At 43.4% G+C, this 72089-nt stretch overlaps 1 protein-coding gene across 1 annotated transcript; it reads right to left on the bottom strand.

Moving 5' to 3' along the window:
* Positions 1-25024: 25024 nt before the first annotated feature.
* Positions 25025-62653, bottom strand: LOC115202615 (protein mono-ADP-ribosyltransferase PARP14). Its single transcript, XM_029766705.1, has 18 exons — positions 62361-62653; positions 62087-62196; positions 39232-39259; positions 37137-37373; positions 36745-36972; positions 34183-36536; positions 33862-34101; positions 33381-33617; positions 31297-31518; positions 30999-31143; positions 30722-30877; positions 30389-30451; positions 29974-30159; positions 29090-29293; positions 28339-28959; positions 27494-27639; positions 26996-27170; positions 25025-26823 (listed from the first exon to the last, which is right to left on the bottom strand). Exons 1-18 carry the CDS (start codon positions 62542-62544, stop codon positions 26540-26542), a joined length of 5820 nt encoding a protein of 1939 aa, XP_029622565.1. The 5' UTR covers positions 62545-62653; the 3' UTR covers positions 25025-26539.
* Between the last annotated feature and the right edge of the window lie 9436 nt (positions 62654-72089).

Raw genomic sequence — 72089 nt, 5'->3', positions numbered from 1 at the left:
GCCTTGGTCCCCTTTCTACGACCCCCGTTACAGGTGGCTATTTGACGAATCTCAAATATAAAATATATTTTGATTTGTTTAACACTTTCTTGGTTACTACATGATTCCATATGTGTTATTTCATAGTTTTGATGTCTTCACTATTATTCTACAATGTAGAAAATAGTAAAAATAAAGACAAACCCTTGAATGAGTCGGTGTTCTAAAACTTTTGACCGGTAGTGTATTTTTAAATGTCTGCTTTTTAAATGGAGCTGAATCTTTATGGAGCGACTGTGCTTTTCACCTCTGCCTTTCCCCTGTGTTCCCCAAAGGAATCACCATAATGGAGTATTGCAGCTTTGGCAGAACACTCATTCACACAAGCACGCCAACACCCACACACACCCACTTCCAAAAACACACACCCACATCCACACACATGCACACGCACACAACACTTACTCCCAATGCATAAACAAAATTACGTAAACACAAATTCAACAAACGCACGTACCAACAGATATACATCATCTATACATGAAAAGAGGCAAAAACGTACGGTTTCTTAACATTTCCATCTATATAACCAAATGAGGACAGACACCAGGCAAAGAAACTGCAATCTGTGGAGGCCATCCACTTAACCAACTGGATCAAGAACCGTAACAACTTCTTAGTTTGACAATAGCAAGGTAAGGGCTTTGCACTACATAATGTGCTGTATAGATTATATCCTTTGTGCTATGTATATTAGACTTGGGGTCCTGTGTTTTCAGCTGATTCCACTGGATGAGAGAAGAATATTCCTCTGTTATCTAGAAGGTAGTCTAGGGACCTACAGCAGACTGTGATGCTGATGGACTGCGTAGCGCGCTTGAAATGTATAATGCCCTGATCATACGGTTCATTCGTAAAGTATTCAGACCCCTTGATTGTTTCCACATTTTGTTACAATACAGCCTCATTCTAAAATATATTAAATAATTTTTTCCCTCATCAATTTCAACATAATACCCTATAATGACAAAGGAAAAACAGGTTTTTAGAAATTATTGCAAAGTATGACATTTACATAAGTATTCAGACCCTTTACTCAGTACTTTGTTGAAGCACCTTGGGCAGCGATTATAGCCTTGAGTCTTCTTGGGTATGACACAACAAGCTTGGTACGCCTGTATTTGGGGAGTTTCTCCCATTCTCTGCCGCTGAAAAACATCCCCACAGCATGATGCCGCCACTACCATGCTTCACCGTAGGGATGGTGCCAGGTTTCCGCCAAACGTGACACTTGGCATTTCAGTTCAAAGAGTTCAATCTTGGTTTCATCAGACCAGAGAATCTTGTTTCTCATGGTCTGAGAGTCCTTTAGGTGCATTTTGGCATTCTCCAAGCGAACTGTCATCTGCCTTTTACTGAGGAGTGGCTTCCGCCTGGCCACTCTACCATAAAGCCCTGATTGGTGGAGTGCTGCAGAGATGGTTTTCCTTCTGGAAGTTTCTCCCATCTCCACAGAGGAACTCTGGATCTCTGTCAGAGTGACCATCGGGTTGTTGGTCACCTCCCTGATCAAGGCCATTCTCCCCCGATTGCTCAGTTTGGCTGGGCGGCCAGCTCTAGGAAGAGTATTGGTGGTTCCAAATGTCTTCCATTTAAGAACGATGGAGGACACTGTGTTCTTGGAGACCTTCAATGCTGCAGAATTGTTTTGGTACCCTTCCCCAGATCTGTGCCTCGACACAATCCTGTCTCAGTGGGAAATTATATAGACAGGTGTGTGCCTTTGCAAATCATGCGCAATCAGTTGAATTTACCACAGGTGTCACGTCCTGACCATAGTAAGATGTTATTTTCTATGGTAGAGTTGGTCAGGGCGTGACAGGGGGTGTTTTGTGTTTTTCTATGTTTTCTATATCTATGTTTAATTCTAGTTTTCTATCTCTATGGTTTTTTGGGGGATGATCTCCAATTAGAGGCAGCTGGTCCTCGTTGTCTCTAATTGGAGATCATATTTAAGTAGGGTTTTTTTCCACTTGTGGGTAGTTGTATTCTGTTTAGTCTATGTACCTGACAGAACTGTGCGCTTTCGTTTTCTGTTTGTTATTTTGTCTTTAGTGTTTTTGAGTTATAATAAATTTCATCATGAGCACTCAACACGCTACGCTTTGGTCCCCTCTCTACGACAGCCGTTACAACAGGTGGACTCCAAGTTCTAGAAACATAAGGCTAACCAATGGAAACAGGATGCACCTGAGCTCAATTTAGAGTCTCATAGCAAAGGGTCTGAATACTTATGTAAATAAGGTATTTCTGTTTATTTTTAATACATTTGCAAAAATCTCTAAAAAAACCTGTTTTTGCTTTCTCATTATTGGGTATTGTGTGTAGATGGATGAGGATTTGTATTTATTTAACATCTATTGGGTAGGGGGCAGTATTTTCACGTTCGGATGAAAAGCGTGCCCAAAGTAAACTGCCTGTTACTCAGGCCCAGAACCTAGGATATGCATATAATTGGTAGATTTGGATAGAAAACACTCTAAAGTATGTCTGTGAGTATAACAGAACTGATATGGCAGGCAAAACCCCGAGGACAAAGCATCCCAAAAATAAAATTCAGCCTACCACTGTTTTCAATAACTGTCACTTTTATTATAAGGCGAAATCCTCCCAGATTGCAGTTCCTAGGGCTTCCACTAGATGTCAACAGTCTTTAGAAAGAGTTTCAGGCTGGGTTTTGGAAAAATGAGCAAGAAATTGTAGTTTTTCTAGGTGGCTCCCATTTTGGCTGTACTGTTTCCAAGCGCGTGGAAGAGAGCGCGTTCTTTGGTATTTTTCTCCGGTAAAGACAATAACGATTCTCCGTCTTAAATTTGATTGTTTATTTACGTGTTAGGGTACCTAAGGTTTGATTATAAACGTTGTTTGACTTGTTTGGAAAAGTTTATTAGTAATGTTTGAGATTCATTTTGTGTGCATTTTGATGGAGGGAAACTGGGTGAATTATTGACTGAAGCGCGCCAGCTAAACTGAGTTTTTATGGATATAAAGAAGGACATTATCGAACAAAAGGACCATTTGTGATGTATCTGGGACCTTTTGGAGTGCCAACAGAAGAAGATCATCAAAGGTAATGCATTTATTATATCGCTATTTCTGACTTTTGTGGCGCACCTGCCTGGTTGAAATATGTTTTTCATGCTTTTGTATGCGGTGCGCTGTCCTCAGATAATCACATGATGTGCTTTCACCGTAAAGCCTTTTTGAAATCTGACACAGCGGCTGGATTAAAAAGAAGTTAAGCTTTATTTTGATGTATTACACTTGTGATTTTATGAAAGTTAAATATTTATAATTCTGTAGTTTGAATTTCGCGTTCTGCAATTTCACCGGATGTTGGCCAGGTGGGACGCTACCGTCCCACCATAAGAAGTTAATACATTTTAGAATAAGGCTGTAACGTAACAAAATGTGGGAAAAGTCAAGGGGTCTGAATACTTTCCAAATGCACTGTCTATCACACTACTCTCTGGAAGATATATTATCTCCACATCAAGGTAAACAAAAAAAGCACATCAAATACAACTGACACAATTCTCCGTTGCATACTATGCTGTAATGACGAGCACCCCAAAAATCTTAGTGGGTACAAAGTACGTGAGGATGGCTGAGGGGTGGTCCTGAGGGGGGCCTCCCTGACCTGAAACAGTGTTTTCCTGCAATCTAGAGCCTTAATCATACTTAATTCAATGTAACAAATATGTATGTACTTTTCTGCATATGTAAGCATCCCTCTTGAGCTGTCTGTATCCTGCTGACTGGTGGTTCTTATTTATAGAAACTAAATATGCTTCAACGCATCTCTGCTAAAATCTGGGTAAAAGATTGGGTAAAAGTTTATCAACCTTTCCAGCAGGCATGCCAGCTAAGATAATTGTTAGACTAGCTAGCTACTCTAACTTGATTGATAGCCTGAAATGGCTTCATGGTAGCTAGTTATGAGGTTGGGAAATTAGGTATCTTTCTGGGCTAGCAAAACCAACTTCTGTCACACCCTGATCTGTTTCACCTGTCTTTGTGTTTGTCTCCACCCCCCCATCAGGTGTGTCAAATCTTCCCCCATTATCCGCTGTGTATTTATACCTGAGTTTTCTGTTTGTCTGTTGCCAGTTCGTCTTGTCCCATCAAGTCCTACCAGTGTGTTCCCGTGTTTCCTGTGCTCTAGTTTTTGTTTTTCTTAGTCTTCCCAGTTCTGACCTTTCTGCCTGTCCTGATCCCGCCTGCCGTCCTGTACCTGCCTGACTCTCATTTGGATTACGACTATTTGCCTGCCTTGACTTCCCTTTTTGCCTGCCACTTGTACTATAATAAACTCTGAGACTCGTACTATCCGCCTCTTGTGTCTGCATCTGGGTCTTAGCCTTAGCCGTTATAACATGATATGATTGCTAGGTGGCTAGTAGTATTACAGAGAAACAACAACAAATTACAATAAATATATCTATATATATTTTTTACCCTTTCACACGTACCATCACACGGGTGTGATCGTTCTACAGTTGTCCCTGAAGCGTACGATCACACCCGTGTGATTAGAACGCTTATTTAGAATGCCAGTTTCGAATGACGCAACAATCACCATTTGAGCTGGCCACACTTTTTTTCAGAAACTATTTACACAAACACAGTCCTTGCAAAGTTATGTCCAGAATGTGAGCAGTTTATTTTTGGATGCAATGTTCAGATATTCACAGAAGTATCTATAGCATAACACAATCATCCTAACCGGGAAAATGTAGGCTACATTTGTCCTAGCGATAACTGAGGAAAGATTGACACAACACAAGCGGTCATATTTTCTTACTCTCGGCTGACATAAACTACAATATCAATTAGCTAATAGCAATTACTATGTATAATTAATCACATCACAGGTGAGCTCACGATTGAGCTCACCACAGCCACTGCTAGCTAGCCAACTTTACCAACTAGCAGCACTGTAGAAACTAAATACATTACAACGGAACGATTTGATTAGTGTAACATTAGCTAGCTACATAGTTGTCTTTGTGTCAAAGATAAAGGTAAACGCAGCCACTGCTAGCTAGCCAACTCTACCAGCTAGCGGTACTGTATCATTTTAGTCAATAAGATTTTTGCAACATAAGCTTTCGAGTTGTGTAGTCCACTTGTGTAGCTAGCAGGACTGACTTTGTGTTAGCTAGCCAACGTTTAATTACTTCTGCGTTATGAAAGGAACTAGACACGGACACGAATGATCCATTGGTAGTTTATTGTAACCAAGTATTGGTGCTAACCATGTGTTATTGGATGCTAGCATGCTAGTTGGCTACGGCGTCATAGGACACGGTGCACTGGGTGGCTTTCACGGAAGAATACTGTACCAAGTTACCTAGCTGAATAAACTAAGTTTGAGCCTATTCCAGGAAACATTGAACCACTGTAGTTTACATCAATTATAATTTCTAAGTGGAAGTTGGAAAAGTTATATTTGAGTGTTTCAGTGAATGGTTAATGAGGGAGGCCCTCGGCTCTCTCGCTTCCCCAGTTGTTTAGTTAATTTTCATTCCAATCTCCTTTACATTAGCGTAGCCTCTCCTGTAGCCTGTCAACTATGTGTCTGTCAATCCCTGTTCTCTCCTCTCTGCACAGGCCACATAAACACTTCACACCGCATGGCCGCTGCCACTCTAACCTGGTGGTCCCAGCGAGCACGACCCAAGTGGAGATCCAGGTCTCCGGCAGCCTCTGGAACTGCCGGTCTGCGGCCAACAAGGCAGAGTTCATCTCAGCCTATGCTACCCTCCAGTCCCTCGACTTCTTGGCGCTGACGGAAACATGGATCACCACAGAAAACACTGCTACTCCTACTGCTCTCTCCTCGTCTGACCACGTGTTCTCGCATACCCCGAGAGCATCTGGTCAGCGGGGTGGTGGCACTGGAATCCTCATCTCTCCCAAGTGGACATTCTCTCTTTCTCCCCTGACCCATCTGTCTATCTCCTCCTTCAAATTCCATGCTGTCACAGTCACTAGCCCATTCAAGTTTAACATCCTTATCATTTATCGCCCTCCAGGTTCCCTTGGGGAGTTCATCAATGAGCTTGACGCCTTGATAAGTTCCTTTCCTGAGGATGGCTCACCTCTCACAGTTCTGGGTGACTTTAACCTCCCTAAGTCTACCTTTGACTAATTTCTCTCTGCCTCCTTCTTTCCACTCCTCTCCTCTTTTGGCCTCACCCTCTCACCGTCCCCCCCTACTCACAAGGCAGGCAATACGCTTGACCTCATCTTTACTAGATGCTGTTCTTCTACTAATCTCACTGCAACTCCCCTCCAAGTCTCCGACCACTACCTTGTATCCTTTTCCCTCTCGCTCTCCTCCAACACTACTCACTCTGCCCCTACTCAGATGGTATTGCGCCGTCGCAACCTTCGCTCTCTCTCTCTCCTGCTACTCTCTCCTCTTCCATCCTATCATCACTTCCCTCTGCTCAATCCTTCTCCAACCAATCTCCTGATTCTGCCTCCTCAACCCTCCTCTCCTCCCTTTCTGCATCCTTTGACTCTCTGTGTCCCCTATCCTCCCGGCCGGCTCGGTCCTCCCCTCCTGCTCCGTGGCTTGACGACTCATTGCGAGCTCACAGAACAGGGCTCCGGGCAGCCGAGTGGAAATGGAGGAAAACTAGCCTCCCTGTGGACCTGGCATATTTTTACTCCCTCCTCGCCACATTTTCTTCCTCTGTTTCTGCTGGTAAAGCCACTTTCTACCACTCTAAATTCCAAGCATCTGCCTCTAACCCTAGGAAGCTCTTTGCCACCTTCTCCTCCCTCCTGAATCCTCCTCCCCCTCCCCCCCTCCTCCCTCTCTGCGGATTACTTTGTCAACCATTTTGAAAAGAAGGTTGACGACATCCGATCCTCGTTTGTTAAGTCAAACAACACTGCTGGTCCTGCTCACATTGCCCTACCCTATGCTTTGACCTCTTTCTCCCCTCTCTCTCCAGATGAAATCTTGCGACTTGTGACGGCCGGCCGCCCATCAACCTGCCCGCTTGACCCTATCCCCTCCTCTCTTCTCCAGACCATTTCCGGAGACCTTCTCCCTTACCTCACCTCGCTCATCAACTCATCCTTGACCGCTGGCTACGTCCCATCCGTCTTCAAGAGAGCGAGGGTTGCACCTCTTCTCAAAAAACCAACACTCGATCCCTCCGATGTCAACAACTACAGACCAGTATCCCTTCTTTCTTTCCTCTCCAAAACTCTTGAGCGTGCCGTCCTTGGCCAGCTCTCTTGCTATCTCTCTCAGAATTACCTTCTTGATCCAAATCAGTCAGGTTTCAAGACTGGTCATTCAACTGAGACTGCTCTTCTCTGTGTCACGGAGGCTCTCCGCACTGCTAAAGTTAACTCTCTCTCCTCTGCTCTCATCCTTCTAGACCTATCTGCTGCCTTTCATACTGTGAACCATCAGATCCTCCTCTCCACCCTCTCCGAGTTGGGCATCTCCGGCACGGCTCACTCTTGGATTGCATCCTACCTGACAGGTCGCTCCTACCAGGTGGCGTGGCGAGAATCCGTCTCCGCACCATGTGCTCTCACCACTGGCGTCCCCCAGGGCTCAGTTCTAGGCCCTCTCCTATTCTCGCTATACACCAAATCACTTGGCTCTGTCATATCCTCACATGGTCTCTCCTATCATTGATACGCAGATGACACACAACTAATCTTCTCCTTTCCCCCTTCTGATAACCAGGTGGCAAATCGCATCTCTGCATGTCTGGCAGACATATCAGTGTGGATGACGGATCACCATCTCAAGCTGAACCTCGGCAAGATGGAGCTGCTCTTCCTCCCGGGGAAGGACTGCCCGTTCCATGATCTCGCCATCACGGTTGACAACTCCATTGTGTCCTCCTCCCAGAGTGCTAAGAGCCTTGGCGTGACCCTGGACAACACCCTGTCGTTCTCCGCTAACATTAAGGCAGTGACCCGATCCTGTAGGTTCACAACATTCGCAGAGTACGACCCTGCCTCACACAGGAAGCGGCGCAGGTCCTAATCCAGGCACTTGTCATCTCCAGTCTGGATTACTGCAACTCGCTGTTGGCGGGGCTCCCTGCCTGCGCCATTAAACCCCTACAACTCATCCAGAACGCCGCAGCCCGTCTGGTGTTCAACCTTCCCAAGTTCTCTCACATCACCCCGCTCCTCCGCACACTCCACTGGCTTCCAGTTGAAGCTAGCATCTGCTACAAGACCATGGTGCTTGCCTACGGAGCTGTGAGGGGAACGGCACCTCCGTACCTTCAGGCTCTGATCAGGCCCAGCACCCAAACAAGGGCACTGCGTTCATCCACCTCTGGCCTGCTGGCCCCCCTACCTCTTCGGAAGCACAGTTCCCGCTCAGCCCAGTCAAAACTGTTTGCTGCTCTGGCACCCCAATGGTGGAACGAGCTCCCTCACGACGCCAGGACAGCGGAGTCAATCACCACCTTCCAGAGACAGCTGAAACCCCACCTCTTTAAGGAATACCTGGGATAGGATTAAGTAATCCTTCTAACCCCCCCCCCCCAAAAAAAAAATATATATAGATTTACTATTGTAAAGTGGTTGTTCCACTGGATATCATAGGTGAATGCACCAATTTGTAAGTCGCTCTGGATAAGAACGTCTGCTAAATGACGTAAATGTAAATGTAATGTAAATGTAAACAGACATGAAACCCAGAATGCATTGTATGTCAACAAACATGGCTACACAGCTGGAATTAGCTTAGCTCATCATAATCAGTACAACCTTCAAAAAGTGTTTTACACACATATGTGCCCATTACAATCTATGAAAGAATCGGAATGCGTGATTTGTCACCTGTAATTGAAAACATGTGAATAAAACAGTAAATATATAAATAATTACCACACAAAACATTTTCTGATAGTGATTTATTGATACAAGTGGCGGGTGACGGCAGTCAACCACGTAACCTCTCACTCCCACTCTGAGCCATTCAGTGTTGTTGTTTATGTATGTAGCTAGTGAGCTAAGCTGTAGCATTAGCAATGTCTTTTCAAAGGAGACAACTCACAAATGTGGAAATTCTGGAGATTTTTTACAATTCTGACAATGACTCTTAGTATGAAAGTCAGGAATCAGATTCTGACAGTGACAGTCAGGAGCTGCCCCCCAACCTTGAAGCCATTGAGAACCATGAATCTGAGGTTTCCTTGTCCACTGACGAAGTCCCAGGTCCCTTTGAAGATGCTGGTGGTGATGGAGGCAGACCGACAGTGGATGCAGTACAGGAGTTCTGTGGTAGCTGGAAGGCCGCCAGCCATTTCACCCCTCCTGGCCCTGCTGTTTGCTTTGATGAGTCCCAGTCTGGAGTGCAACGCCCCTTGCCATTTCCATCTGAGGCAGAGTGCTTCAAGTTGTTTCTGACAGAGGAGCTGGTGGGAAACATAGTAGAGGAGACCAATCGCTATGCCTTGGAGCTACAGGAGAAGAGAGAGCCAGGAGTGAGGGGGAAACTCGCTAAATGGGTGACAACCACAATTAGTGAAATGTATACCTTCCTGGTGACAGTCCTTCTCATGGGGATAGTAAAGAAGAACTCCCTAGGAGAATACTGGAGCACAGATCCTATGTTTGCAACTCCCTTCTTTGCCACCCTCTTTTCCCAAGACCGCTTCCTAGTTCTGCTTCGATGCCTGCATTTTGTCAACAATGCTACTGCCATCCTAAGTGACCCGTTATACAAAATAAGAAATGTTCTTATCAGCCTGACATCAGCATTTGGTTGGGTCGTTGTGCCATGCAAGTATCTATGCATTGATAAGTCCCTGATGTTACGGAAAGGTAGGCTGGCGTTCCGTCAATATATTCCCTCCAACAGGCACAGTTTTGGGGTCAAGTTCTTTGTCATGTGCGACATGAAGACCAGATTTGTCCAGGACATTATAGTTCACACAGGGTCCACCACTGACATCCAACATTATGAGGGGCTCGGGTTGTCTGGGTCCATGGTGATTTACATTTTAGTCATTTAGCAGATGCTCTTATCCAGAGCATTTTTTTTTTTAAATACTGGCCCACCGTGGGAATTGAACCCACAACCCTGGCATTGCAAACGCCATGCTCTACCAACTGAGCTACAGTGGGACTCGTGATGACCATGCTGGCTCCATAAAACAATATGACCATGCTGGCTCATCATCTTGGCAAGGGACACACTTTGTACGTGGACAATTGGTACAGCAGTCCCACACTCTTCCAGCATCTGCTCTCCAACAGCACAGGTGCCTGTGGCAGTCAGGTCGAACAGGAAGGGGATGCCGGCATTCGGATGCAGGAAGATGCAGAGAGGGGAGGTGGAGTTCAAGGAGAACGGTCAACAGCTGGCAGTAAAGTGGCATGACAAACGAGACGTCCATGTCCTCTCCACTGTCCATACAGCAACCATGTCGGCCACAGGGAAGGTGGACCACCTGACGGGAGAGAGAAAAATCAAACCAGACTGTGTGCTTGACTATAACCTCAAAATGGGGGCAGTGGATAAGGCGGACATGATAAACAGCTTTGTGGAATGCACTCGGAAAACGACCAAGTTGTATAAGAAGATATTTTTTCCATCTGATCGACACTGCTGTCCTCAACGGCAACATAGTTCACCGCCAGCTAACAGGTGAGATGATTACTGAACAAGGTATTTTTGTAATTGGATGTACAGTTCACATACAAATCCATTATGCAATTACAGTGACAATATCTCACCCACCTACCCACTGCCTCATCATCCTCTCCCTTTCCTCATCCTCCCCACTCCCTCATAGGTAAAGTAATTACCTACCAAAAGTATAGAGAAATCCTCATGAGAGAGCTGCTGGAGGAGCCCCACACCTCTCGGGGCCCATCCACTGTGGGTCGCCCTGCTGCAGACAATCCCTTATGCCTCACTGCATTGCATTTTCCCTGCAAAGTCCCTCAAACTGCTGCTCAAGGTAGTCATACACGGAGGCACTGCGAAGTCTGCCTGTCTGGTACCAGGAGAAGTAAGCAGAGGAAGTTGACAAAATACATGTGTTTAGCTTGTGATACACCTCTATGTATTTCACCATGCTTTGAGGAGTATCATATGCTCATGCACTATTGAGCACATCTGCAGCAATAAGTGACTGACTGACCTGACAGGTGACCTGCCATGATACTATGCCTTTAGAGGTGGGGGTGGAAATGCAGTTGTTGTTCAGTCACTGCATGAATATTAAATATGAATTATGCATATTCCGTTTTTTTTCCTCTAGTAAAGTAAGTTGTTGTTGAACCAACCACCAATACTGCAATAAAATAGATGACTATTACATATTGGCCTATCTGTTTTCTTGCTGTGTTTTCATCCAGTAAAACTGTTAAGGAGTGTACACTAGCATACAAAAGCTGGCCTCAATCTTCAGCTCCAAAGATGTCCAGCTCCAGTAGCTAGCTACATAAGCATTATTGAATATAACACCATAAAGGTTATGAAATGAGTAACGTTACTGTCACAGGATCCAACGAAAGTGGCGCCCCTCCTCGGTCAGGCGGCGCTCGGCGGTCGTCGTCGCCGGCCTATTAGCTGCCACCGATCGTTGTTTCTGTGTCTTTTGGTTTTGTCTGTCTGTTCCGCACCTGTTTTGTGTCTGTCATTAGTGGGGCCTTATTTAGTGTGTGTTTTCAGTTGGGGTGTTGTGCGGGATTGTTTATTGTCCACTCAGGACGGTGGGCCGTGTGAATATATTTATTTCGCTGTTTGTATTTTGGATGTGCTGGCTGACGTCTTATTTTTCTCTCCGGACCATTTTGCCCTGTGTTTTGGGTTGGTCATTATTATTACGCGCCCTTCTGTTTTGGCGTGACCGGTTTGTGCCGGAGAAAATAAAGATGATATACTTTACCTCTGCTCTCTGCGCCTGACTCCAACCACCACTCCTAGAATCGCTGACAGTTACCTCACGTGTCCGTGGTTATAAGGAATATACACAAAACTATTATGCTCCATACATACAGTAAGGTACAATAGAAACAACATACAGAAACTATTACAACGTAATAAGGCACTTACTTTGATAGAAACGCACACATTTCCAAAGTTATTATTAGTAACAAAAACAACAATGACTGCGATGCGGGCAACAGATGGAAAATTTGAACACGTGTGCCGATCCTGTTCTGACGAGAGATGCGCAAATGTCTGCAGACTTGAACTGCACAAACAATTGGGAAGTGCTTGGGGAATTTTGTCCGAGTCAGAAATGTCCCAAAAATGAAATTGTCAGCAAAATTTAAAATGACAATTTTTATGTGAATGAATGAGGAGGCGGAACACACCTCAATTCAAACTGCTCTTAGAAAACAAAAACTTGTTAGAAAATCATTTGAAATTGAAGTTGAAACAGCCTATAAATAAAAACAGGCTTAATTCCTTGGTTTGAGAGCAGCACGGATGAAATGTACTATTGCGTAACAATCACATTCTGGAATGGAGAGAACGTTCTAACATCACGTGCATAAAAAAACTCACGCTGGGGTATTCGTTAGAGATATTTGGAACTCATGCATGAAAGGGTTAACAGGACAAATCTGAGGGGGCACGTGGCCCTGTGCCCCCTATGGGCGTGATGCCTCTGATGACGCGTCCAATATGACTGCAGGATTGAACTGTTTCTCAGTAAAGACACAGAGGACATTTGTGATGTAATGTGTTAAATTGTCAGTGGAAGCTGAGCCCTTGACCAGAAAGGGGACTTTGCATGCAGAAAAGTTTGCCTCCTAAACAGCAGAGCAATGAGTTTTACCATCATTAATAATGCAAACTTTCACAAATACAGTGAATCTACAGAATGCAGTCATACAGGCTGCAGCAGGAAGCTGCTGGGGACACAGAGGACACACACGCATGCCTGCGGTCACACGCACACACCAAGAGATTCATTCACTCAGGCATAGAAATATACATTCACAATACACCCAGAGAGACATACACACACTGGATTGGGACCCATTATGTAAGCTAGCTCTGTATGGAGACACAGAGCTTTTAGACCACATTCTGTTTCTCACTCCACTGAACTGGGGAAGTGCTTAGTCAGTCAATGCAGGAGGCTGCTCTCTCACTGCGTCTAATTCTATCTCCACCTTTAACTGTCTAGAAATGGACAATTATTGCTCAGACAATTTTACCCCCACAATTACCTTTTCTTGTCACTGACATAAATACCAACAGTTCATTGAAATATATGAAGTGTTTATATTCTATTTATAAACCCACACAAACACACACACACTTCTTTCATGACCTGAGGTGGTTCACACAACCCTGTCTCCCAGGAGAGGAGCACTTTACCAAGAGAGTCAGGGTAAAAATAGCACTCCAAAAATAGCCAGCCACATTGTCAGAACCAGTAGCAGCATATCATACAGCATATCACTAATCCAGTCAAACCTCCTCTTTGAAGGTTTGCTTTAAGCAGCTTTTGTAAAGTGTGTAGCTATTATGAAAGGTAGATGCAACTGAAATGAGTGTTAATTGGATCAGTTAGAGGAAATTAAATGAATGGTGAGCAAGAGGAAAGAAATATGAAGACATGAATATATTAGATGGGAGGATGAGTCTTTGCATAAAGGAGTGAAAGAAATAGAAAAGTCTTGAGGGTTGTGTAGAGTAAAACCATAGTTGTATTATTAAACACATTTCAAAAGAGAGGAAGCTCATATACATGACTGAGTCGATTTGGCAAACAGCCAACAGCCAACAGCCAACCCTTCCCTCCAGTATCCATCAACTGCACTAACTGCCACTGCCAGCTCAACTGGATGAGCAACGAGCTGGAGGGAACGTCGCCAATGACAGATAGAGCTGGAGTAGGAAGTACAAAATGAGGGAGACAATAAACAAGAAAAGAGAGTGTAGGACAATATGATTGTTCACCACAGTTTAACGTTTTAAAGTTGAAATCTGTCTTTGAACTTTCATCAACTTTCAAGTGACTGGAAAAACAGATGTAGAGTTACTGTCTCCCGCTATGTGGACACTAATCTGCATGGCACTAAAGAAAAGATTTATGACACAGCATACACTGAGACTGAAATAAATACAGTACATACATCATCCATACACTAAGGGGGTAGACACACACAATCTGTGCCAGCAGCAGAATCCACCTTGAGTGTGCCAAGCCGCCACACTGAGAGCGCTTAGAGGAACCTGGCCCCCGGATCTCCAGCCGCTTCCAGGAGTTTAGCAGTCAACGGTGTGTGGCATTATGGGATGTGACAGAGACAGCAGGAGGCTAAAGAGAAGAGGGATTTCTGGGGCAGCAAAACCATGCAGAGAGCTGCTTTATCACCAGACCCACACTTAACATTCACACACACACTCACGCTCTCTCGCAACACAGTAAGACTTTAATCCCACAAGGATAGGCCTATACCCCATACAAATCCAGTACTGAGAACCAGTGCATGCAAATCTAGCACCACACTCCATATATCCATGATAGTCTTTCAGAGAATGACTACAGGTCAACATTGAACATTGAATTGCCTTCACTGCCACAAATTTCCTTCTTTCTTTATCTCAATCTATCCCTTTCTTCTCCCTCTCTTTCCAGGATTAAGGCATCACAGTCTATTTAATTCTACCTGTTGGAGAAGCTAGATCCTTCTGACAGGGATGGAGACACTGGCGGGGGGGGGGGGGGGCACGGGGTCTGGGGGGCCCACTGGAGAATTAGGAATTAGAATACTAGAATGGATATGAACCTTATTATGATGGGATAAAGGTCAGACATTTTGGTCTGGGAGATGGTCAACTATGGTTTGCCAGTGCAGTGATAAGATATTGTGCAAAATAATTAATTTAAAGAATTGATCTGCACTGTACAGTTGAAGTCAGAAGTTTACATACATTTAGGTTGCAGTCATTAAAACTTGTATTTCAACCACTCCACACATTTTTTGTTAACAAACTATAGTTTTGGCAAGTCAGTTAGGACATCTACTTTGTGCATGGCAAAATTTTTTCATTTGTTTACAGACAGATTATTTCACTTAGAATTCACTGTATCACAATTCCAGTGGGTCAGAAGTTTACATACACTAAGTTGACTGTGCCTTTTAAACAGCTTGAAAAATCCAGAAAATTATGTCATGTCTGTAGAAGCTTCTGATAGGCTAATTGACATCATTTGAGTCAATTGGAGGTGTACCTGTGAATGTATTTCAAGGCCTACCTTCAAACTCAGTGCCTCTTTGCTTGACATCATGGGAAAATCAAAAGATATCAGCCAAGACCTCAGAAAAAAATTGTAGACCTCCACAAGTCTGGTTCATCCTTGGGAAGAATTTCCAAACTTCTGAAGGTACCACGTTCATCTGTACAAACAATAGTACGCAAGTATAAACGCCATGGGACCGCACAGCGGTCATACCGCCCAGGAAGAAGACGGGTTCTGTCTCCTAGAGATGAACATATTTTGGTGCGAAAAGTGCAAATCAATCCCAGAACAACAGTAAAGGACCTTGTGAAGATGCTAGAGGAAACAGGTTCAAAAGTATCTATATCCACAGTAAAAAGAGTTTTATAGCGACATAACCTTAAAGGCCGCTCAGCAAGGAAGAAGCCACTGCTCCAAAACCGCCATAAAAAAGCCAGACTATGGTTTGCAACTGCACATGGGGACAAAGATCGTATTTTTTTGAGAAATGTCCTCTGGTCTGATGAAACAAAAATAGAACTGTTTGGCCATAATGACCATCGTTATGTTTGGAGGAAAAATGGGGAGGCTTGCAAGCTGAAGAACAATAAAATGTATTTATTTATAAAGCCCTTCTTACATCAGCCGATGGCACAAAGTGCTGTACAGAAACCCAGCCTAACACCCCAAACAGCAAGCAATGCAGGTGTAGAAACACGGTGGCTAGAAAAAACTCCCTAGAAAGGCCAGAACCTAGGAAGAAACCCAGAGAGAAACCAGGCTATGAGGGGTGGCCAGCCCTCTTCTGGCTGTGTCAGGTGGAGATTATAGCAGAACATGGCCAAGATGTTCAAATGTTCATAGATGACCAGCAGGGTCAAATAATAATAATCACAGTGGTTGTCGAGGGTGCAACAGGTCAGCACCTCAGGAGTAAATGTCAGTTGGCTTTTCATAGCCAATCATTCAGAGTATCTCTACCGCTCCTGCTGTCTCTAGAGAGTTGAAAACAGCAGGTCTGGGACAGGTAGCATGTCCGGTGAACAGGTCAGGGTTCCATAGCCACAGGCAGAACAGTTGAAACTGGAGCAGCAGCACGGCCAGGTGGACTGGGGACAGCAAGGAGTCATCAGGCCAGGTAGTCCTGAGGCATGGTCCAAGGGCTCAGGTCCTCCGAGAGAGAGAGAGAAAGAAAGAAAGAATTAGAGAGAGCATACTTAAATTCACACAGGACACCGGATAAGACAGGAGAAATACTCCAGATATAACTGACTGAGCCTATCCTCCGACACATAAACTACTGCTGCATATATACTGGAGGCTGAGACAAGAGGGGTCAGGAGACACCGTGGCCCCGTCCAACGATACCCCTGGTACCCCCCATCCGAGAACACCATCCCAAACGTGAAGCATGGGAGTGGCAGCATCTTGTTGTGGGGTGCTTTGCTGCAGGAAGGACTGGTGCACTTCACAAAATAGATGGCATCATGAGGTAGGAAAATGATGTGGATAAATTGAAGCAACATCTCAAGACATCAGTCAGGAAGTTAACCTGTTTGGGCTAGGGGGCAGTATTGAGAATTTTGGAAAAAATATGTGCCCATTTTTAACTGCCTCCTACACCAACTCAGAAGCTAGAATATGCATATTATTGTTCAGGTTTGGATAGAAAACACCCTAAAGTTTCTAAAACTGTTTGAATGGTGTCTGTGAGTATAACAGAACTCCTATGGCAGGCAAAAACCTGACAAGGTTTCATGCAGGAAGTGGCCTGTCTGACAAGGAGTCGTGCGTCTTGCATCTGTTTATTGAAAAGTAAGGATCTTAGCTGTAACGTGACAATTCCCAGGGCTCCAATAGGCTCTCAGAACCCGCAAAAAACCTGAAGGTTGACGAGGCAGCCTCAGGCTGAAACACATTATCGCCTTTGGTAAGTGGCGGATCAGAGGACCATTGAATGAGGCGCGTGCACAATTCGCCCCCGTGGAGAAATTTTATTTGGCTGTTTAGGCTCATTGCAGATTCCCGGTCTGAATATTATCGCTTTTCTACGAGATAAATGGCATAAAAATTGGTTTTAAACAGCGGTTGACATGCTTCGAAGTACGGTAATGGAATATTTAGACATTTTTTGTCACGCCAATGCGCCATGTGCGAGACCGTGATGTAGCATTCTGATAGTGTCTAGAACTCACGAACAAAACGGCGCTGTTTGGATATAACGATGGATTATTTGGGACCAAACCTACATTTGTTATTGAAGTTGTCACGGTTGACGTCGGCGAATGAGGACCAAAATGCAGCAGGTACGTGTATGCTCATTTTGAGATTTATTAACTTTCCAAAATGAATACAAAATAACAAACCACGAGAATGAACGCACAACCAACAAACAGTCTGGCAAAGCCTAGGGCTGAACACAGAACAATCACCCACAAAACACAAACACAAACACACCCTCATTTATGAGACTCTCAATCAAAGGCAGATAGAAAACACCTGCCTTCAACTGAGAGTCCCAACACCAATTCACCAGACATAGAAACAGACATACTAGACTCCACATAGAACTACCTAGACATAAACCAAACCCCGGACATACTAAATCAAACACCCTTTACACAAACACACCACCCCGAACCACATAAAACAAATACCCTCTGTCACGCCCTGACCAAACTACAAAACAATTAACCTTATATACTGGCCAGGACGTGACAGTACCCCCCCCTTAAAGGTGCTACCCCAGAAGCACCTTAACACAAAAAAAATTACCCCCAAACAATACCCAAAAGAAAATTCCCCCTTACTAAAGGGAGGGAAGGGAGGGTGGCTGCCGTCAACGACGGCACTGTGCTACACCCCCCCTCCCCAACCCACCTATATTGGAGGCGGCTCCGGCTCAGGCCGTTCCAGGCTGTCTGGGCAGTCTGGCAGCTCGGGACGGTCAGGGCAGTCTGGCAACTCGGGACGGTCAGGGCAGTCTGGCAACTCGGGACGGTCAGGGCAGTCTGGCAACTCGGGCAGGTCAGGGCAGTCTGGCAACTCGGGCAGGTCAGGGCAGTCTGTCAGCTCGGGGCAGTCTGGGCAGTCTGGCCACTCCGGCAGTTCAGGGCAGTCTGGCCACTCCGGCAGTTCAGGGCAGTCTGGCCACTCTGGCAGTTCAGGGCAGTCTGGCCACTCCGGCAGTTCAGGGCAGTCTGGCCACTCCGGCAGTTCAGGGCAGTCTGGCCACTCCGGCAGTTCAGGGCAGTCTGGCCACTCCGGCAGTTCAGGGCAGTCTGGCCACTCCGGCAGTTCAGGGCAGTCTGGCCACTCCGGCAGTTCAGGGCAGTCTGGCCACTCCGGCAGTTCAGGGCAGTCTGGCCACTCCGGCAGTTCAGGGCAGTCTGGCCACTCCGGCAGTTCAGGGCAGTCTGGCCACTCCGGCAGTTCAGCGCAGTCTGGCCACTCCGGCAGTTCAGCGCAGTCTGGCCACTCCGGCAGTTCAGCGCAGTCTGGCCACTCCGGCAGTTCAGCGCAGTCTGGCCACTCCGGCAGTTCAGCGCAGTCTGGCCACTCCGGCAGTTCAGCGCAGTCTGGCCACTCCGGCAGTTCAGCGCAGTCTGGCCACTCCGGCAGTTCAGCGCAGTCTGACCACTCCGACGACTGTTGACTGACGGGCAGCTCCGACGACTGTTGACTGACGGGCAGCTCCGACGACTGTTGACTGACGGGCAGCTCCGACGACTGTTGACTGACGGGCAGCTCCGACGACTGTTGACTGACGGGCAGCTCCGACGACTGTTGACTGACGGGCAGCTCCGACGACTGTTGACTGACGGGCAGCTCCGACGACTGTTGACTGGCGGGCAGCTCCGACGACTGTTGACTGGCGGGCAGCTCCGACGACTGTTGACTGGCGGGCAGCTCCGACGACTGTTGACTGGCGGGCAGCTCCGACGACTGTTGACTGGCGGGCAGCTCCGACGACTGTTGACTGGCGGGCAGCTCCGACGACTGTTGACTCGCGAGGCTGGGTTTACGCACTTGCCGTTTAGTGCGGGGAGCGGGAACAGGACGAGTCGGACTGGGTGGACGCACTTCCGGGTCCGCACGAGAGACAGGAGCTGGAAACCCAGGGCTATGGAGGCGCACAGCCGGTCTAGATCTTACCTCCTGCACAACCCGCCTTGGCTCGATGGAACTAGTAGCCCTGCACGAGCGGAGTGCTCGTACAGGGCAGACTGGGCTGTGCAGGGGCTTGATGGTAGCCGTGCGTAGAGCGGGAGTTGGGTAGCCTGGTCCTCGGAGGCGTACCGGCGACCAGATGCGCTGCGCAGGCATCCTCCTACCAGGCTGGATGCCCGCTCTAGCACGGCACCTGCGAGGGGCTGGAATAACTCGCACCGGACTGTGCGTGCGTATGGGTGAGATATTGCGCTTCTCAGCGAAACATGGCGCTCCCCACCTCATACGCTCCTCCATATAACCACGGGTAGCTGGCTTCCGGCTCTTCCTTCGCCTAGCCAAACTACCCGTGTGCCCCCCCCCAAAATTTTCTTGGGGGTGCCTCTCGTGCTTCAACGCCAGTCTTGTCCCTCGGAAACGTTCCCGGTCCATACCAGCCTTACTCCTATCCTCTCTCTCGCGTACCACCTGTTTCCAAGGAAGGCGATCTTTCCCTGCTTGGATCTCCTCCCAAGTGTAGGAGCCTTCTCCCTCCAAGATCTCCTCCCAAGTCCATCTCTCTCGTTTGTCCTCTTCGAAAATCCTCCGCTCCTTCCTCTGCTGCTTGGTCCTTTGGTGGTGGGTGATTCTGTCACGGTTGTCTTCGTCCTCTGACGATATAACGAAATCGTCATCGGAAAATGTAGACCAATATGCAGCAGGTACGTGTATGCTCATTTTGAGATTTATTAACTTTCCAAAATGAATACAAAATAACAAACCACGAGAATGAACGCACAACCAACAAACAGTCTGGCAAAGCCTAGGGCTGAACACAGAACAATCACCCACAAAACACAAACACAAACACACCCTCATTTATGAGACTCTCAATCAAAGGCAGATAGAAAACACCTGCCTTCAACTGAGAGTCCCAACACCAATTCACCAGACATAGAAACAGACATACTAGACTCCACATAGAACTACCTAGACATAAACCAAACCCCGGACATACTAAATCAAACACCCTTTACACAAACACACCACCCCGAACCACATAAAACAAATACCCTCTGTCACGCCCTGACCAAACTACAAAACAATTAACCTTATATACTGGCCAGGACGTGACAGAAGTAGAAGTCCTGGCAGTGTATTCTGACGAAGAACAAGCAAGGTAAGAACATTTTTCTTATGGGAAATGTGATTTTGGTGGAGGCTGACCTGGGTGTGTGTCTAAATAGCTAGCCTTGTGATGCCGGGCTATGTACTTAGATTATTGCAAAATGTGCTTCATCCGAAAAGCTATTTTAAAATCGGACATATCGAGTGCATAGAGGAGTAATGTATCTATAATTCTTAAAATAATTGTTATGCTTTTTGTGAACGTTTATCGTGAGTAATTTAGCAAACTGTTAGTAAATTCCCCGGAAGTTTGCGGGGGGTATGCTTTTTCTGAACGTCACATGCTAATGTAAAAAGCTGGTTTTTGATATAAATATGAACTTGATTGAACAGACATGCATGTATTGTATAACATCATGTCCTAGGTGTGTCATCTGATGAAGATCATAAAAGGTTAGTGCTGCATTTAGCTGTGGTTTGGGTTTATGTGACATGATATGCTAGCTTGAAAAATGGGTGTCTGATTATTTCTGGCTGGGCACTCTCCTGACATAATCTAATGTTTTGCTTTCGTTGTAAAGCCTTTTTGAAATCGGACAGTGTGGTTAGATTAAAGAGATTCTTGTCTTTAAATAGCTGTAAAATAGTCATATGTTTGAGAAATTGAAGTAATAGTATTTCAAACGATTCAAAAATCGCGCCACTGGATTGAAGTGGCTGTTACGTAGGTGGGACGAATTCGTCCCACATGCGCCAGAGAGGTTAAAGCATGGTCGCAAATGGGTCTTCCAAATGGACAATGACCCCAAGCATACTTCCAAAGTTGTGGCAATATGGCTTAAAAACCTGTTTGGGAAAGGCGTGCCGCTAGCGGGACACCTCGATAACATCCAGTGAAATTGCAGAGCGCCAAATTCAAATTACAGTATTATAAATATTTAACCTCTCTAGGGTAGGTGGCACCAAATCGTCCCACCTACATAACAGCCAGTGGAATCCTGTGGCGCGTTATTCAAATACCTTAGAAATGCTATTACTTCAATTTCTCAAACATATGACTATTTTACAGCATTTTAAAGACAAGACTCTCGTTAATCTAACCACACTGTCCGATTTCAAAATTTGCACGGCCGGATAAAAAACGTACCCGATTTAATCTGGTTACTACTCCTGCCCAGTAACTAGAATATGCATATAATTGTTTGATTTGGATAGAAAACACCCTAAAGTTTCTAAAACTGTTTGAATGGTGTCTGTGAGTATAACAGAACTCATTTGGCAGGCCAAAACCTGAGAAGATTCCAAACAGGAAGCGCCCTCTCTGACCATTTCTTGGCCTTCTTTGTTATCTCTATCCAAAACAAAGGATCTCTGCTGTAACGTGACATTTTCTAAGGCTCCCATAGGCTCTCAGTAGGCGCCAGAATGTTGAATCATGACTCTGCAGTTACTGGCTGAAAAACAGTAGCGCATTTGGTAAGTGGTCGATCTGAGAACAATGAGACGGGCGTGCGCGTGCACGAGAAGAGTCCATTTTACTTTCTCAGCGTTTGACATGCTTCGAAGTACGGTAATGGAATATTTTGTGTCAGGACTATATATTGTGGAAGGATGAAATAGTATAAATAAATTCATCAAACTAACATTTTTTATGAAAATATTTCAATCATTATTTGAATATGTTGGTAACCCGTAAATTTGATAAGCTGGTGTTTGGAGGATACACTGTCACAATTTTCCGGTCCTCGACTTGGTCTCTGGCTTAACAACACCTGTGACAATATATCCTCCAAACACCAGATTCTCAGGCATTATCACTTCATTAGACAAGTTGTAAATGCAACAAGTACTGATATTGTATCATATAATAGCACTCTCAGCAGAGAGAATATAGTATACGCTATGTGTCAAAAAGTGATTGATGAGTTATTTCTGTGTCTTATGTTCATGTCCTTTTAAGTACATCCTGTCCAGGTGTCCTCATGCTATTTAGGGTGTGCTTATGTAACATGATAGTGCCGCTGTTTCTTCGAAGTAAAGCACATGTTTTCAATTAAATGGCCTGATGATTGGTGTGTAGTGACCTTGTAGAAACTGAAATAAAATGAATTTGAAAAAATGTGAAACAGTTGGGAATTTTTTGAGTGAACTTATGGAGCTGCTGGGTAGTGAGCTTGTGACCCCTTGTAAAATGAAAAAGTAATTTCCGGGGTCGGTCTGCCTGAGTTTAACCTGTTGGGGATAGGGGGCAGTATTTGCACGGCCGGATAAAAAACGTACCCGATTTAATCTGGTTACTACTCCTACCCAGTAACTAGAATATGCATATAATTATTGGCTTTGGATAGAAAACACCCTAAAGTTTCTAAAACTGTTTGAATGATGTCTGTGAGTATAACAGAACTCATATGGCAGGCAAAAACCTGAGAAGATTCCTTACAGGAAGTGGCCTGTCTGACCATTCCTTGGTCTTCTTGACTCTGTTTATTGAAGACTGAGGATCTTTGCTGTAACGTGACACTTCCTACGGCTCCCATAGGCTCTCAGAAGGCGGGAAAAAGCTGAATGATGTAATTCCAGCCTCAGGCTGAAACACATTAGCGCGTTTGGATAGTGGCCGATCAGAGGGCCATCAGACTAAGGCTCGTGCGCGAGGGTATCCCATGCTTTTACTTTCTCTCTCGTTGAACGTAAACAGGCTTTGCCGGTCGGAATATTATCGCTTTTTTAAGAGAAAAAATGGCATAAAAATTGATTTTAAACAGCGCTACTGTTTAAAATCAAGTTCAATCAGCTTTTTACATTAGCATGTGACGTTCATTAGCATGTGACACTAGCATACCCCCCGCAAACTTCCGGTGAATTTACTAACAATTTACTAAATTACTCACGATAAACGTTCACAAAAAGCATAACAATTATTTTAAGAATTATAGATACAGAACTCCTCTGTGCACTCGATATTTCCAATTTTAAAATAGCTTTTTGGTGAAAGCACATTTTGCAATATTCTAAGTAGATAGCCCGGCATCACAGGGCTAGCTATTTAGACACCCAGCAAGTTTAGCACTCACCAAAGTCAGATTTACTATAAGAAAAATGTTATTACCTTTGGTGTTCTTCATCAGAATGCACTCCCAGGACTTCTACTTCAATAACAAATGTTGGTTTGGTCCCAAATAATCCATAGTTATGTTCAAATATCCTCTGTTTTGTTCGTGCGTTCAAGACACTATCCAAATGGTAAAGAAGGGTGACGAGCACGACGCATTTCGTGACAAAAAAATTCTAAATATTCCATTACCGTTCCATTACCGTACTCAGGTTTTTGCCTAACATATGAGTTCCATTATACTCACAGACATCATTCAAGCAGTTTTAGAAACCCCAGAGTGTTTTCTATCCAAATCTACTAATAATATGCATATCCTACCTTCTGAGCCTGAGTAGCAGGCAGTTTAATTTGGGCACGTCTTTCATCCGGACGTCAAAATACTACCCTAGAGAAGTTCATAGAAAATGACTCAAGTAAAAATGAAAGTCACCTAGTAAAATACTACTTGAGTAAAAGGCTAACATATTTGGTTTTAAATATACTTAACTATCAAAAGTAAAAGTATGAATCATTTCAAATTCTTCACATTAAGCAAACCAGACAGCACAGCTTTTTTATTTTTTTATTTACGGATAGCCAGAGGCACACCAACACTTAGACATAATTTACAAATGAAGCATATGTGTTTAGTGAGTCCACCAGATCAGAGGCAGTAGGCATGACCGGGGATGTTCTCTTGATAAAGTAAGTGTGTGAATTGGAAAATGTAACGAGTACTTTTGGGTGTCAGGGAAAATGTATGGAGTAAATAGATGGGGAGACCAGGGATGGCTGTAACACTTCTCACCTTTCCGTCAGTTTCTCAGAGATTGTTTATGGTAGTGTACTCAAAACTTGATACAAACAACCTACATTTGTCCTTTACAAATTGGTGTGGTTATTATGTAAATCAAATTGCAAATGCGTGGTGTGGTCATAAATACAAGGAGTGGTCTGGGTTAGTTCTAACAGTGCTTGGGGTGAATTGTAACAGATTGAAAAAGTGCATAAATCATAACAATTATTTATTGAATGCCTATATTGAGATCATTAGAGCAACATTGCCATGTTTATTTGGCAGAAATAATAATACATATAAATAATACAATTTTTATTATTTAACCCTCCACTAAATTATCTTCCTCAACTAAACATCAAGTAGGCTAAACTAAACCCTTAAACATTTTTGGTGTGTGTGTGTGTGACTGAATGTTGGACACTTAATCAGTCACAGTTGTGACAGTGGTACAGGTTTGGTGGGCCCATAATTTGCATTCCCAGCACTGCAACCAGACCTCCTTGGACATGGGATTGTTAAAGTGCTCCATGCACACAATGCAGCAGTTTTCCTCGTTGGAGGAATCTGATTCTTCTGGTTCAATCTGCTTTGTTTTGTCTTTTTTCTTAAGCAGGACAGTTTTTTGTTGTTGTTCAGTGTGGTTTGTTTTGGCTTGCTTATTTCCAGCAGTTTTTTTTAAGCAGGGCACATTTTGTTTTGGCCTTCTGAGTGCTTGAATGGGTGTACATCAACTGGGTTGAAATCAGAAGAGTAATCAGGTGTTTCCAGCTGGCCTGGAAGGCAGTTGGAGAGGTGGCCTGAAAGGCAGCTGGAGAGGTGGCCTGAAAGGCAGCTGGAGAGGTGGCCTGAAAGGCAGCTGGAGAGGTGGCCTGAAAGGCAGCTGGAGAGGTGGCCTGAAAGGCAGCTGGAGATGTGGCCTGAAAGGCAGCTGGAGAGGTGGCCTGAAAGGCAGCTGGAGAGGTGGCCTGAAAGGCAGCTGGAGAGGTGGCCTGAAAGGCAGTAGGAGAGGTGGCCTGGAAGGCAGCTGGAGAGGTGACCTGGGAGGCAGCTGGAGAGGTGACATGGGAGGCAGCTGGAGAGGTGGCATGGGAGGCAGCTGGAGAGATGACATGGGAGGTAGCTGGATAGCTGGGCTGAGAGGCATCCGAAGAGGTGGCCTGGATAGCAGTGGGCATAAATCAGCTGCCCTCAAGAGATACTCTGATAACTTCTGCTCCTGCTCATCAATGAAGACCCTATTTCCACTACGGTAGCCTACAAGCTCTCTCGACCCCTTCTCCAGTAGCTTCTTATCTATTTGCAGAATCTGCACAGCATCACATGACTTATACCATACAACTTTGCAACTGATCTGATTGATTTCCCCTGCTCTGTTACATAATTTGATGCTCTTTTTAAAGTGTGGAGAGGTACTCCCCTGTCAGTCTTTCTTTTCGATGATCTAGGCATGCTGAAAGTAAAATAAAACATGTACCAAAAATATCCAGTTGTTACAACTAACCCTGACCCTTGCAGCCATTAGCTAGCTTCCATTTGAGCTAAAAATTTTAAACTTGAGCATTGCTAACTTGCATCAAATATCTCTACACAGACTGGTTATAAACCTGATATAAGTTCGGTGAATGGAACTACAAAGCACTTTATGCATTACAAAAACAAATTTGTTCAAAATAATTACTTTCTTACCTCAAAATCCGATTTCTGTCAACAGAATCTGCAGAGGTAGTCACAAGGACTTTTTCACATGAGGGTTCAGGACTAAACTGAGCATGTGCACAGTGAATCATATGATTCTACCTCGCTCCTGATTGGAGGAATTGCAAGGGTTACAACTGTCCTGTGTTACAACCATCCCCAGTCTCCTCTACATTATTTACTTTACGAATGTAGTGAAGTAAAAGTATAATTTGACAAAAATATAAATAGTAAAGTGAAGTACAGAACCCCCCCAAAGAAAACGTAAGTAGTATTTTAAAGTATTTTTACTTAAGTACTTTACACCACTGGTTAGTCTAAGGATGTCTAACCTCAGACATGGCTATTGCAACTAACCCACATACCTTAAAAACCCTTCACACAGACATATGGAATTTGTTGTGAAGTATTGATGTACTAATGAATGTACAATCAAATTTACTGGAATGTGATGAGGAACTCTGGATAAGCCTGCACATCATTGAAGATCACAAACATGGTTGGTTTGGAGGTGTTGTCTGTGACGCTGTCGTACAAATCGGCATCCTTCCCTGAAGCTTTGGCAGGAGGAACGATCAAGCCTGCTTGTCCCTGAGTGAAGTCTCCAACAAGAACCCTGGCCAGGTACATCCGCTTGTTCCCTTGTGCAACAGCTTTAGAATATCCTCCTGCTGAATAACTGGAGTCCACAGCAAAGTATGTTCCATTGCCAATAGCCGCACCTGGACGAAAAACATATTGTACTTAAAGAGTTAAAAAATATTATAACAATGATACCCAGTTCAGATTGATTTATGTCTCTTCATCAAGCTCTTCCTCCCTTAGGAAGAGGTCTCAATATAACAGAAAAGAAAATTGGTAATTAGACATGTTTCCATGAGACCATTCTCATACCATGTGTTCCAGCGTAGCTGCGATTGAAGCCATGGTTGTTGATCTGGGTGATGGATTTGGAACTGGTGCCATGGAACAGCAGTTTCTCGTTGTTTGTGTGCTTGTTCTTCTCCTCCAGGAGGTTCTTTCTTATCTGGTAGCTCTTCCACAGTGAATCGTTCTGGACTCGTTCAATCTTCAAACAGCAAACAAAACACGTATAAATCGACAGTGATTTATTTATTACTGAAGTGCAATCCCATCTAGCTAAATATTTATCGAACAGCAAAGGAATAGGAATTACACATTTCACTGGTTCCAGGAATTACAGTTCCATTCTTGAAAAAAAAATCCACAAAGCTTTGTTGCCTTTCATGTAAAATTGTTTTTTTAAATGATAGTTGAGGGATTTCTAACATCAATGTCGCAAAATGTGAGGCTTTCATATAACGTCACCATAGAAAATCAGTCTATTGTGGAACGCAAATGAAATTCAGGTATACATTTTTACAAACATACTGCAAGGATGGTGTTGTTGAGCAAAGTCTTCTGAAATTCCTTCTCCACGTCTTTGTATTCCTTGGATGCTGGAGTTAGTGGGACCAGCATTAAGAGGGAACCCTTCATGTCATCCCAGTGTGCAGGTAGAGACACAGATGTATCGTCTGGACAAAACACAGTAGAGAGTTTGGCATTTAGGTGTCAATTCATTACGCAATAAGTATTGTCATTAAAAAGACTCAATCATTCACAACTTTACATGCATATTGATGACATACTCAGTTCCATGACATGTGCTGCAGCAGTAGGCCTAACCGCAGAAAAACATCGCTAGAACGACACATTCCTCTCTTGCTCAATAAAGGTGAATTAAACCAAAAAATCTCAAATGTTTTTTTGTTCTTATTTTTTTACCTAAAAAAATTGTCTTCTGATGTGAGGTAAACGTTGACCTGCACTCAGAAAATACATTTTAGTTGTTTATCTATGAATAATTGCAATATTGAGAGTAAAAAACAGACAAAAATAGTTAAAACAGAGAAAACAGAATTATGGAAAATACAAGAGAATTGTATGAGGCCTGTCATGCCAAATAGTGCTTATTAACCATTATTTTACCAGGTATAGTGACAGACGAGTTGTAGGGTAGAGGATAAGAGAAGAATGTGCCTATATTAATGCTATAAAGTAGCTATTGCGAATTAAAAAGGTTGGAGACCCCTGATATACTGTATGCATCCACAAAATTACAAAAAAATGTGTTCTTAAAAATAACACATTATTTTATATTTCATATCACCGTTCTCCATAATTTCATATTAATGCAGTCTAGACAGATGAGGATTTATTATGGATGGACCCACCTTTCAGGTCTTTTCTCAGTAACTCAATTTCTCTTTTGCCCCCAATCTTGACAGCTCTCTTGTGGGCTACATTTGCCTCATAATCCTTATTGTTGATCTTGATTATCACTTTGCTGTTGTCTTTCACAGCCTCCTCCAGGATGTAGTTGGTGAACATGTCAAAAGACACCATTGTCCCACTGTGGTTTTGGTACTGCCACTCCACCAGGCTGCTCACCAGGAAAGCTGCCTGTCTGCGGTTCTCTGCCCTCTCCTTGTCCAGGACCATGTCCCTGATGAGGCCGTCTGCTGTAAGCACATCGCGGCTCAGGCCCTCCAGGCGGATCAGGGAGTCAGGACCCTTCTTCTCCAGGCATATCCTGACCGTCAGCTCCCTCTGCATGGCCTGCAACTTCTCCACATCCCCCTGGCTCAGCTGGCTGATGTACGGGTTCTTGATGGTTTTCTCAGTTTGCTCCTTCACTATGAGGTTTTTAACCCAGTCTCGGGCACGGCTCACAGCCTGGGGGCTCTCTGCACACAGCTGGAACACGGTCGGGGCAAACTCCTCTCCCTGCATGACAAAGTTCTCACGGGCAGAGCGCTCATCACTGGGCCCCTTAAAGTAGGTTATCACTGTATCTATGAAGAAAGAGCACACACAACATAAACTCCTTGACAAAATGTCACTTATGATTATAATAACTATATTGTATTAGTACACATTGAGCTCATATTGTCTTCTACCTCGCACACTTCCATTCTCACTGACCTTTTATCCTGGTTAAAATGCCCTTTTCTTCCACTATCTCTCCCACTCTCCTCTTCATGCTCTTGTGGAACTCAGTCACCATGGCAGTCTGGAATATCAGGATGTTCACACTTCTCACAATCTGTCCCTTTTTCTTCTTCACAAACTCCACCACTGCGTCAATCATAGCGTCCGCAACAGCAGAGGGACTCGCCCCACCCTGGCCTGACAGACAGACAGACAGACAGATGGAGGCAGACAGACAATGACATGGCTATGGAGGCAAACAGAAAGACATAAATTCAGACAGAAGTACAGATAGACAATGACATGATGGAAGCAAATCTGTCCCTGAGAGTGACTAATCAAAAAAAATATGGAAGGGCAGGAGACAAGAAAAAGATGAAAGGGAAGGAGACAAGAAAAAGATGAAAGGAAGGGAAGGTGACAAGAAAAATACATAAGGGAAGTAGACAAGAATAAGATGAAAGGAAGGGAAGGTGACAAGAAAAATATGGAAGGGAAGAAGACAAGAAAAATATGGAAGGGGAGGAGACAAGGAAAATATGAAAGGAAGGGAAGGAGACAAGAAAAAGATGCAAGGAAGAGAACAAATCAAGTAAAAGAGTGAGGCAAAGTATGTTTGGGGGGGAGCAGAAAGATGAAGAAAGAACCAGATTTATTGAAAATTAGGCTAAGAAAAGTAGCATGTAGTCATTATGAGTAGCAGGTAGTCATTATGAGTATCAGGTAGTCCCTTTCAGAGCACATGGAAGCAAAGCATATTGCCACTTTACAACCTCACAATAGAAACAAACAACACAACAGAACAGGCAACAAGTACAATAAAAACATGCAACTACACAAGACAGTGTAGTCCAATAAAGACCATTACAGCAGAGTACCTGTTCCAAGCGCTGGGAAGGACACTGAGGTGAACTTTTGCTCCTCACACTTCTTAAGAACATTGTACACAGTCTCTTTAATGATCTCAGGGTCATTCTGTCCCACAATGTGCATGATGTGTTTGCATGGGAGAGATCCTGCTGATGTCACGATCATCCTGCATGGTTGGAAGCTTGGAGATTTGACTGTAGAGGCATAAAAGGAAAGGTTTAGAGGTCAAGAATCTATTCCTAAAATGTAAAATCAATGCACACCAGTGTTGTAGGACCCATGGACTGGAAACTGACTAGACTTTTACCAGACAGTATCAAACAGTACTGAAATGTCATCTCATTCATATCCAACATGACTACCAGTATCCTTGACCAGTAACATGACTACAGTATATGTTGACTCAAGGACATGGAAACACACCAATCTCTGAGCACTCCAACTCCACCTTCAATCCAGCTCCTTCTAAAATGGATTTGGATACACCTGAAGAAACAAAGACATTAGTACAATATGGCTCTTTATTCTAAGTAAAAAATGTAACCATTAAATAAGTTGTGTGTCTGTGGGGGTGTATGGGATTTAGCTTGCTTCCTGATTGTGTAGCTGTAAACACTGTTCATTTGGATTTCTAACATTTCAGCTGTGTACATGTTAAACATCCTTATAAGGTGTTCCTTAATATTTGTCTTAGTAGCCTCATGAACATGAAACAGTGGTTACTCCACCTATGCTATTGTCAGAGGTACAAGTCACCTGATTTGAGGTTAAAGTCCTTATTGGAGGAGTTGACAATGACGTCACTGGACTCCTTGGTGATGTCTCCTGATGACACTTCAAAAGTAATGTGACCAATCTGCATGCTGTACACACCCAGAGAAGGGGATGTCACCTGTCCAAAGAAGCCTGCGCCTAATGAAAATAACATGTTTAGACAAGAAGTTTCTGTGGAAACAGACACGCTCTAGAGGCAGCAGGGTCTCAATGGTTGAATCTTTTTGGGGATACTTTGAAGGCTGTGAATTAAGCTTACCAGAGGGCTGCTGTGATTGGCCAACATAGGATTTGGGATGTTGTGATTGGCCAACATAAGATTTGGAATGTTGTGATTGGCCGGAACCTTGTGAACTCTGCCAAGTATACCCTTGTGTCTGACCTTTGAATTCCCTGACAAAGCACTGTAAACAGGAGATATAAAAGTGTGGAGCATTTATCAAACATATCTAAGAGCACAACACACACTGACAAAGGTGAGGTTATGCAACAATACTATCTCTGTGTGATGATAAGCACTGAATCCCCTTTAAACCATTTTCCATCTTCAAACTTACATCCACAGTTTGGGTGTCACTGGGGTGGACCACGATTGCCACCTCTTTAAGGTGTGTGGAGTTTCTTCTCTGGCTGAAGTCTTTGACCTCCTGCAGAAGAAGCTTGGACACCAGGCCCTTAGGGAATCCCATGTTCCCAGTTCCAATGGCAGGGAAAGACAGGGATGCCAGCCTATGCTTCTCTGTCTCACTCAGGCAATCTCTGATCATCGTTATGAATATCTTAAATCACAAACACATGGACAATTTTAGAATTTTTTTACTAAAACCTTTCGATGCACTCCCACTCTCAATAATCAGTGCTTCATTTGAGCTGGAACCTGTTCCGGCACCTCTCAGATTTGACCTCGTTTGTTCCGGCACCTATTTGGACGGATCCAGTACCTCTCATGACATGATTTGTTAATTGTTTCACTGTTCGCACCGGATACTTTCTAATAAAAGCGATCAGCGTTAAATCAAGTTGCCTCCTCGTTATTTCTCCTGCCCAACAGAAAGGCCATCATGTAAAGGTGTGGGGATCCTTTATCCTTTCCTGCCACTCTGATTCCAGACCTGCTCTCTTATTTGTACATAAAGGTTATGGGGAGGGAGGGTGGGGTAAGTAACTGATCTCGACACAGGTCTTGGTAGAGGTGGTCAGCTAGTGAAGAGGTCCCTACGTAATCACATTACGTAGTCTAGGCTAGTCGTCTCCCTACTGAATTTGAATCATGGGAAAGCCAAATAAAAAATGGATAAGAAAAGGCAATCGAGGGAAATTTTTCAAGTCCAAAAATCTAGAGAAAGATGGTGAATTGAACCCAGAACAAACCAGAGAACTGTCAGTGCAGGAGGAGTGAGGTGCAAACCGATGGCAATGCCTAAGCTAGCAGCGCTGCTAATCCCAACAGTTCAGCATCACCTCCGGCCCCTCCACTAGCTAGTAGGCCTACTAGAGAGTCAGACTCAGAGGGAGAGGCAGACGGAGAGCTGGGGGGAGGGGGGCAGTGCATTCACAGACTAAGTGCTCGGAGTAGGTGCAATATGCAGTTCAAGCAAACACATAACCCCTGGCTTGTCACGCATAATTCCAAATTGGGCTGTACAACATGCAAAAAGGTAGAGAGCTTGGGTCTAGAAACGACTGGAGGGATTAAACTAGCAAAAGAGTGGGCGGAATGTATAGTAAGTTAACATCCTATGCCTCAGACGTAAAACAAGGTTTTTAAACATGCCCGAACCAGGGCACATTTGGTGGCAGCAAGCCTTGTAGATGAGGCTAAAGAGGACACCCAAGTTATAGTTAACACTCAAAATAAAAAAATAGCCAGTCTTCAGAACAGCCTTAGAAGGAGGCTAAAGGTCACAGCCACAGGCCCGCTCATTGCTTTGAGCAAGAAATGGGCTCTCAGGAGTTAAATGGACTTGACATGGGGAGAGTCATTGTGGGAGGTTTGGAAAACTAAGGTAGGACATTTCTTTCCCTTTACAAACTTGTTCTGTACTGTGAAAGTAATCTGAATATGTGCTTCATATTATCACAATGGCAGGAGGCCTATATATTCTCATATGTGTGTTCTGCTGTAGCCTACAGAGATTTATTTTATTTGAAGTTATATTCTGATATTGTGATATTTGTTCTACTGCTACATTGATGTCTTGAAAATGATATTAAATTGGGGTCTTGTAAGCCCCACAGCTGAGTTTGTGCGCATATGATGGGTATTCTGCAGTGTTGTCTAAAAATTTTGCTGTACATCGATGTCTAGAAAATTAGGCTATAAGAAATTCGGACTTGTGTAAGCACTGCAGCTATACTCAAGTATGTGGGCATACTGCAATGACGTTTAAAATGCTTTCAATTAATCAGCACCTTGGAGAGAGCAGCACCTTGGAGAGTGCTGTCCGTTTCACCAACATAGACAGTAGGCCACTTGGCTGTTTACTCTGTCTGCTGTGCTGCTACGTTGTGTTTGACACTTTTTTTCTCAATGTGTTCCAGCACCTCAGAGCCCTCCGGATACCCCCACCCCTCGCACTCACTATGTGTTCCGGGACCTCCCAATTTACAAATTAAACACTGTCAATAACTCATAGTTTACCTTCTCTGCTGAGCCAGCTCCCTGGTCCCAATGGGGGCAGACAGTATGGATCACCCTCTGACATCGCATGTTGTAACCGTCGGTGACCACAACGTCACCATAGGCCAATCTGATGGCGCGAGCTTCATCTGTGGCTGCTGATTGGAGCCCAGGACCGGCTGCCTTTAGGATAGCATTGGAAACAGCACCTTTGCTCAGGTCCAAATCCTCAGAGATGGTGTTGACGATGCCCTCAGACTAGAGGTGTCAAAACAAATGACCAAACATTCATGAAGCGAGAAGGGAACAGCTATGTATTTCTATTCAAACATAAAATATGACTTCTACAAGACAGCTGTCATTTCAGATAAAGAAGAGTAGAATGAAAGGTAAACAAATTATACATCTTATACTCTGGGTTATCTGATGTACTACTTACAATACATGTATTATACAACAATCATTTACGTGGTGCTCTGATAACTACGGTATGTGTACTTACATATTCCTCCTGGATATTTCCCTTCCTTAGAATGATCTTCAGACCCCCTTGTGTGTAATTGGTCTGTAGGATTTCCCCACTGCCTGCCCCCTCAAACTTCCTCTCTTGGCCATACTCTCTCCTCTGCTCCTCTTGGTTTTCATGAGAATTTCTTTGAGTTATGCTTTCTCTAACTCCTCCTCCCCTATCTCCATGTCCTCCTTTACCTCTACCTCCTCCTCTACCTCCACCTCCTCCTCTACCTTCTCCTCCCCCTCTACCTCTACTTCTACCTTCTCCTCCCCCTCTACCTCCTCTTCCCCCTCTACCTCTACCTTCTGCTCCCCCTCTACCTCTACCTTCTGCTCCCCCTCTACCTTCTGCTCCCCCTCTACCTCCACCTCTTCTGCCATGTTCCCATTGCCCATGTCCCCATGGTGACTGTCCCTGATATCCAGGTCCTTGATGTCCGTAACTATGTTGTCCTCTTCCCCGTCGTCCACTTCCCTGTTGTCCACTTCCCCGTTGTGTACCCTGCAGAGGCCTGGTCATTTTTGGGTGCAGGTCATTGAACGTTTTCTGGACAGCGCTGGCCAGGGCTCTGACAGTGTTGTCATTGTTGTCCACCAGGTGAATCTCAGTCAGAGAGGTCTGACCTCTTAGGTTCTCACAGTAGTCACGCACTGCCACAGCAATAGTCTCAGTGCACAGGTCCAGAGGAAAGCCGAATATCCCAGAGCTGACGGCCGGGACAGCAACAGTTGAGCAGTTAACCTTCGCAGCCTCCCTCAGGCTCTCATTTACAGCTTGTTTCAGACGCTGTATGGCTGTTCTCTGGTCAAAGTCTGTGAACCGTGGACCAACTGCATGGACCACATACTTACAGGGCAGATTGCCTGCATCTGTCACAATGGCGTCTCCTGGCTGCAGTCGGCGGTTATTACGGACATGTTGATCACTGAGCTCCTGCAGCCGTGGACCAGCAGCCTTGAGTAGTGCTGAAGCCAGGCCTCCAATATGCTGCAGGTCTTCATTGGCTGCGTTGACTACTGCATCCACTTTGAACTTGCAGATGTCAGCCTTACTGACGGAGACCAGGATTCCATTGGGTGTCCTCACCTCACAGCAGGATGACGGACCAAACCCTTCCTCCTCATCTTCATCCTCGCCCTCTTCTTTCTCGAGCATGTAGTCTTCCTGCAGCAGCACCACACAGCCGTGCTCCTTCATCGCCATTGAAAAAACCATGCTTCCCTTCTCTTGGAAGTACTTCCTTGCTCCAGGCTTCATGATGGTGAGCTCATCAGTGCAGAAGGCTGCTACCATCTTCTGAAATGACCCCTTGGCCTTCTTGACGTAGAGACGGGCTCCAGAAAGGACAATTTTGGGCCTTCTGAGGTCAAAGTGGACATTCACCTCATCACGCTTGGCAAAATGTTTCCAGTCCTTAGATTTGTACTCCTGGATGAATTTAACAACGGCACAGGACTTGAGATGGACAGCCTCTTTGACTCGTGAGTAGTTTTCAACAAAGTCCCGTAGACTGTTGCTGACTTCTCTGACCGGGTCCAGGAAGCCTGACACAATGATTCTGTCTCTGCTCTCTGGGTGATGCTTTATTTCCACCGTTCTTTTGTTTAAGGAGTTGTAGGCATCCACCAGCTGGTTGTTCAGATCCTTCCACTCAGGCTTTCTCAGCACCTCCTGGTCCTCCACCTTCAGGCTCTGCAGGGACAGGGCAGTCTTTACCCTCTGCTCTGCATCAGCCAATGCTTTGTCTGAGCTACCAGTCAGAAGTACCTCTCCACCCTCCACGCTGTACTCAGCACTGATGCCCCGGGACGTGAACAGGTCCTGGGACATCTCCATACTGTCCACTGACCGCAGGAAGTCCAGGAGTTGGGTGTCCAGCTTCAGCTGCTTCTTATCCATCTCGAGCTTCCTCTCCAGGATCCAGTTCTGCACCTTGTACACCTCTGCGACAAGACCTGAGAGAACCAACTTCTTGGTGTTGTCTCTGTAAGAAAAACCCATCTCTGGGGCTTCGTCTGCTGCGTGCTTCAGAAGCCCTTTCTGCTGCAGGATATAGAACATGGCAGGGGACACGTCCATCTCCTCTGAGATGCCGTCCCTCTGCCTCTCTATCTGACTCATGGCCCTCTGCATGAGGTCTTCCACCAGCCCCCTGAGTCGATTCGTGTCTTCGGCCAGACCTGCAACTGTCAGAGACCCTTTAGAGGCATCCATAGCTAGGACAGCATCCTCTTTCACCACCGAGCGGACTTCTTTCTCCACTGCCTTCCATGCTGGGGCACTTACAAAACACTCAAACACAGCATATTTGGCCATTATGTCACGGAAGACGATCAAGGCATTCTGCTTCCATCCATCTACGTGTTTGCTTGTTAGTCCTTTCTGCCTTAGCAGGGTTGGCAAAGGACTGAGTTTTACCTCAGGAGTATCCATGTCTACTTGACAGAAGTGGGCCTTCATCTGGTCAGTGATGCGGGAAAACTGTCTCTTCATGGAGAGGAATTTCCATACGGCAGAATGCACACACTCTATGAAGGGGTCAGGCATCTTCCACATTGGCCTCTCCTTTCCATACAAGGCAGTTCCTAAGGACTCGTAGTATGGATACACGTTGACTGGGACTTTGCCAATTACAAGACGTTTATTTAGAGTGGTTTCCACAACTGAAATGACATAGATGACGAACTGTCTGTTATAGCATGAACTGAGGGCAGAAACGAAATATTTCTGTAGAGGCCAAGAGACTGCTGCAGCAACAGAATAGCAATGCAACATTCAATTATTCTTATAATAGAAAGAAAAAGATTACCAAATAAACAAATTGATTAACATTTATTTAATAAAACAGCTCATTCAAACAGCAGGTTTTACCTTCTGGTGCATGAAAGGTGACAATGGCTGCCTGTTCCTCATGGAACACAGTGATGTCCTTTGCTGGGCCAGCCCACTTCTCAATGCAGAGCTCCAGCATTTCCTGAAATATGTTGGAGGGCAGGTTCTCCACTCTCACACTCTGGCACCTCTCTAGCAACCGGCCAATCATACCCTGCTTCTGGAAACTCTTGTTGCTCTTGCTCTCAGTGAGGAAACGCTCCACATCTAACGACAGACAGCAATCATATCCTTAATATCATGCACAACAGTTTTTGAAAATATAATCCCTTCGTGTGAGGGAGAGATCTGTTTTGTAATACTTCAGAAGTGAAAATCATTGTTTATTTTTTTGTCGTTTAAAAAATAGATAATTTGAAATAGTGACCAACCTTTGTAATTATTGAAGGTCACAACAGCTCTGTTTGTCTCACTGATGAGCTCCAGGGAGAAGTTGTCTTCCTCCAGGCCAGAGATGGTCTCCACCAGCAACGTCAGCAAGTCTCTCGACATGCTCTCAGGAACCCTCTCCAGCACCACAGCAGAGCTCTGAGGGAACACCTCAGCTCCACCCTCCTCTCCAGGCCCACTCTCAGAGTTGGGAGCTTCCTGTGCTTCACTTGACACATCTGGGATTAAACACACTAGATATTCATATCCAATAATCTCATTCATACACTGCTCAAAAAAATAAAGGGAACACTTAAACAACACAATGTAACTCCAAGTCAATCACACTTCTGTGAAATCAAACTGTCCACTTAGGAAGCAACACTGATTGACAATAACTTTCACATGCTGTTGTGCAAATGGAATAGACAACAGGTGGAAATTATAGGCAATTAGCAAGACACCCCCAATAAAGGAGTGGTTCTGCAGGTGGGGACCGCAGACCACTTCTCAGTTCCTATGCTTCCTGGCTGATGTTTTGGTCACTTTTGAAGGCTGGTGGTGCTTTCACTCTAGTGGTAGCATGAGACGGAGTCTACAACCCACACAAGTGGCTCAGGTAGTGCAGCTTATCCAGGATGGCACATCAATGCGAGCTGTGGCAAGAAGGTTTGCTGTGTCTGTCAGCGTAGTGTCCAGAGCATGGAGGCGCTACCAGGAGACAGGCCAGTACATCAGGAGATGTGGAGGAGGCCGTAGGAGGGCAACAACCCAGCAGCAGGACCGCTACCTCCGCCTTTGTGCAAGGAGGAGCAGGAGAAGCACTGCCAGAGCCCTGCAAAATGACCTCCAGCAGGCCACAAATGTGCATGTGTCTGCTCAAACGGTCAGAAACAGACTCCATGAGGGTGGTATGAGGGCCCGACGTCCACAGGTGGGGGTTGTGCTTACAGCCCAACACCGTGCAGGACGTTTGGCATTTGCCAGAGAACACCAAGATTGGCAAATTCGCCACTGGCGCCCTGTGCTCTTCACAGATGAAAGCAGGTTCACACTGAGCACGTGACAGACGTGACAGAGTCTGAAGACGCCGTGGAGAACGTTCTGCTGCCTGCAACATCCTCCAGCATGACCGGTTTGGCGGTTGGTCAGTCATGGTGTGGGGTGGCATTTCTTTGGGGGGCCGCACAGCCCTCCATGTGCTCGCCAGAGGTAGCCTGACTGCCATTAGGTACCGAGATGAGATCCTCAGACCCCCTGTGAGATCATATGCTGGTGCGGTTGGCCCTGGGTTCCTCCTAATGCAAGACAATGCTAGACCTCATGTGGCTGGAGTGTGTCAGCAGTTCCTGCAAGAGGAAGGCATTGATGCTATGGACTGGCCCGTCCGTTCTCCAGACCTGAATCCAATTGAGCACATCTGGGACATCATGTCTCGCTCCATCCACCAACACCACGTTGCACCGCAGACTGTCCAGGAGTTGGCGGATGCTTTAGTCCAGGTCTGGGAGGAGATCCCTCAGGAGACCATCCGCCACCTCATCAGGAGCATGCCCAGGCATTGTAGGGAGGTCATACAGGCATGTGGAGGCCATACACACTACTGAGCCTCATTTTGACTTGTTTTAAGGACATTACATCAAAGTTGAATCAGCCTGTAGTGTGGTTTTCCACTTTAATTTTGAGTGTGACTCCAAATCCAGACCTTCATGGGTTGATAAATAGGATTTCCATTGAATATTTTTGTGTGATTTTGTTGTCAGAACATTCAACTATGTAAAGAAAAAAGTATTTCATAAGATTATTTCATTCATTCAGATCTAGGATGTGTTATTTTAGTGTTCCCTTTATTTTTTTGAGCAGTATATTTTCACATTTCTCTGACTTCATTGGCACATTTCTGCCTACGACAAATTTACAAGGAGATATGGGCTGATAAAGCTGCATTTTGCAACACTGTCTAATGAGATGCCAATAGCGATTATTATGAAATGTATTAGGCAAAACATTCAATATAATAATATTAGGTCAAGGGAATGCATCAACAAGTCTGATCTGTTCTGTCTAATCACCACAGAAGCAAGGAAAGGATGTTACCTGACAATTCATTGCTTGTAGCACCAAGCTGGAAAACAAGCAAAACAAACAAAATGTATATGTCAAATAGTTAACCAATGGGAAACTTTACAAGTATGCTCTTTAAAATTAGCCATACAAAGAATGTATTATCCATCAGTTTGAAGCCCTGTCTAGCCTGTCTGGCCAAGACAGCACTAATTTAGCCTACAGTTAAACTGTTAAGCCAAAATTAAAATCTTGCAAAATTTGGACAGCTGCATGCTTAGATTTTTGTTTTTGGTCCGAAAAGATTGTAAAATCACGAGAATTTCAGCTAAATATATACAGTGAGGGAAAAAAGTATTTGATCCCCTGCTGATTTTGTACGTTTGCCCACTGACAAAGAAATTATCATTCTATAATTTTAATGGTAGGTTTATTTGAACAGTGAGAGACAGAATAACAACAACAAAATCCAGAAAAACGCATGTCAAAAATGTTATAAAATGATTTGCATTTTAATGAGGGAAATAAGTATTTGACCCCTCTGCAAAACATGACTTAGTACTTGGTGGCAAAACCCTTGTTGGCAATCACAGAGGTCAGACGTTTGTTGTAGTTGGCCACCAGGTTTGCACACATCTCAGGAGGGATTTTGTCCCACTGCTCTTTGCAGATCTTCTCCAAGTCATTAAGGTTTCGAGGCTGACGTTTGGCAACTCGAACCTTCAGCTCCCTCCACAGATTTTCTATGGGATTAAGGTCTGGAGACTGGCTAGGCCACTCCAGGACCTTAATGTGCTTCTTCTTAAGCCTCTCCTTTGTTGCCTTGGCCGTGTGTTTTGGGTCATTGTCATGCTGGAATACCCATCCACGACCCATTTTCAATGCCCTGGCTGAGGGAAGGAGGTTCTCCCCCAAGATTTGACGGTACATTGCCCCGTCCATCGTCCCTTTGATGCGGTGAAGTTGTCCTGTCTCCTTAGCAGAAAAACACCCTCAAAGCATAATGTTTCCACCTCCATGTTTGACGGTGGGGATGGTGTTCTTGGGGTCATAGGCAGCATTCCTCCTCCTCCAAACACGGCGAGTTGAGTTGATGCCAAAGAGCTCCATTTTGGTCTCATCTGACCACAACACTTTCACCCAGTTGTCCTCTGGATCAGTCAGATGTTCATTGGCAAACTTCAGACGGCATGTATATGTGCTTTCTTGAGCAGGGGGACCTTGCGGGCGCTGCAGGATTTCAGTCCTTCACAGCGTAGTGTGTTACCAATTGTTTTCTTGGTGACTATGGTCCCAACTGCCTTGAGATCATTGACAAGATCCTCCCATGTAGTTCTGGGCTGATTCCTCACCGTTCTCATGATCATTGTAACTCCACGAAGTGAGATCTTGCATGGAGCCCCAGGCTGAGGGAGATTGACAAATCTTTTGTGTTTCTTCCATTTGCAAATAATCACACCAACTGTTGTCACCTTCTCACCAAGCTGCTTGGCGATGGTCTTGTAGCCCATTCCAGCCTTGTGTAGGTCTACAATCTTGTCCCTGACATCCTTGGAGAGCTCTTTGGTCTTGGCCATGGTGGAGAGTTTGGAATCTGATTGATTGATTGCTTCTGTGGACAGGTGTCTTTTATACAGGTAACAAGCTGGGTTTGGGGCACTCTCTTTAAGAGTGTGCTCCTAATCTCAGCTTGTTACCTGTATAAAAGACACCTGGGAGCCAGAAATCTTTCTGATTGAGAGGGGGTCAAATACTTATTTCCCTCATTAACATGCAAATCAATTTAACATTTTTGACATGCGTTTTTCTGGATTTTTTTGTTGTTATCCTGTCTCTCACTGTTCAAATAAACCTACCATTAAAATTATAGACTGATCATTTCTTTGTCAGTGGGCAAACGTACAAAATCAGCAGGGGATCAAATACTTTTTTCCCTCACTGTAGATATACAGTGCCAGTCAAAAGTTTGGACACACCAAACTATTTTCTACATTGTAGAATAATAATGAAGACATCAAAACTATGAAATAACAAAAAGTGTGAAACAACTCAAAATATATTTATTATTTGGAGATATTTTATATATGAGATTCTTCAAAGTAGCCACCCTTTGACTTGATGACAGCTTTGCACACTTGGCAGTCTCTAAACCCACTTCATGAGGTATTCACCTGGAACGCATTTCAATTAACAGGTGTGCCTTGTTAAAGTTAATTTGTGAAATTTCTTTCCTTCTTAATGCGTTTGAGCCAATCAGTTGTGTGGTGGTGGTACAGAAGATATATAGCCATAATTGGTAAAAGACCAAGTACATATTATGGTAGGAACAGCTCAAATAAGCAAAGAGAATGGACAGTCCATCCTTATTTTAAGACATGAAGGTCAGTCAATCCGGAAAATGTCAAGAACTCTGAAAGTATCTTCAAGTGCAGTTGCAAAAACCATCAAGTGCTGTGATGAAACTTGCTCTCATGAGGACCGTCACAGGAAAGGAAGACTCAGAGTTACCTCTGCTGCAGAGGATAAGTTACCAGCCTTAAAAATTGCAGCACAAATAAATGATTCACAGAGTTCAAGTAACAGACACATCTCAACATCAACTGTTCAGAGTGGACTTCGTGAATCAGGCCTTCATGGTAGAATTGCTACAAAGAAATAACTACTAAAGGACACCAACAATAAGAAGAGACTTGCTTGGGCCAAGAAACACAAGCAATGGACAAACCGGTGGAAATCTGTCCTTTTGTCTGTCCAAATTTGAGATTCTTGGTTCCAACCGCCATGTCTTTGTGAGACGCAGAGTCGGTGAACGGATGATCTCCGCATATGTGGTTCCCACCGTGAAGCACGGAGGAGGAGATGTGATGGTGCTTTGCTGGTGACACTGTCTGTGATGTATTTAGAATTCAAGGCACACTTAACCAGCATAGCTACCACAGCATTCTGCAGCGATACGCCATCCCATCTAGTTCTCTTAGTGGGACTATCATTTGTTTTTCAACAGAACAATGACCCAAAACACACCTCCAGGTTGTGTAAGGGCTATTTGACCAAGATGGAGAGTGGTGGAGTGCTGCATCAGATGGCCTGGCCTCGACAATCACCTGACCTCAACCCAATTAATTTGATTTGATTTTGAGACGGTTTGGGATGAGTTGGACCGCAGAGTGAAGGAAAAGCAGCCAACAAGTTTTCAGCATATGTGGGAACTCCTCCCAAGACTGTTGGAAAAGCATTCCAGGTGAAGCTGGTTGAGAGAATGGCAAGAGTGTGCTAAGCTGTCATCAAGGCAAAGGGTGGCTACTTTGAAGAATCTAAAATCTAAAATATGTTTTGATTTGTTTTACACTTTTTGGTTACAATGTAGAAAATAGTAAAAATATCGAAAAACCCTTGAATGAGTAGCTGGTCCAAACTTTTGACTGGTACTGTATATAAAAAAAAACACTCACTACCGAGTTCCAAACTGCCTCTTGAAGTAATGTCAGCACAAGAACTGTTGGTCTGGAGATTCATGAAATGGGTTCCCATGGCCAAGCAGCCATGCACAATGCCAAGCATCGGCTGGAGTAGTGTAAAGCTCGCCTCCGTTGGTCTCTTGAGCAGTGGAAATGCGTTCTCTGGAGTGATGTATCATGCTTCACCATCTGGCAGTCCAACGGAAAAGTCTGGGTTTGGCGGATGCCAGGAGAACGCTATCTGCTCCAATGCATAGTGCCAACTGTAAAGTTTGGTGGAGGAGGAATAACAGTCTGGGGCTGTTTTTCAAGGTTCGGGCTAGGCCCCTTACTTCCAGTGATGGGAGATCTTAACGCTACAGCATACAATGACATTCTAGACGATTCTGTGCTTCCAACTTTGTGGCAACAGTTTGGGGAAGGCCCTTTCCTGTTTCAGCATGACAATTCCCCAGTGCAAAAGAAAGGTTCATACAGAAATGGTTTGTCGAGATCGGTGTGGAACAACTTGACTGGCCTGCACAGAGCCCTGACCTCAACCCCATCAATTGGAACGCCGACTGCGAGCCAGGATTAATCGCCCAACATCGGTGCCCGACCTCACTAATGATTTTGTGGCTGAATAGAAGCAAGTCCCCGCAGCAATGCTCCAACATCTAGTGGAAAGCCTTCTGAGAAGAGTAGAGGCTGTTCTAGCAGCTTTGGTCATGTAGTGTATAGATACAGTTGAAGTCAGAAGTCAGAAGTTTACATACACTTAGGTTGGAGTCATTAAATCTCGTTTTTCAAGCACTCCACAAATTTCGTGTTAACAAACTATAGTTTTGGCAAGTCAGTTAGGACATCTACTTTGTGCATGACACAAGTAATTTTTCCAACAATTGTTTACAGACAGATTATTTCACTTATAATTCCCTGTATCACAATTCCAGTGGGTCAGAAGTTTACATACACTAAGTTGACTGTGCCTTTAAACAGCTTGAAAATTCCAGAAAAGGATGTCATGGCTGTAGAAGCTTCTGATAGGCTAATTGACATAATTTGAGTCAATTGGAGGTATACCTGTGGATGTATTTCAAGGCCTACCTTCAAATTCAATGCCTCTTTGCTTGACATCATGAGAAAATCAAAAGATATCACCCAAGACCTCAGAAAAAAATTGTAGACCACAAGACTATTTCATCCTTGGGAGCAATTTCCAAACGCCTGAAGGTACCACGTTCATCTGTACAGTACGCAAGTATAAACACCATGGGACAACGCAGCTGTCATACCACTCAGGAAGGAGACGCGTTCTGTCTCCAAGAGATAAATGTACTTGAAGGAGGGACTTCCCAAAATAGATGGCATCATGAGGTAGGAAAATTATGTAGCTCTATTGAAGCAACATCTCAAGACATCAGTCAGGAAGTTAAAGCTTGGTCGCAAATGGGTCTTCCAAATGGACAATTACACCAAGCATACTTCCAAAGTTGTGGCAAAATAGCTTAAGGACAACAGAGTCAAGGTATTGGAGTGACCATCACAAAGCCCTGACCTCAATCCCACAGAATATTTGTGGGCAGAACTGAAAAAGCATACGCGAACAAGGAGGCATACAAACCTGACTCAGTTACACCAGGTCTGTCAGGAGGAATGGGCCAAAATTCACCCAACTTATTGTGGGAAGCTTGTGGAAGGCTACCTGAAACGTTTGACCCAAGTTAAACAAATCAAAGGCAATGCTACCAAATACTAATTGAGTGTATGTAAACTTCTGACCCGCTGGGAATGTGATGTAAGAAATTAAAGCTGAAATAAATCATTCTCTCTACTATTATTCTGACATTTCACATTCTTAAAATAAATTGGTGATCCTAACTGACCTAAGACAGGGAATTTTTACTTGGATTAAATGTCAGGAATGATAAAAAACTGAGTTTAAATGTATTTGGCTAAGGTGTATGTGAACTTCTGACTTCAATTATATATATATATATATAATTAGCAAATATATATATATATATATATATATATATATATAGATTGTTAGGTTACAGACTTATTCTAAAAATGATGGAATGTTTTTTTTCTTCTCATCCTTCTAAACACAATACCCCATAATGACAAAGAAAAAACAGTTGTTAGAATTCTTTGCTAATTTATTAAATATTAAAAACGGAAATATCACATTTATGTAAGTATTCAGACCCTTTACTCAGTACTTTGTTGAAGCACATTTGGCAATTATTACAGCCTTGAATCTTCTTGGGTATGACGTTACAAGCTTGCCACACCTGTATTTGTGGAGTTTCTCTCATTCTTCTCTGTGGATCCTCTTAACTGTGTCAGGTTGGATGGGGAGCGTTGGTGCACAGCAATTTTCAGTTCTCTCTAGGGATGTTAGATCGGGTTAACGTCCGGGCTCTGGCTGGGACACTCAAGGACATTCAGAGACTTGTCCCAAAGCCACTCCTGTGTTGTCTTAGCTGTGTGCTTAGGGTTGTTGTCCTGTTGGAAGGTGAACCTTCGCCCCAGTCTGAGGTCCTGAGCACTCTGTAAATGCAGAGTTGTAGTGCTGCCAAACGCGGTTGAGCGGCACTCCCTCACTTTTTTTTTTCATTTTGAGAACGTATGGAGCTGGTAAAAATATTTTTGGAAAATTCATTCAGATAAATTCGAAATTATATTTAATTACCACAAAAATTTGATGGGAAATTATAGAATGAGAAAACAAATAAATATGTATAGTAGCCTTGAGATAAACAACTTGCTGAGTGCGCTGCCGAACTGCAGCAACAAGTGGCAGAAGTAGGGCGAGTATTGGGAATGTGCCAAATCTGACATAAAAAGAACAGACAGAAACTCAGAGGGGTTGCTAAAATGGCTGTACTCAAAACAGTGGTTATGGACTCGGGGCTCATGCATGACGCATTGTAAACTCCACACTATGAACTCGCCCCATCATAGTGTAGACTGCAGTGCTTAATTTGTAAATCAGAAGGTGCAGGAACAAGTGAGCAAGAGAGGGTAGTGACCAGAGGAACTTTGCGCTATGCCACTACGCATTTTTTTTTTTTAAAATCACCTTTATAATAAAGCATTGCATGCATTCATTGCATTTGCATAGTGGCATTGCGCAGTAGAGGCACTCACAGAAGTGGCACATATTGTAATGTCTGCTTCCAACTCACAATCCCAAACACATAGATCCCCTGAACGCAGCTCACTCTCTAGATCCCAATCACCTGAGTTCTGATCACCTGTTCACACACCTGTATGTAATTTATTTAGTTCAGTTCTTTGCACCCCATCATTGTGAGGTATTGATTGTTTTGTTACACACTTCTATTCGAAGCGCTGTTTTTCCCGTAATAATCCTGCTGTGTATGATAGTTTTTGGCCATCCTCAGTAACGATGCTTTTTGCCTATTCCCTGCCTGTACTTTTTCCTATCGGATTTCCTGTGTATGACCTTCTGCCTGCCCCTGGACCCAGCTACCTGCCTTCTCCTGTGGTCCTTTACAAATAAACACCTGCTGCGCTCTGCGCTTGAAACCAGCTCTCTTTCTCCCATCATATTTATTGCACATATGGGGAAAACATTTTGTAGCCTAGGGTACAGGAAAAATGTGGCCTTTTATAAACGCAAATGAATGCAATTGTACGTCATTATACAAGACTGGAGACTTTGGCATAAGATTTTTAATACCTAATACCGCACAAACGATCTCAACAACAGGCTAACTGATTTCAATTAAAAAAACTTTTTCTTGACTCCATCAATAGCCTAGGCTAGGTGTGTGGAAACACATATTGTAGGCTACAAAATGAGGAGGAAATGATTGTCCTAAAAATGCTTTCCAGTTCCACTGACTCACCCAATGATGTGAATTCCATAAAGTGAGTGTGGAAGAGGTGAAAAAAATATTGTTGTCTATAAAGAATGACAAGCCACCTGGGTCTGACAACTTGGATGGATACTGAGGATGATAGCGGACGATATTGCCACTCCTATTTGCCATCTCTTCAATCTAAGCCTACATGAAAGTGTGTTCCCTCAGGCCTGGAGGGAAGCAAAAGTCATTCTGCTACCCACTTGTGTTTGTGAGAAGCAAAGCACCCTTTACTGGCTCAAACAGCTGACCAAATCAGCCTGTTGCCAACCCTGTGTTTGACCAGATTCAGTGCTATTTCACAGTATACAAATTAACAACAGATTTTCATCACGCTTATAGGGAAGGGCATTCAACATTTACGGCACTTACACAAATGACTGATGATTGGCTTGGAGACGTTGATAATAGGAAGATTGTGGGAGCTATTTTGTTAGACTTCAGTGCAGCTTTTGACATTATCGATCATAATCTGCTGCTAGAAATGGGTATGATATGGCTTCATATCCCCTGCTATATTGTGGATAAAGATTTACCTGTCTAACAGAACACAGAAGCTATTATTTGATGGAAGCCTCTCCAACATAATCCAGGTAGAGTCAGACATTCCCCAGGGCAGCTGTCTAGAACCCTTACTTTTTAAAATTTTTACTAATGACCTGGCTCTGAGTAAAGCCTGTGTGTCTATGTAACAAAGTGCTGCAATCGGTTTCTGAATGGGTGGCAAGAAATAAGTTAGTCCTAAATATTTAAAAAACTAAAAGAATTGTATTTTGGACAAATCATTCACTCAGCCCTAAACCTCAACTAAATCTTGTAATGAATAATGTGGAAATTGAGCAAGTTGAGGAGACTAAACTACTTGGAGTAACCCTGGATTGTAAACTGTCATGGTCAAAACATGGTGATGCAGATGTAGCTAAGATGGGTAGAGGTCTGTCCATAATAAAGCACTGCTCTTCCTTCTTAACAATGCTATCTATAAACAAGGCAGGTCCTACAGGCCATAGTTTTATCGCACCTGGACTACTGTCCAGTCGTGTGGCCAGGTGCCACAAAGAGGGACTTCAATTCAAATTAAATGTAAACAGAGAACTAACATTAATAATATGCACGTCAATCTCTCCTGGCTCAAATTAGAGGAGAGATTGCCTTCATCACCACTTGTGTTTGTGAGAAGTATAGACATGTTGAACGCACCAAGCTGTCTGTTTAAACTACTAGCACACAGCTCTTACACCCGTGTCTACCCCACAAGACATGCCACCAGAGGTGGAAGGCGCACAGTACTACATAGAGCCATGACTACATGGAAATCTATTCCACATCAAGTAATTCATGCAAGCAGTAAAATTGTATCTAAAAAAACAGATACAAATATACCTTATGGAACAGCAGGGACTGTGAAGAGACACACACAGGCACATACACATGAATATATACACAAACACACATGATAACATACACATGTACACATGGATTGTGTGTTGTAGATATGTGGTAGTAGAGTAGTGACCTGAGGGCACATAATGTGCTGTGAAATCTGTTGTGATGTATTGTAATGTTTTTAAAATTGAGTAACTGCCTTAATTTTGCTGTAACACAGGAAGAGTAGCTGGTTGGAACTAATGGGTATCTATAATAAAAATGAATACAAATGTGACCCATTACAGAAAGCTGGTCATATGATGGACATCACTACTTAACAGGAGAAGCATTTGAAAGTTTAAAAATACATTTTTTTTTATATCAAAATACGTTTTTTGGGGGCAGAAATGCCTTATTGAACATGTGAACTTTCATGTGCCTTAATAACAAACTTGTATGTAACCTGTAAATAGAAATAAAATGTGAAATCACAAAGCTGTTTAGACACAGAGAAAATACAGAATCTTGCTTAGCCATGATTGGTTGAGCTAATGAGGGGGCTGGGACATTCACGAGAAAGACAGCCCATTCTGTCACTCAAGGCTTCTCTGTCAAATGGTACATCCTGCTCTCTGCTACCGCAGATATTTGAAAGATCCATTGGATTTACAAATATTTTCATCATGGACTACAAGCAAAGTCTATCTACAGCTTTCAATACCAGTGTTGTCCTGAATGTAGCTGCTGGTATCGACACAGCTCAGTCTTCTGTGGTAAAGCAGTCTGGACTGGTCGAAGCCGAGTGGGAAAGGTTATTTTGAAATTGTTTCAGTCTGCCGTGAATCATCCTACTCCATACACCGGTAAGAGTCTACAGTTAAAATGCCAAGATAGCTACATGTACATACGTTATTGTCTCAACTGTATCTAAAAGTTGTTTTTATTGCTAGCTATTGTTAGCTATATAGCTAGCTAGCTAGACAGTTGCATACAGGTACCGTTATAGCTTGCTTCGTCCCCACAACGAGCCATTGTTTACAGATGGCTTGTTGCGGGACAAAGAAATGTTAAACCAACTAGGTGAGCTGGCCAGTTGCATTTTGCTGTTAATGTTGATTGCTGATGTGCTAAGGTATGCGTGACCTGATGATAATTTAACTAGTTCGCTCCCAAAAATAGCCACTGTGGTGCGAATGATAGTCGACTAGCAAGCTGATCAAAACTCATGGTATGTTATAGGAACACAGGCTAAGTTGACTAGCTAGCCACGATGAAATGATAGCTAAATAGCAACAAAAAAAGATAGCTAAATAGCTAGCTAGCAATTGGATTTTAGATTTCAACATTTTTGTTTTGCATGTTCAACTAGCTGGCTAGCTAGATGAATACCATTAACATCTAGCTAGCTGGTAATTATGAAATCAAATCTAATTGTATTTGTCAAGTATTGAATACAACCTTATGTACAACACTCAACCAACAACGCTGAATAAAATAATAATTTGTAAGAAAAGATTTGCAAGAAAATAAACAAAAATACTATCATAAATAATAAAAATAGGTAACACAATTAAATAACAATAAAAATGCTATATACAGTACAGTCAATGTATGGGATACAGGTTAGTCAAGGTAATTGAGGTAATATGCACACGTAGGTAGGGGTAAAGTGACTATGCATAGATAATAAACAGCGAATAGCAGCAGCGTAAAAAGGGGAGGGTCAATGCAAATAGTCTAGGTAGCCATTTGATTAACTGTTTAGCAATCTTATGGATTCGGGGTAGACGCTGTTAAGGAACCTTTTGGACATAGCCTTGGCGCTCCGGTACAGCTTGCCCTGCGGTAGCAGAGAGGACAGTCTGACTTGGGTGGCTGGAGACTTTAACAATCTTTAGGTCCTTCCTCTGACACCGTCTGGTATAGAGGTCCTGGGCGACAGGAAGCTTGGCCCCAGTGATGCACTGGGCCGTACGCACTACCCACTATCGCCTTGCAGTCGGATGACGAGCAGTGGCAAAATCAAGTGGAGATGCAACCAGTCAGGATGCTCTCGATGGTGCAGCTATAGAACTTTTTGAGGATCTGATGACTCATGCCAAATCTTTTCAGTCTCCTAAGGGGGAATAGGCATTGTCGTGCCCTCTTCACGACTGTCTTGGTGTGTTTGGACCATGATAGTTTGTTAGTGATGTGGACACCAAGGAACTTGAAGCTCTCGACCTGCTCTACTACAGCCCCATCGATGGGAATGGGGGCATGCTCGGCCCTCCTTTTCCTGTAGTTCGCGATTAACTCTTTTGTTTTGCTCGAGGGAGAGGTTGTTGTCCTTGCACCACTTGCCAGGTCTCTGACCCTCCTCGGCTCCTCCCTATAGGCTGTCACATCGTAGTCATTGTGTCGTCGCCAAACGTAATGATAGTGTTGAAGTCGTGCATGGCCACGCAGTTGTGGATGAACAGAGAGTACAAGAGTGGACTAAGCACGCACCCTTAAGGGACCCTCGTGTTTAGGATCAGCGTGGCAGATGTGTTGTTGCCTACCCTTACCACCTGGGGATGGCCCGTCAGGAAGTCGAGGATCCAGTTGCAGAGGGAGGTGTTTAGTCCCAGGGTCCTTAGCTTAGCAATGAGCATTGAGGGCACAATGGTGTTGAACAATGAGCTGTAGTCAGCCAACAGCATTCTCGCGTAGGTGTTCCTTTTGTCCACGTGGGAAAGGGCAGTGTGGAGCGCAATAGAGATTGCATCATCTGTGGATCTCTTGGGGAGGTATGCGAATTGTAGTGGGTCTAGGGCAGGGGTGCACAATTAGAATTCAATGAGGTCCAGTGACTAACATTTTCTCCCCCCAAAGGTCCAAACCATTAATGTTTAACCTTTACCTACTCAACAGCCAGTGTAATCCCGTGGCGCGATATTCAAATACCTTAGAAATGCTATTACTTCAATTTCTCAAACATATGACTATTTTACACCATTTTAAAGACAAGACTCTCGTTAATCTAACCACACTTTCCAATTTCAAAAAGGCTTTACAACGAAAGCAAAACATTAGATTATGTCAGCAGAGTACCCAGCCAGAAATAATCAGACACCCATTTTTCAAGCTAGCATATAATGTCACCAAAACCACAGCTAAATGCAGCACTAACCTTTGATGATCTTCATCAGATGACACTCCTAGGACATTATGTTATACAATACATGCATGTTTTGTTCAATCAAGTTCATATTTATATCAAAAACCAGCTTTTTACATTAGCATGTGACTAGCATTCCCACCGAACACTTCCGGTGAATTTACTAAATTACTCACGATAAACGTTCACAAAAAACATAACAATTATTTTAAGAATTATAGATACAGAACTCCTTTATGCAATCGCGGTGTCCGATTTTAAAATAGCTTTTCGGTGAAAGCACATTTTGCAATATTCTGAGTAGATAGCCCGGCAATCACAGGCTAGCTATTTTGACACCCACCAAGTTTCGTACTCACCAAACTCAGATTTACTATAAGAAAAATTGGATTACCTTTGCTGTTCTTCGTCAGAATGCACTCCCAGGACTTCTACTTCAATAACAAATGTTGGTTTGGTCCCAAATAATCCATAGTTATATCCAAATAGCGGCGTTTTGTTCGTGCGTTCAAGGCACTATCCGAAGGGTAACGAAGGGTGACGCGTGGACACGTATCGTGACAAAAAAATTCAAAATATTCCATTACCGTACTTCGAAGCATGTCAAACGCTGTTTAAAATCAATTTTTATGCGATTTTTCTCGTAAAATAGCGATAATATCCCGACCGGGAGTCGTTTTCGTTCAAAGACTGAAAATGTAAAATGGCCTTTTCACGTGCATGCGCGCACCCGTCTCATTGTTCTCAGATCGACCACTATCCAAATGCGCTACTGTTTTTCAGCCAGAGACTGCAGAGTCATCATTCAACGTTCTGGCGCCTTCTGAGAGCCTATGGGAGCCTTAGAAAGTGTCACGTTACAGCAGAGATCCTCTGTTTTGGATAGAGATGACAAAGAAGGCCAAGAAATGGTCAGAATCTTCTCAGGTTTTGGCCTGCCATTTGAGTTCTGTTATACTCACAGACACCATTCAAACAGTTTTAGAAACGTTGGAGTGTTTTCTATCCAAAGCTACTAATTATATGCATATTCTAGTTTCTGGGCAGGAGTAATAACCAGATTAAATCGGGTACGTTTTTTTATCCAGCCGTGAAAATACTGCCCCCTATCCATAACAAGTTTTAATACCTCCTCTGTTAGAATTTCACTCTTTCTTGCTGTTGTTGTACGTGACATTGGGATTTGCTTTATCTTTTCACACAGCTCGTCTTTTTGTTTACCAGTAAAGTTTCAGCGACAGCATTCATACACTCCATCACCACTCCCCTGTCAGTAAATGGCTTTTGGTGTTGATCCAATATCCAAGCTATTTTTAGTGAACATTCGTTTGCACGTTGTTGGGCAGTGAATGCATGGGAGAAGCCTCTGGTGGCTCTATCCAGAGTGAGCGATGTGAGCCATGATCAGCCTTTCAAAGCACTTCATGGCTACAGACGTGAGTGCTACGGGGTGGTAGTTATTTAGGCAGATTACGTTGACGTTCTTGGGTCCAGAGACTATGGTAGTCTGCTGGAAACATGTAGGTATTACAGACTCGGTCAAGGAGAGGTCGAAGATTTCAGTGAAGACACTTGCCAGTTGGTCAGCGCATGCTTTGAGTGTACGTCCTGGTAATCCGTCTCACCCTGCGGCCTTATGAATGTTGTCCTATTTAACATTGGCTATGAAGAGCGTGATCACACAGTCATCCGGAACAGCTAGTGCTCTCATGCATGGTTCAGTGTTGCTTGCCTTGAAGCGAGCATAGAAGGCATTTAGCTCACCTGGTAGGCTTGCGTCACTGGGCAGCTCGCAGCTGGGTTTCCCTTTGTAATCTGAAATAGTTTGCAAGCCCTGCCACATCCGACGAGCATCAGAGCCGGTGTAGTAGGATTCAGTCTTAGTCCTGTATTGACACTTTGCCTGTTTGATGGTTTGTTGGAGGGCATAGCGGGAATTGTTATAAGCGTCCAGATTAGTGTCCCTGTTCTAGCCTTCAGTTCAGTCCGGATGTTGCCTGTAATTCATGGCTTCTGGTTGGGATCTGTACGTATGGTCACTGTGGGGACGACGTCGTCAATGCACTTTTTGATTAAGCCGGTGACTGATGTAGTGTACTCCTCAATGCCATCGGATGAATCCCGGAACATTTTCCAGTCTGTGCTAGCAAAACAATCCTGTAGCTTAGCATCTGCGTCATCTGACCACTTCCGTATTGAGCGAGTCACTGGTACTTCCTGCTTGAGTTTTTGCTTGTAAGTAAGAATCAGGACGATATAAATATGGTCAGATTTGCCAAATGGAGGGCGAGGGAGAGCTTTGTGTGGAGTAAAGGTGGTCTTGAGTTTTTTTCCTCTGGTTGCACATGTCACATGCTGGTGGAAATCAGGTAAAACAGATTGCATTAACGACTAGGCGCTTCTGGGTGTGCATTCTCCCGGTTGCTCATGGCTCCATACAGCTCATTGAGTGTTGTCCCAGTGCCTGCATCGGTTTGTAGTGGTAAATAGACTACTCCAAAAAATATACTCGCTGGTGATGGCTGTAAAAAACTATATTTGGAAGTCTATGAAATATTTTAGTAGCCTACAGCAAACAGATTAAAGTCTACTCTTTCAGCAGAAGCCATTTACTTTGCAGCCTGTGTTTTACTGTTATTGTATTTGAAACATGGTGAAAGGCCTGTTTAGACTTCATCCTGTTATTTCACTGACAGATTTCCTGCGCGTTCCCGACTGTAGGCTATGCCTTGTTATTGGCCTACACTCCACAGCTGGGCTATTTTTAAATAAATAAACTATTGATCCTCTGTGGCTAACCTTCTCATGGTGTAGTAGGCTATTCTGAATTTTTTCATTTATTTCTGAGCAGACAGCAGTAATTATATGACTTTGGCAAATGTATTTAAATTCATCAGGGGTGCTGCAGCTCCTCCAGAACCCTTTGCGATGCTAGGATTCTATAAGGAAATAAAAAATGAAGTGCAACACTGGAGAGATGAGAGTTGCAGGCTCATGTCTATCAGAGCAGAGAGATGGAGAGAGATCATAGAAAGTGTATCTCATTCTAGTTCTGTGATAGATACATGGGCACCTTTCACACAACCACGGTCACGCGTTGGTCTCAAACAATAACACTATGTTTACATGCACAGTAGTAATTCGATATTAAACTGATTATGGCAGTAGGCAGATTGTAATAGTCATTTAAACACCTTACTCTGCTTATCTTAAACGGCGTAGCTTATTTTAAATGGCGTAGCTTATCTTACCGGCGTAAGGTCAAAATCTAAGCACACGTCGATTAAAACACCTTTTTTTCATTGCAATCTTTTGAATTATTAGGAGATGTAAACACCTTAATCTGCATTCCAGCGGTATATTTGATTAATGGATGTGCTAGCAGCACAGGAGCGAGCCTACTGTAACTCTATAGCGCAAATTGAGTTCAGAACAACTGAATATATGCGTCTTAGAAGTAGTTTTCACATACAAACTTTATATGTCTGAACTCAGAATCATATATGTTTGCCAAAATTAACATGGTCACTGTGGTAGAACGTTTATTTTGATTGGCGATTTTCTGCATTTATCAGAGTGCCATCAAGTCACCTGATTTTAGATGTAAACAGGATAATTAGGGTAATCGTTTTTCTTGCAAAACATGTAAACGTTTTATTCAAACTGTTATATTAATCTGATTATCTATAATAATCGCATTATTGTGTGCATGTAACCGTTGAGCAAACCATAAACTCAGGCCGGCCCAACCCGAAACAACTCTTGCAATGCGAGCAGTGTGGTCAGCATGTGTGTGCAAGCGTTGCAAAATAAATGTACACATACATGTTATTCAATCATTGCACCCACACTGCTTGCACATCAACGAGCGTCTGTGTAGCCAGGCGCTGAACTAGAACTTGGTTCTATTTGTGACGCTTGACACATGGCAAGTCCTGCCTCTCCCATCTCCTTCTTGGTTTTGAGGAGCATATACCCACATTCCATCTCCTCATTGGCTTTTAGGAGCATATGCCCACGTGGGTGATTGAGAGATGAACTGAGGTCCACACTTCAGTCCAGTTGGTAGTGGTAATGCACCTAAAAGTTGGTTGCCTACCGCCATATGAGGTCAGAAAAAGAAGAAGCCTGAAGGAGGAGATATTACTAAAAACAAACTCGGTTTACACTTTTATCTGCGGATGAATTGTCGGAGTAGAGGACCTTGTCCATTTCAGGTAAAATAATAACCCAATGTTTATATCCCAGGACAAATGAGCTAGCAACAGGAAGCTTGCTAGCTAAATTGCCATAAATGTTTACTGCTTATTGACATGACCCCAAATTAATATAGTTACCAACAATGACGAGACAGCCTACAGGGAGGTGGTGAAGGCCTTGGGAGAGTGGTGCCAGGACAATAACCTCTCACTCAACGTCAACAAAACAAAGGAGCTGATCGTGGACTTCAGAAAACAGCAGAGGGAGCATGCCCCTATCTACATTGACGGGACAGTGCAGAAGGTGGAAAACGTCAAGTTCCTCGGCGTACACATCACTGTCGATCTGAAATGGTCCACCCACGCAGACAGTGTGGTGAAGAAGGTGCAACAGCGTCTCTTCAACCTCAGGAGGCTGAAGTAATTTGGCTTGTCACCTAAAACCCTCACAAACTTTTACAGATGCACAATTGAGAGCATCCTGTCGGGCTGTATCACCGCCTGGTACGGCAACTGCCCCACCCTCAACCGCAAGGCTCTCCAGAAGGTGGTGTGATCTGCCCAACGCATCAACGGGGGCAAACTACCTGCCCTCCAGGACATCTACAGCACCTGATGTCACAGGAAGACCAAAAAGATCATCAAGGACATCAACCACCTGAGCCATGGCCTGTTCACCCCGCTATCATCCAGAAGGTGAGGTCAGTCCTGTTGCATCAACGTTGGGACCGAGAGATTGAAAAACAGCTTCTATCTTAAGGCCATCAGACTGTTAACCTGTTATGGATAGGGGGCAGTATTTTCACGGTCGGATAAAAAACTGACCCGATTTTATCTGATTATTACTCCTGCCCAGAAACTAGAATATGCATATAATTATTAGCTTAGGATAGAAAACACTCCAAAGTTTCTAAAACTGTTTGAATGGTGACTGTGAGTATAACAGAACTCATTTGGCAGGCCAAAACCTGAGAAGATTCTGTACAGGAAGTACCCTGTCTGACCATTTCTTGGCCTTCTTGAATATCTCTATCCAAAACAGGGGATCTCTGCTGTTACGTGACACTTCCTACGGCTCCCATGGGCTCTCAGAAGGCGGCAAAAAGCTGAATCGTGGCTTTGCAGGCCCTGGCTGAAAAATATTAGCGCGTTTGGATAGTGGCCGGTGAGAGTACTATGAGACTGAGGCTCGTGCACGAGTCGACTCCATGTTTACTTTCTCTCTCTTTGAACGAAAACAACCACTCCCGGTCAGAATATTATCGCTTTTTTACGAGAGAAATTGCATAAAAATTGATTTTAAACAGCGGTTGACATGCTTCGAAGTACGGTAATGGAATATTTAGACATTTTTTGTCACGAAACGCGTCGGGCGCGTAACCATTCGTCACCCTTGGATAGTGTCTTGAACGCACGAACAAAACGCCGCTATTTGGATATAACTATGGATTATTTTGAACCAAACCAACATTTGTTATTGAAGTAGCAGTCCTGGGAGTGCATTCTGACGAAGAACACCAAAGGTAATCAAACTTTTCTAATAGTAAATCGGAGTTTGGTGAGGGTCAAACTTGGTGGGTGTCAAAATAGCTAGCCGTGATGGCTGGGCTATCTACTCAGAATATTGCAAAATGTGCTTTCACCGAAAAGCTATTTTAAAATCGGACACCTCGATTGCACAAAGGAGTTCTGTGTCTATAATTCGTAAAATAATTAGGTTTTTTGTGAACGTTTATCGTGTGTAATTTAGTAAATTCACCGGAAGTGTTCGGTGGGAATGCTAGTTCTGAACGTCACATGCTAATGTAAAAAGCTGTTTTTTGATATAAATATGAACTTGATTGAACAAAACATGCATGTATTGTATAACATAATGTCCTAGGCGTGTCATCTGATGAAGATCATCAAAGGTTAGTGCTGCATTTAGCTGTGGTTTTGTTTTTTGTGACATTATATGCTAGCTTGAAAAATGGGTGTCTGATTATTTCTGGCTGGGTACTCTGCTGACATAATCTAATGTTTTGCTTTCGCTGTAAAGCCTTTTTGAAATCGGACAGTGTGGTTAGATAAAGGAGAGTCTTGTCTTTAAAATGCTGTAAAATAGTCATATGTTTGAAAAATTGAAGTTTTTGTATTTTCGAGGAATTTGTAATTCGCGCCACGCCTATCATTGGATATTGGAGCAGGTGTTCCGCTAGCGGAACGTCTCTAGATGTAAGAGGTTAAATAGCCATTACTAGCCGGCTTCGGTTACGCAACCATGCACCTTGAAGGCTGCTGCCCTATATACAAAAACTTGGAATCACTGGCCACTTTAATGCAACACTAGTCACTTTAATAATGTTTAAATTAATGTTTTGCCCTAAATGCTCATCAATAAGCTAAGGACCCTGGAACTAAACACCTCCCTCAGCAACTGGATCCTGGACTTCCTGACGGGCCGCCCCCCAGGTGGTAAGGGTAGGTAACGACACATCTGCCACACTAATCCTCAACACAGGGGCCCTTCAGGGGTGCGTGCTCAGTCCCCTCCTGTACTCCCTGTTCACTCATGACTGCACGGCCAGGCACAACTCCAACACCATTAAATTTGCCGATGACACAACAGTGGTAGGTCTTATCACCGACAACGACGAGACAGCCTATAGGGAGGAGGTCAGAGACCTGGCCGTGTGGTACCAGGACAAAAACCTCTCCCTCAACGTGATCAAGACAAAGGAGATGATTATGGACTACAGGAAAAAGCGGACCGAGCACACCCCCATTCTCATTGACGGGGCTGCAGTGGAGCAGGTTGAGCGCTTCAAGTTCCTTGGTGTCCACATCACCAACAAACTAACATGGTCCAAGCACAAAACCTATTCCCCGTCAGGAGACTGAAAAGATTTGGCATGGGTCCTCAGATCCTCAAAAGGTTCTACAGCTGCACCATTGAGAGCATCCTGACTGGTTGCATCACCGCCTGGTATGGCAACTGCTCGGCCTCCGACCGCAAGGCACTACAGATGGTAGTGCGAACGGCCCAGTACATCACTGGGGCCAAGCTTCCTGCCACCCAGGACCTCTATACCAGGCAGTGTCAGAGGAAGGCCCTAAAAATGGTCAGACTCCAGCCACCCTAGTCATAGACTGTTTTCTCTGCTACCACACGGCAAGCGGTACTGGAGCGCCAAGTCTAGGTCCAAGAGGCTTCTAAACATCTACCTCCAATAGTTAGCATATTACATTTACGCAAATCATGAATGCTTTTAAAAATATATTTATTACTTTCCAAATAAACTTTATATTTCCATGGAAATACATGGGTAGCCATGAGAATGGCTTTAGGAACAGCAGTAACATCAGGCAGGATTTAGGCTACCAACTGCCTAGCCAGTTGTAGCTCAATCTTGGGTGCAATGATCACGTTCCCATACTGACTGACTGTGTGGAGGCTCATTGATTTAACGTTACATTAGCCAACATGCTACACTGGCAAAGTTATGAATGATATAGCTGTTGGCTATATTAGCCATGACTTATCGTTCTTTGTGCAGCTTCAAATGTCGAACAAAGTTGGAAGTTGTTGCGCCTCAGTCTGTAATTTTCTTCCTGCATGTTTTGCAAGTTGCAATCTGTTTTTGTTGATACAGCGTAGTCTTTATATCCGAAAATAATAATTTGGGCTATCATCTTTCCAAGGGCTCCATCTGAATTTACTCGCCGACGTTCCTGGGCTTGGGGAGGGTATCAAGTCAGTTCGAGTCAAAAGGCTCAAGTCCAAGTTAAGTCACGAGTCATTGGTGTCAAAGTCGAGTTGCAAGTCATCATATTTGTGACTCAAGTCTGACAGTATATACTGTATTCTATTCTACTGTATTTTAGTCAATGCCACTCCGACATTGCTCAAACTAATATTGATATATTTCTTAATTCCATTCTTTTACTTTTAGATTGACGTGTATTGCTGTGAATCATTTTTAGATACTACTACACTGTTGGAGCATTTCACTACACAGGGAAAATATATTATTTTTTGATTTGCTTTGATTTGGTTCAGAGTTCGTTTTGATATTTCAACCTACGTGTCCTGATTGCGTCTGGTGTGGGTGGACAAAATCAACATGTGCGCGATGGTGGACGAACCCGCGCAAGCGGTCTGGTTAGCATGTTACATGCTGACCACACCGCTCGAGTAGCGTGTGCGAGCTTTGCAAAATAAATGTACACATACATGTTATTCAATCATTGCACCCACACTACTCACAAGCGGCTGTGTAGTCAGGCGCTAAAATATAACTTGGTTCTATTTGTGACTCTTGATGTGCTGGAAGTCCCGCCTCTCCCATCTCCTTATTGATTTTTAGGAGCATATACCCACGTGGGTGATTGAAAAATGAACTGTGGTCCAGATTCCAGTCCAGTTGGTGGTAGTAATGCACTTTATTCTCTACGGGATCGCTATCCTTAAAGCTTTATTTTCAAATGTAGGAACTGGTTCTACAGTTTGACCCCACTGCTGTCTCTGGCTCCACATCCCCCGCCCGGCCATCTAGATGTGGGAAGCTTAGTGTATTTTCTGTCGGGAAGCTAATGATCCATCATGTATGACATTCCTGGGAGTGTGTAAACTTTTTTTATTACGATAGCATTTTTGCATGATCTCTATAGTCATGTACTTGAAAATGAATAAATGTACCAATTCGGCACATTTGGGCAAACTACTGGCAGACTTCATACAAAATGTTTTGAAGTAATGTAATTCTTCACCGGATCAGTCTGAAACGTTGCACACACACTGCTGCCATCTTGTGGACAACATCTATGTTACACCTACAATTCTATCTGAATGTATGGCCTTTCTCTTGCATTTCAAAGATGATGGGGAAAGTATTTTGAAAACGCATGTTTTTTGTTTGTATTATCTTTTACCAGGTCCAAATGTGTTATTCTCCTACATTAAAGTAAAATAACAACCCAATGTTTAAATCCCAGGACAAAAAAGCTAAATTGCCATAAATGTTTAATGCTTTTCGACCTGTCCCCAAATTAACATTGTTGGTTCAGAGTTCGTTTTGATATTTCAACCTGCATGTCCTAATCGTGTCAGGTGTGGGTGGACAAAATCAACATGCGGACGGGCAGTTAGACTGGTCAGCTTGTTAGAATATCAGGCCCGGGCTGAAAATATATTTTTTGTACATTGTTTTTTATGAAGGGGGAAGGGGGGCAGATGAATTAACGAAGAGACAACTCAAATTAATATATATGCTCACATCCTTTTTTATTTTAATTTTTGACTTTTTTCACATTTTCTAACAGTCCATTTATATTTTTCAATGGGGCTATACATTTGGGTGAGGTTTTTTATCTCGCCTGAGTAGCCTCGTTTCACTGCCAAAAATATAATTAAACCATCTAGTGTTCAGCGAAATACCAACACAATGTCAAATACAGGTAGCCTAGTTAAATATATAACATCCATTCACATTAACCGTTACTTTCTCACGGGAATTCCACTCACGGTCCATATGGAGCCAAACGTAGCTGCTGCTCGTGTTTGTATTCTGTACTGATGGTGCAAAAGCCATGACAGGGAGACATAGTGGAGTGGTAACGCGCGTGCAAGCAGTTGCTCCCAACGCCACTTGGGTACACTGCAGAATCCACCGAGAAGGGAATGCTTGAAACGTTTTGGACACTACAGTGAAAATGGTTAACTTTGTTAAAGCAAGGCCCCTGAACTCTCGTCTATTTTCTGCACTATGCAATGATATGGGCAGGGACCATGTAACGCTTTTACAACATACAGAACTGCGCTGGTTATCAAGAGGCAAAGTATTGACAAGTTTTTTTTAATTGAGAGACTAGCTTAAAATGTTCTTTTACTGACCATAATTTTCACTTGTCTGACCGCTTGCTTGATGACGAATTTCTCACACGACTGGCCTATCTGGGTGATGTTTGTTCTCGCCTGAACGATATGAATCTAGGATTACAGGGACTCTCCGCAACTATATTCAATGTGCGGGACAAAATTGAGTCTATGATTAAGAAGTTGGAGCTCTTCTCTGTCTGCATTAACAAGGACAACACACAGGTCTTTCCATCATTGTATGGCTTTTTGTGTGCAAATGAACTCAAGCTTATGGAAAATGTAAAATATGATATAGCGAAGCAACTGAGTGAGTTGGGTGAGTAATTACAAAGGTACTTTCCTGAAATGGATGACACAAACAACTGAGAGCCTCATCGAAATTGCAACAAGCAGTTCTGTGAAAATGTAATTTAATCAGAAGCCACTGCCAGATTTCTGGATTGGGCTGCTCTCAGAGTATCCTGCCTTGGCAAATCGTGCTGTTATGACACTGATGCCCTTTGCAACCATGTACCTATGTGAGAGTTGATTCTCAGCCCTCACTAGCATGAAAACTAAATACAGGCACAGGCTGTGTGGAAAATAATTTTAGACTGAGACTCTCTCCAATACAACCCAACATTGCAGAGTTATGTGCATCTTTTCAAGCACACCCTTCTCATTAACCTGTGGTGAGTTATTCATGAACAAATAAGGTTTTAAGATGGTTAAATAAAGAGCAAAATTATTGATTATTTTATTATTATTTGTGCCCTGGTCCTTTAAGAGCTCTTTGTCACTTCCCACGAGCCGGGTGGTGACGACAACTCACACCTTATTCTTATGTTAAATAAATGTATCATATAGTGTGCGTGCGGTAGGCTTACAAAAAAACAACATTTGAGATTGCTCTGACCCTGGTGCTAGAGGGGATCCTCAGCTGGAGGTTGAATGTTTGAAGGGGTACAGGACTATAAAAGGTTTGGGAACCACTGACATGAACTACTCACCGACGGAGAGCAAGCCTCTTCCAGATTTTCCCCCGATGACAAGCGCAACTTCACCGTTTCATTGTCTACAGTAATTTCGTGGTTATCCCTCGATAGGACCCTTTCCCTGACTGTGGAGACAAATGCGACATCAGGCACACGTCACTTTACCGGAAGTCACTTGTACATATTTACATTTGTATGGTTGACACTATTTCACTATTATGATATCCTACAGTAGGCATGAAAATGACAACTATACGATACAAATCTTCATCCGTGGTGATCTGTTTACCATCGTCAGATTTGAAATTAACAGTTGCTCTAGTGGGACGTTGATCCTCGTAGAGCACCAAGCAGTCCCCTCCACTCGACTTCTTTTTACTTTGAAAATAAATCTGAAGCTTGTTCTGAATCCCTTTAGAGACAGACTTTGTCCAACTGACGTCTACAGTGATGGGATAAGGATATTCAGCCATCGTTTCTCCCCTCTCATGCGAATACTGTTTGGGTATGAAACGCGTCGTCCTATTTCACTGCATCCACTGTTTCACTTTCGTTTCAGGCTCGGTTGAGGAGGAAATCGTGTCTACAATGGACCTACTGATCCTATAACCACGCCTTATGTGAGTAGGCAGTGAGGTATATAAACCTGTTAGCCTATACTTTTCTCAAGTAATGTGTTTAACTTTAGAAAGTGTTGTTTAAAACAAATGGCGAATGGAAACGATTTATAGTCATTATATATTCACCTGCTTAACCATTAACAAAAATAATGAATGTTAGTTAATGCTCTTGGGGAGAGTGAACGTGATCACAGACACATTGGCAAGATGTCCCAATGGACAGAACCTTACGGGAGTGAAGGTACACATGTTCACCAGCAGATAACACTATGCCTCAGGTAATAACTTTGCTGGAATTTTCTGAGAGCTGGAGCAATGAAGGAATCCTCTGTCTCTCTGCATAAATCATTCTCTTTCCATGGCTCTTCACACAGAAAAACAGATTGACAGTCGCTGGATCCAGGTTCGAGTCCTCGTCGGAGGTACCCCCCAAATTTGCTACACTAGTTAACTGCTGCGCTGCACTCATTTTCCTGGCAGTAAACCCTCAGTAGTCTGAGTCACAGGTGTAGGACTACCTTATAAGGCACAGAGGGAAATATGGCACAGTGGAGGGAGGGACAGCATGGACAAAGGCTGGGGTGGGGCTGTTAAAAGAAAGAAAGAGAGAGAGAAAATATATATTTCGGGTTTTAGAATGTACATTTAATGAAATATCTGTCTGTATCTCTCTCTCTACACAAGAGAAATTGGTTAGTTGGGGTGTGTGTGGCTTTGAAAACGTTCACACCCACGTGGGTGTATATGTACAGTGAGGAAAAACGTATTTGATCCCCTGCTGATTTTGTACGTTTGCCCACTGATAAAGAAATGATCCGTCTATAATTTTAATGGTAGGTTTATTTGAACAGTGAGAGACAGAATAACAACAAAAAATCCAGAAAAACGAAAGTAAAAAAATTATCAAGGCACACCTGTTAATTGAAATGCATTCCAGGTGACTACCTCATGAAGCGGGTTTAGAGAATGCCAAGTGTGCAAAGGTGTCATCAAGTCAAAGGGTGGCTACTTTGAAGAATCTCATATATAAAATATCTCCAAATAATAAATATATTTTGAGTTGTTTAACACTTTTTGTTATTTCATTTCAGTTTTGATGTCTTCATTATTATTCTACAATGTAGAAAATAGTTTGGTGTGTCCAAACTTTTGACTGGCACTGTATATCTACAGTGAGGGAAAAAAGTATTAAATAAGACCCAGAACAACACATGCGGCCCCAGAACACTAAACAAGATTTTAAAAATAAAACCCTGAACATTAAACAGAAAAATGTCTCCTAGGCCAATTCTCAGGGTACTATGCGCCTCTTGTCGCGAGGCCGATGATAAAAGCATCGAGGACCTATTGGGTCAGGCACCGGAATGTTTTAAAGGAGTCTTGGATACGAGTGATGGCCATATGACTTACATATTCCAACCGGAGGATTCAACTGTGAAGATTTTCACAGACTGCGGTCCCAACCCCCTTTATCATGCAAAGCCCGGGAGTTTTTATCCTGCGCTGCGTATGAGAGAATGGCTTAAGATACGGCTAGTACTCTGTAAAATTGAACAGGCCCTGAGTGGTACAACCGTGCCAGGCTATGCATTGGAAGAGCTTGTGGGTGGGCGCAATGATTTGAAAGCCATAAGGATCTCTTCAATGGCTTATAGCCCCGACTCCAAAGTGACAATTTTAGTATGTGAACAATTTGACAGTACAAATGCGACGAAGTCTGTCAGTTCATATGTATTTTCCAAAGCCTGCAAGGATGTGAACTTTTTTATGCCTGTGTTTAGCTTTACATGGATTGATTACCCTATATTCATAACCCTGATGAATAAGCTGGACAGTCTTTTCCAAAATCGTGAACAATTACGTCGCTGGCTGCTTCTGTCCTTAAGACATACCCAGAGTCTACATGCAAGACGTATGATCTATCCATGGAGTGAAAACTTACGGAGCCTTGACGGAGCGAGTGTGGGTTATCCTGCGAGCAAGAGAGCCTGTTATGACGAGGGGGAATTGGAAACTGGGGGGGGGGGTCAGGGACAACCCTATAACCGGGGCCCTTTATCTGTAAGAAAGGCACAGTAAAAAATGTTTTTGTATTAATTATGAGATGTTTTTAAAAGGTCTGTACTAAAGATTTAGAATTAAATAATGGGTATTAATGCTGTATCTCACCCCTTAACGAACTGGAATCTGTCATTTCTCTCTCGCCCCGGTCTGTCGCGGAGAAATGCAATGTCTTATTTTATACAAATAGTCTTTCCTACAACAACATGTCTTTCCTACATTACATGTGCCAGGTAATGGTGGCTGACCTGCGGTACAAACATTGTTTATACATAAAAAACATTGCATGTTTCAATATTGCACAGTAAAAATGTTTAAGTAATTATTACATGTTTAAAAAGGTCTGTACTAAATATTATGAATTAAATAAATGGTGTTAAAGCTGTATCTCACCTTTTAACGAAGGGGCTGTGCATTTTCGAGACATCCACAAGCCTGTCCCGGAGAAAAAAGGATCCCGGAAAGGTGTGTGCGTGCGCGGGAGGTGTGTGCGTGTGTTTCAAAACAAATAGGGGGTTTAATAATCTATTTTGTATATATTATTTTCTTTCAGACTCCTCCCCGGTGTATAACGGCACAGAAGACCATACACACCGAGAGCACGCGGAGGATTTCGTCGCGCCGGACATTCCCCCAAAAATAACGAAACCGGATGATTTCACCGTTTTAAATGACATTCCCGAGGTAGACGACTTGCTCCTCTGCGAATTTGCCAACCTTCTTGATTCCTCTAATTCTTATGTAGAAACACCCAAACCTGAAATAGAACAAGCTAGGTTTATTACTGCCTTTTCCAGGGCTCTAAAATCCAGAAATGTCTTGCTACACAAACGAATGGGGGCTTTACGGCAATACAGTCAGGATCTATCCTTCTGGCATAGAACAATGCCCTGCGTGTAAACTTGGAATCAATCACACGCTTGGTCGAGGGGTTTATGAACGACCGGAATAGTGACTTGGAGATCTTGAGCTCCTACAAAAAAATTGTTAGGGATAAAAAGGGCTTCCATCTAAGGAATGCACCACTTACTAAAATATTCAGGGTAGTCTATGACGAGACTGCTTTTACCTGACGGGACCACATTGCCCTTTGGCTACTGACTTATGCTACAAGCCCCAGTGTGTCTTAAAGCTTAAGATATAATGGCTGCTGTAGAAGGTTTTGACCCCCGGTTGCAACTACCATTTTCGGCCTTATTCGCAGGCCCCTCCAACAGTGGTAAAACTTTTTTTTTTAAAGTATTTTAGAGAATTCTGAACATGTGTTATCTCAGAAGCCTGACAATATTGTGTGGTGTTATTCGTGTTATCAGCCTTTGTATGATGAACTGTTGAAGAAAATAAAAATCATGTTTGTTGAAGGAATACCCGAATCCCTGTCTGATGATGAACTTTTACCTCATAAAAACAATCTGCTGGTTTTGCACGATATGCTATTTGCAGGTAGCGAACATCCTGAAATTGCAAGAGCTTTTACCCAATATACTCATCATAGAAACATGTCCGTGCTTTACTTGGTGCAGAATGTGTTTCACCAAGGTAAAAATAGCCGTACCATTAGTTTGAACGCCAATTACATGGTTTTGTTCAAAAACCCTAGAGACAAACTACAAATTAAAACTCTAGCTCAGCAGATGTACCCGGGAAGGAAATCCTACTTTATAGGGAGATCTGAGGACGCTACCAAAGCGCCATTTTCTTATTTAATCGTGGATTTAAAAGCAAATACTCCAGAACACCTGAGGCTCCGAACCGGCCTGTTCCCGTGGGAGTGGCCGGCTGCGTACATTCCTAAAAAGTAACCGCTATGTCGCTGCGTTTAAAAAGAAACCTGCCCCTCTTGAGAAGCCTAGTTGGGGCTACAGCTAAAGAACGGAAGGCCATCTTGGGTCACTGTTCTTCAGATCTCATATTATCCCCATGTGAGATTGCTTTGAATCTTCTCAAAGGGCGCATTCCACTCACCCTGACACAATTAAAGAGACAAAAGACCTTGATCAAACTCTTTGCCAATAAAAGAGCCGGTCTTCAAAAGAAAAGACAGCCTACAACAGTCTGGGAGTTTTCTTCTGCCGTTGCTAACTATAGCTGTGCCCTTCATCACCAGCCTTATTGCTGCCAGACGTGGGGTTGAACACAGAGTGTGATGGTAAATAAAATGTACTTGGTGCCTCAACAAGAGTTGGATAGACTTAAAAAACAAATGCAGGGTCCTGAAAATATCAGACAAACAGCGGAAAATGATTTGGATATGGCCATGAAGGATATTTTGAACCGAGAAGGATATTTTGAACCGAAAAGGATTGAACCCCTATGATAAGGTCCATAAATACACAAACCTCTTGCAAAGGTATTTGGCCTTGGTAAAACAAGGTGAGAGAGAGACCAACCATTTAACGCTTTCCCTACCGGAACCTTTAAAAGATGACGCGCCTAAAGAGAGCCAAGCCCCTGTAATGCCTGTGCCTGCGATCTTACCGGCTGAAGATCAAATGCGTGTTGAAGATAATGTTATGCATGACATGTTGACACATGTTCCGGCACGTAACAGGAAAAATGTTAGATACATTATGAACAAGATAAAAGACTCAAAGGGGACCGCTACTTGGAATGACCAAGGAGAGTTTATCCTTCAGGGCGCTGTTGTCAAGGGTTCACATATGCTTGACTTGCTTAAAAGTACCACGGCAGCCCACAAAGTTGCTGATGACCGAAGACCTCCAGGGAGGCGTCAGTTTCTTATTAAAGCCCTGGCAATCCTCTACATTCCCCTCTGACTATAAGCTTCGTCAACAGATTCAAGCTTTAAAACAAAAACCTTCACCGTGCTACAGCACCCCTAAAGATGTTCCAACAACCCCTCCCCCCTGTGAAGGGGATGATGATGACTCATTTACCCCCATGAATGCCTCCGGACCTTTTCCTAATCCCGATCTCTCGGGGTGGTTAGACTTTTGAATGACTTTTGAATGACTATGATTAAATTCAATACATTTTATTTGAAAAATTAAGCAATTGAACATTTGTGGCATTCTTGAAACATTTGACGTGAGCATACGCCTTGATTACATGGTCTTAAAGGACACATATTTGAACACTTTTTTTTTTCTAACAAAACAAGCTACAACGGTATCATTACTTCTTAAATCATCATTATAAAGAGACATAACATCTTCAAAAGAAACTCCATGGGCTCTTTGGCATAGGTAGAATACAAGTGTTAACCTTTCCACTACATGTGGTCATCTTGCACTTGTTTGATGCTGTAGTAGATCTTTGATCCATTTTTGGTCATAAATTCTTTAATAGATTTGGGGAAAACCGGGGGGAAAGCCATAGGAATCATAAAAAGTTGATTTTTCTTCCTCCTTTATCTTCAAAGGTCACAGCTAGCCAATGTTCACCAGGCATGTGTTTAGGATGGGTATTGACAATAAACATGGCCGGCCGCTCAGGCCATTTCTCAATAGGCAATTCATCACAAGCCCACACTGCACAAAATAGTTTTCCAATCAAGCGGGTCATGAGCCCTTCCAACTTTTGGGCATTCATGTCTTTGCTCAACGATCCCTAATAATAATCCACTAAGACTTGTCTTCGGGCATTCACTTCCAAGATTGAATCAGAGCATGCATAAACAATCATGCTAACTGTACAGGCTAAAGGTGTTTGGAAATGCATTTCCAGCCTGAGGTTGCCTTGGGACACCACAGACATATTTCCTGAGGTGTCATCATCAGGGGCTAAATTGAAAGCATACAATATGTAACCCTGTGCAAAATCATTTCTGTCAGTAGGTAAAGAGAGATCTTTTAGATGCCTCCCGGTAGCCAGGAATAGATTGTAAAATTCTCGCACAGATATGTTATTAAATTGTGGTTGGAAAGCCTTAGCAAGGACCTGACGCCCGTCCTGACAGAGAGCTACATACTCTGCATTGAAGTGTTGAAAATTAAATGGGGTTTTATGTAAGCTGCCCGTATTAGAGGCGTGATCAACCAAACGTATAACCATGTAGCAGGGTAAAGGGCCTAGAAAAAGGTTTTCTTGACTGCAGATTCTACTGCCCACAGGTATGCTAAAGGTTCTCATGGTAATTCTTTGGAGAGGGTAAAGGGCATTTCCTTTCATCAAAGCCTGTGAGTGACTCAGACGAACTGCCGGAGATAGACACTTTTTTTTATAAAAAGCGTTGCCCCCAACACTTTTAAACTAAAGTCACCGTCTTGGGCAGACATCAGACAAAACTCATCCTTGGCCCTGGTTAATTTTAGTCTTAAATCAACCGAATTTAAGAGTAAACGTTCTTGAAAGAAAATGTCACAGTGTATAGGCCCTAGCAGATGAAACTCTCGAGATTCGACACAGTAGCGAGCGCGTGCCTCCAGTCCTTTGTTTGCACCGGTGGAAGGGTCTATCAATTCCATAGAGACTCCTGCAGTATCCTTGCTAAACAGCTCGGGGGATCCATGATAGCCGGGTAACCCATTACCCACCTGATCAACATAGTATGAGACATAGCGGTTGGGGTCGAGATGGTGGTTGTGTTCCATAACCATTTTAATTTATTTGTATTATGTTTATATAAAAAATAGATAAAAAATAATATATATATAAAATACTAATAATATATTATATATGTAGAGAGGCTTTGGAGGGCCTAAAGTGGAGTTTTACAATCGTTTTACCATAAGTAAATTCGATGTTTTTGTTCTGATCTGTTTTAAGCTCAACCAGAATGTTTTCAATGTATTTCTTGCTTACAGGTACGTAGTGTGGCTTGTCGTAGGTGACAATGACTATCCCTCCATCCTTTCCCTCTATATGTAAGGGAACACCCCCCTGAAATGGACAAAATAACATGGCAACATATTGGCACCGCACAAATCATACACCCTAATACCAATACCACCCAATTTGGTCCACATTCATCCAAATCATATTGCAATTTTCATATTGCAAATGCCAAGTGTAACACCCCAAAAATCCTATAGATGGCGAGCGCGCTCCACCGTGGATTTTCATATTGCAAATGTAACACAAGTCGACACCCAAGGGTCAAATTTTGATAAAATGAAAACATTTTTTAAAACTTATCACCCCCTTAAAAAAGTGCTTTCTGGACCGTTTAAAAAAATATATTTGGTTGTTTTTGCTTGTGCATAAGGCATATGTTTTGTGCGTTTGGAATATGATTTCATAGGAAGTCAGAAGTGACTTTTTTTCTTTTTTTGCCAAATGCCATTAGAAATATCCAAATGAAATGTCCAATTATTTTTTTGTCAATTATGAAAGTATTGAATGTGCCAAATCACAGCAAATATCCAATTGATGGCGAGCGCTCTCCACAGTGATTTTTCTTATTGCAAATGTAACACAAGTCAAGACCCAAGATTCAAATTTTGAAAAAAAAATCCAAAACTTATCACCCCCTTAAAAAAGTGCTTTCTGGAGCGTTTTTAGAAATTATTTTGATTTTTTTGTCAATTACACATGTATAAGAGTTGTACGAACATACTTTTGACATATTTTATTGAGATCATTTTTTGGGTTGTTTTTGCTTGTGCATAAGGCATATGTTTTGTGCATTTGGAATATGATTTCATAGTAAGTCAAAAGTGACTTTTTTTCCCCTTTTTTTGCCAAATGCCATTAGAAATGTCCAAATGAAATGTCCAATAATTTTTTGGTCAATTATACATCAAAATCAAATCAAATCAAATTTATTTATATAGCCCTTCGTACATCAGCTGAAATCTCAAAGTGCTGTACAGAAACCCAGCCTAAAACCCCAAACAGCAAGCAATGCATGTGAAAGAAGCACGGTGGCTGGGAAAAACTCCCTAGGAAAAACTCCATGTATGAAAGTATTGAATGTGCCAAATCAGGATGTTTGTCCGTTTGCCATGTACGATCATAGGAAGTCGGTTTCCAAACCCAAAAGTCAGTGAATCATGTCCAAATGGCATTTATACTGCCCAAATGATATATAGCCCTATGTTAAGCCATGAATCAACCTAGATGGTCTATTTGTCATGTATGATGAGGGAGAAGTGGGACTCTGTTGTTTTTTAACGATTTTTTGAAAAATTTGACATGAGAATTTGACATGCTCAAAAATACTGCAGAAATGCAAAATTGACTGGCCCGATGAACTTGGGATGGCTGGGCAGTGACTCTGGTTCCTCTCCATCGCTCGTCACCCAGCAAGTCAGCATCCATCAGTCAATTAGATGTCATTCTGACACCAAACTGATACCATCTGACACCAAATCCCCTTTTTCCAAATCGTTTAGAAGCCAACTATCACATATATCAGAGCAGGCCCATAATTCACAGCGCCTTCAGTTTAAACCATAAAAAAAACATGATGAAAAAAAGGAAACTGCACACTGCTCTTGATAGTATCACTGATATTAAATAAGCTTATGTGTCGGCCTAAGGGCCTTCGTCAGAGCTTTTTTTCCTTCATCCTGTTTCAACTGTTGCCATGCACCTGCAACAAGATTGCTCAGATGTGCGAGTGCCTTTTGAATTTTGAACCATAAAGAAAACATAAAACACGTAGTTACGTTCTAGCTGCGGGTCCAGCTCTGAAATGATGTGTAGGCCTATGTGAGGCGACCCCGAATCCCAAGTTTCGGCTCGATAGGTCATCCACTTTTTCAGGGCGTTGCTACGGGGTCCTTAAATGAGCTATTGGACAGAAACATTGGGGTCCGTCTCTATGGGCCGAGGCGGTTTGTATGCATCTAGTCTTGCGACTCTGGGACATTTATAAATGTCGTCATTTTCGTGATGGTCAAAATGAATTGAACATATTGCAAATGTACGAGGCTGTTTCTCGGTCTGAGAACCTTCTAGAGCCACATAACTCACTATGCACTATCGACTTGAGCTCTAGAACAGGTTTCTAAAGTTTCAGAGCTCTAGGTCTGACAGTTCTTTGATCGTTCGAACGAAGGTAACTATTGCAGGCAGTGTAAGCCTCTAAGCCCCACACTGTGTCACTATGGACTAGCATGTTTATGTGTTAGTTTTTTCTGCAAATCTGATGGGATAAATGACTGATTTACAGTTCATGAGGGTTACCTAGTCACACATATGAAGTTTTGGAAAGATGTGACTTTTTTAACCCTTCAAAACAGCTACTGTGACCCCAATTTAAGTCACTTCCGGTTGACACAGGAAGCTTAGAATGAACACGTGTTGTCATTGGGGTAGGCTTTCACAGAATCCTGAGTTTTAAGTCTTTACCTTAAGAATTGACTGACCTACACAGGGTTGAATTGCGTGATTTTCACAATCTGCAGGTTGGTTATCTCAAAACAGCTTTA

The sequence above is a fragment of the Salmo trutta genome, chromosome 12, assembly GCF_901001165.1.
Source record: "Salmo trutta chromosome 12, fSalTru1.1, whole genome shotgun sequence".
Lineage (NCBI taxonomy): Eukaryota > Metazoa > Chordata > Actinopteri > Salmoniformes > Salmonidae > Salmo > Salmo trutta.
The sequence above is the reverse complement of the archived record's forward strand: the minus strand, read 5'-3'. Positions and strand labels throughout refer to the sequence as shown.

Excerpts from the sequence above, each read along its gene's own strand:
- LOC115202615 (XM_029766705.1), bottom strand. The coding sequence starts at position 62,544 with ATGGCTGAATATCCTTATCCCATCACTGTAGACGTCAGTTGGACAAAG. Across the intron at positions 36,537-36,744 it reads CACCTTTCATGCACCAGAAG|TTGTGGAAACCACTCTAAAT; the intron begins GTAAAACCTGCT and ends ATGTCATTTCAG. Across the intron at positions 30,452-30,721 it reads GGACTTTAACCTCAAATCAG|GTGTATCCAAATCCATTTTA; the intron begins GTGACTTGTACC and ends TTGTTTCTTCAG.